At 46.8% G+C, this 72,089-nt stretch overlaps 1 protein-coding gene across 1 annotated transcript; it reads left to right on the top strand.

Annotated features, from left to right (window-relative positions):
• Positions 1 to 32,239: 32,239 nt before the first annotated feature.
• Positions 32,240 to 54,096, top strand: SOCS2 (suppressor of cytokine signaling 2). Its single transcript, XM_075344805.1, has 3 exons — positions 32,240 to 32,365; positions 33,053 to 33,282; positions 52,971 to 54,096. Exons 2-3 carry the CDS (start codon positions 33,141 to 33,143, stop codon positions 53,426 to 53,428), a joined length of 600 nt encoding a protein of 199 aa, XP_075200920.1. The 5' UTR covers positions 32,240 to 32,365; positions 33,053 to 33,140; the 3' UTR covers positions 53,429 to 54,096.
• Positions 54,097 to 72,089: the final 17,993 nt, after the last annotated feature.

The raw sequence follows: 72,089 nt of genomic DNA, 5'->3' as shown, positions 1-72,089 counted from the left end.
CCCTAGGCTAGGACGATACTTCAGGACTTTCTAGTAACTCCGGAGGCCAGGGTGGCTGTACGCACCTTTGGGCCACAAGCAGCACACGAATCTGCTGGGAGGGGGCCACAGAGGACCAGGGAGCCAGGCAGGCAAAAATCCCTGTGAAGGTCCCCAGACGGAGCCAGGCAGGCAGAAGTCCCATTGCAGGTCTGCGGCCCCTGGCTCAGGGCACTGTGTGTGGAGGTGCAGGACAGGAGGGACAAAGTCAGCGCAGAGAGATGGACAGGAAAGGCAAACAAAGGGGAGAACCGGTACTGGCCTTGGATTTACTCGGGATCGGCGGTTGCCCATCACAGGGATCCCAGCATACTGTGGTGGAATAAATTGGCTGTCAACCTGAAAAACTGGTTCAGTGAGTAAAAGACTTATTGCACAGCACTGGTGTTGTCTCCATTTCTCTTGCATCACAGCCTGCCCTGACAGACTTTTCAAATCCCAACAGTCGCCCCGGGGTCCCGCGCCACCTGTGGGGAGCAAGAACACCTCAGCTGCAACATCATCACCAGCCTTGGGGAACCCACAACGCAGCAGCGGCCCACATAGCCGCAAAAAACACAAGTGGCGTCACGGACTTTATTCCACTGTAAATGTAATCATCATCCCCTTTCTTTAAAGACACTGTGAGGGTCATGAAGCCGGACCCCGTCACTGCGGAAATCCCCGGACTAGTCCGGCCCGGTTCAGAGTACCCCCGGCCCTGGCAGGGCGTGTTAGGGACACCATACTGAGTGAGTTGCTGTGGGGGCTATCATTCTGAGAGGAGGGCTATGCAAGCCATTATATTGCATGAGGGCTATGGGAACCATCATAGTACCGTAAGTGAAGGGTTGTGGAGCCCATCATAGTGAGTGGGAGGCTGTGGGGGGGTCATCACACTGAGTGGGAGAATGTTGGGATGATCGTACTGAGTTGGGAGACTGTAGGGGGTCATCATACTTAGTGGGGGGTTATGGACTGATCATATATGTCCTTTTCTCTTTATAAAAATTGGTAAACATGACTGACGAACATACAGTATATCACAAAAATCAATACACCCCTTAAATTTTTTAAATTATTTTATTATATCTTCTAATGGAGCAACACTGAAGATATGACACTTTGACACAATATAAAGTAGTCATCGTACAGCTTGTATAACAGTGTAAATTTGGTGTGGCTTCTATACGCAACACACAGCCATCAATGTCTAAACTGCTGGCAACAAAAGTGAGTACATCCCTAAGTGAAAATGACCAAATTGTACCCAAAGTGCCAATATTTTGTGTGGTCACCATTATTTTCAAGCACTGCTTTAACTCTCTTGGGCATGGAGTTCACTAGATCTTCACAGGAGCCACTGGAATCCTCTTCCACTTTTCCATAATGACATCACAGAGATGGTAGATGTTAGAGACCTTGCACAGAGATGCTTAATAGGGTTTAGATCTGGGGACATGCTTGGCCAGTACAGCACTTTTACCCACAGTTTCTTTACCAAGGCAGTGGTTGTCTTGGAGGTGTGTTTGTTTGGGGTTATTATCATATTGGAATACAGCCCTGCGGCTCAGTTTCTGAAGAGAGGGGTATCGTGTTCTGCTTCAGTATGTCACAGTACATGTTGGCATTCATAGTTCTCTCAATGAACTAGAGCTCCCCACATGCAGCCACAAACCATGACACTCCCACCCCCATGCTTGACTGTAGGCAAGACACACTTGTCTTTGTACTCCTCATCTGGTTGCCGCCATATATGCTTAACATCATGTGAACCAAATAAGTTTATCTTAGTCTATTCAGACCACAGGACATGGTTCCAGTAATCCATGTCATACGTCTGCTAGTTTTCAGCAAACTATTTGCAGGCTTTCTTGTGTATTACCTATAGAAGAGGCTTCCTTCTGAGATGTCAGACATGCAGACCAATTTGATGCAATGTGCGGCCTATGGTCTAAGCAATGACAGGCGGACCCCCCACAGCTTTAAGCTGTGCAGCAACTCTGGCAGCACTCATACACCTATTTTAAAAAGACAACCTCTGGCTATGATGCTCAGCGTGTGCAGTCAACTCCTTTGGTCGACCATGGCGAGGTCTGTTCGGAGTGGAACCTGTCTTGTTAAACCACTCTATGGTCTTGGCCAACATGCTGCAGCTCAGTTTTAGGTTGTTGGTAGTCTTTTTATAGCCTAGGCCATCTATGTAGAGAAACAATTCCTCAGAAAATTCTTTGCTATGATGTGAAATGGTGAACTTCCAGTGACCAGTATGAGAGAGAGTGTGAGTGATAACACCAAATTTAACGCACCTGCTCCCAATTTACACCTAAGACCTTGTAGCACTAATGAGTCACATGACCCACAGGGAGGGAACATTGCTCATTGGGCACAAATTGACCATTTTCACTTAGGGGTGTACTCACTTTGTTGCCAGCAGTTTTGACATTAATTTCTGTGTATTGAATCATTTAGCGAGCAGACCAAATGTACACAGTTATACAAGCTGTACACTGAATACTGTACTTTATCAAAGTGTCATATTTTCATTGCTTTCCTATGAAAAGATATAATAAAAAATATTTACAAAAAAAATGTGAGGGGTGTACTAACTTTTGTGATATTGTGACGCCCTGGCGCCGCCAGGTGGTCACACACAAGTAGACCCCCACATTACACCTTACCTCACAGGTTTACACCGAGCCGACAAAACCTAGTCACCCTCCTAGAGTAGGAAAGGCACACCAGTGGGCGGGACCAGGCGGAAGGAAAATGCCCACCTAGGGGTCTAGAGAATCCGGGGCGGGAAAAGAGAGTTTGAGTTCCAAGGGGAGTTGAGTGCGGAGAGAGAGAGAGGAGAGGAGAAAGTGAAGTTCAAGTGGAAGCCAGAGAGGAAAGGCGTCGGGATTGGAGCCCCGGCGTGCTGGCTAGGTGGCAGACGGTGGTCCGTGTCTGTCAGGAGACGGGAAGACGGCTGCCGGAGATCTGAGGTAAACCGGGACAGGGTAGGAGCCCGCCGGTACCGACACCAGAGAACCGACCCAGAAACTGCACAGAGGGGGTACCTGGACCCTGAAGCAAGGACCGGAACCACCGGCTTTGTTAATTCACCAGTTGAGGACAAGATTATAGGTCCTGTCCCACCCAAAGTCACAAAAGCGCAGACCAGCAGCCCACCATGGAGAATAGGGCATCCGCCAGGGCCCCTTTAGATCCCACAGGTCAGCGTCTGCGAGCAAGGCTCCCACCCGTAGTTCTGGGAGTGGACTCCAGTGTTCCACACCGAGAAGTCCAAACAGAACTAAACCGTGCAGAGGAAAGTGGCACAGACCATCACCCCGGGTGAGAGACCAGAATACACCCGGCCGCGGCGGCCGGACACTGGCACCTTGGTTTAACGCTGGACTTGTGTGATTTCTTTGACTAGAGTACACTAACATCCTCCGGTCCGACCGGGGGCATCGGCCCCTGCAGCCACCATCCTCAGCACAGCAACACTGGGCCCCAGGGCATCCACCCCTATCCACGGAGGGTTAATAACAACTTGCTGCCATCCCAACGCCCCCGGGTGCTCCATAAGAGCAGCGGTGGTACCCCATCTTACCACACGTCGTGGGTGGCGTCACGGACTGTATAAAAAAATTCCACATACAACCAAAGCCCCTTTTTATTTGAAGTGTCTGCGAGACCCCCGGGTCTGGAGATCCCTCGAGCCACACCGCGGATCCGGATCCGAGCAGCCCGGCTGCTGGCGTGGGGGCGGCACAATATACTGTATATTCATTAGTCATATTTACCAATTTTTATAAAGAGAAAAGGACTGAAGATATATGTATTTAGTGGGTTAGAGGGTAGGGACTAATTAGATACACCTAGGTTACTTACCGGTAGCCGGTTTTTCCAGAACCCATGACAGCACCACGTGAGGGATCCGCCCAGCGAGGACAGGAAACCATTCTGAAATAAAAGGGCGGTACCTCTCCCCTTCGTCAGTTGATTACCGAGAATTGAGAGGACCTCCAACAAACATTAGAACTTAACGCTATCACCAACTATAACACACATGCACACCCAGAATAGTGCACACTAAAGGGTGAAAAGGGAGGGATTATATGGGTGCTGTCATGGGTTCTGGAAAAACCGGCTACCGGTAAGTAACCTAGGTGTTTTCCCTTCACCCATGACAGCACCACGTGAGAGATTTCCAGAGAATAACGTATTAGGGAGGGACCAACGTCTCAAGCACCCTTCTACAAAACGAGAGATCAGCCGAGGAGGATAGATCCAACCGATAGTGACGGAAGAAAAAGGAGAATGTGAAGACCAGGTAGCGGTCCTACAAATCCGGCCAATAGATACCTGCATCTTCTCAGCCCCGGAGGGCGACACCGCACCGGTGGAATGGGCCCGTAAGCCCTCAGGGAAGGCAGCCCCACTAGATGAGTAGGCTAAGCAATGGCCTCCCTAATCCACCTAGAGATAGTGCAGTTTCACACCCACAGACCTTTCCTACTACAGAGAGGGCTATGAAAAAGGACAGTGTTTTCCCCACACTATGTGTCTTCAAACTTCTTACTTCAACTGCCTTATTCAACTGACGAAGGGGAGAGGTACCGTCCTTTTATTTCAGAATGGTTTCCTGTCCTCGCTGGGCAGATCCCTCTCTCACGAGGTGCTGTCATGGGTGAGGTGAAAATTTTGTTATGGAGCTCTGTAATTTCTATGTACACCCCAGTCCTTCTGTATTAATTGCACAGTGTTTGATGGAGTATGACCAAGTCATATATGAAGGGAACTTGTCATGTGTTTTGATTACCCTGATTTGCTTTAGGTCAAATGCATTAAGGGGATAACTGGGGACTGAGGCTCCTAGACTGGTCCTCAGGCTAGGAGGACCCTAAAGCCTGCTTTACACGGTACGACCGATTGTGCGATTTCACAATCGATCGTACCCGCCCCCGTCCTTTTTGCGTCACGGGCAAATCGCTGCCCGTGTCGCACAAAGTTAGTAACCCCCGTCACACATACTTACCTCTCGTGCGACCTCTCTGTGGGCGGCGAATGTCCACTTCCTGGAGTGGGAGGGACGTTCGGCGTCACAGCGACGTCACACGGCCGCCGGCCAATAGAAGCGGAGGGGCGGAGATGAGCGGGACGTAAACATCCCGCCCACCTCCTTCCTTCCACATAGAGCCGGCGGCGGCCGCGGGAGGCAGGTGAGCTGCTCATCGTTCCCGTGGTGTCACACGGAGCGGCGTATGCTACCACGGAAACGATGGTTAACTAAATTAAACGATATTATGGAACCTAGCGAGCAGTACCCGACTCACGATTTGTGAGCGATACTGCGTCGCTAGGAGGTGTCACACAGGCCGGCATCGCCAGCGATGCCGGATGTGCGTCACAAAATCCGTGACCCCGACGATCTATCGCACGATAGATTCTCTGGTGTAAAGCAGCCTTAACTGTCTCTGATCCCAGACGTACTTCTGATTGTGAAGAGGTCTGGACGGCCAGGTTAGCCCTGCCCAAATATACCCTCGCCCCCACCCCCGGGGAGGATTGTTACAGGAGTTATTCCCACACAAAAAGACAGACAGGGAAAAAACGCAACTCAAACTCACTACAAGCACATACAGAGGTTTAGACAATATGTGCTCAGGGGGAAATAAAGAAGAGAGAGGAAAAAGACAACAAGAATAATTCCAAAACACACCAAATAATGCACAGAAGATCTCCAGAAACTGGAACACCACAGAACAAGGACTGGTATCGCAAAAAGCTATAATCGGCATTGGAGGATCAAATTCACCAACTTAAAAAGGCAGACAGTAGCTGTGATAGGTCTCTCACAACATGTGACTTCAGAGACAAACTCGTGCAAGCCTGAACGAAAGAGAACACAGCTTGGTCGACACCCGAGCCTATCTGAGAAACTGAGAAGCCTAACAAGAAACCTAGAGCGTAGTGCCAGGCTCTGCTGTGTGAACAGAGTCAGATGCCGCCCTGACACTTGGGGACTTCTGAGCTAAACTCCATGTGACACTATAGCTGTTATCCATGGGTTTCAGACTATATCCAGGAATCGAAGCAATATAGCACACCTAATATTTTTTAACAATAAGGGCAAAGCATATTAAGTAGTCTTCAAGCATCAACTGCGTGTGTCCTTGTCAGGCAAGTGTCCTGTGCTCTTAATAGCAGTTCCACCTATCAATGCTTGATTGAGATCTCTGACTACTCTTGCATCGTCCAATGTTTCCTACAAAAAGATGACAATCTAGCCTAGACAGGAGGGATTCTGCTAAGATGATATAAAGAAAAATCGACCAGTGAACAAATGAAGAGCACTTTGCATGCTTGAGGTTTGCTTTATTATGGCTGCTATATAAGGATAGACATTTCTTTAATCCCTAGAGCAGGAGTGTCAAACTCAAGGCCCGCAGGCCAAATCCGGCCCACCAAATCATTTTATGTGGTCTGTGAGCAAGGGCATAATGATCGTGATCGCAGAGGTTGTGACCGCAACAAGGCTCTGGGGTGGAGGGGGCCCACTGGCCATAGCGCCTACTTCAGCTGGGTTTGCGGCCGAGAATGGACACCCAGCTAAAATGCATTGTGACACAGAGATCCAACAGGTCTATGCACTGCAATAAACGCTGTCAGCCACAGTAGTCAGCAACTGATATTGACCTGGGGCACATGACAGTGATGTAATGCGTTGTCATACTAGGTATGCTGATATCAGCTGCTGGCCACTGCACCGGCTACAGAGGACGTAGTGAGACGTTGGAGCCAGGGAAGGTGATTAGAATGTTTTTCTTCTTTCTTTCAGGTGTTGAAGACAGAACAGAAACTATATACACTAGGAAGGGGCCCAGGATAAGGACATATATACCAGGATGGGGACATTTACCAGGAAAGGCCCAGGATGAGGACATATATACCATGATTGAGACATATATACCAGGGTGAGGGGCATATACTAGGATGGAGGACATATATACCAGGCTAGGGGACATATATACAAAGAAGGGGCCCAGGAAGGAGTACATCCTATGTCATAGTCCAACTACCAAAGGACAGCTGTCATATAGCCCTAGTACCCAGTGACAGCTCCCTTATAGCCCTACTATCTAGGGACAGCTGTCACATAGTCCCACTGCCCAAGGAGACTTCTCTTATAGCCCTGCTACTCAATGACAGCTGTAGTATAGCTCTAGCACTCAGGGATAGCTGTGTTACAGCACTACTACTCAGGACAGCTCTCGTATAAACCTTCTACCTAAAGACATCTCTCATACAACCCTACAATCCAGGGATAGTTCTCATATAGCCTTTTGTACTCAGGAACAGCTTTCATATAGCCCTATTACCCAGGAACACCTGTCTTATAGCCCCTGGCCAGTTTGTGCATTGCAGTCCATGCTCGTACTGTGTTGAATGGAGATGTTACAATTACAAGCGGCCCTTTGAAGGCAACCATAATGCTGATGTGGTCCCTGGTGAAAATCAGTTTGACATCTCCTGCCCTAAGGAGTTTATAGTTGTTTTAGTTCATCAAATCTGATTACAAGTTTCCTTTGTTAATATTTAATAATCATCAGTATAACATATAACTATGCTTACCAAAGTACTTGATTGCTATTTGCCACAAATTTATAGGTGTTAACAACTAGCATAAGTGTAACATACATCATGTAAGTGTGCTACTTTTGTGTGCTGCTGACTTATGCGGACATCACACGAGACAATCTATCGTGCGATATGTCGTCGGGGGTCGCGGTTTTCGTGACGCACATCCGGCATCGTTCACGACGTCGTCTCACGTGACACCTAAGAGCAACTCTTAATCGGTTGTAAATCGTGTACATGTCGCTCATTTTTAAAAAAATCATTTAATCTTATTTGCGCAGATTGTTCATCGTACCTGGGGCAGCACACATCGCTCTGTGTGACACCCCGGGAACGATGAACACAGCTTACCTGCGTCCCGCCGGCAATGTTGAAGGAAGGAGGTGGGCGGGATGTTTACGTCCCGCTCATCTCTGCCCCTCCGCTTCTATTGGCCGGCCGCTGTGTGAAATCGCTGTAACGCCGAACAACCCACCCCCTTCAGGAAGTGGATGTTCGCCGCCCACAGCGACATCGCTCAGCAGGTAAGTACGTGTGACGGGGGTTTAACGACTTTGTGCGACATGGGCAGCGATTTGCCCGTGACGCACAAACGACGGGGGCGGGTACGATCGGTCGTGCGATCGCACGATAGATCGTATCGTGTGACGCCCGCATTATACTTTTTGTATTTTCATATTCTATGGGTACAGATTAAAGTTTAATGTTATGTACATTATGCAAACCTAAAAAAAAAAAAATCTATTTCGGAGAGTGATCCATCGACCTTCTCCTCCACTGAAAATTAAATTCACATCCAATATGCTTGGGTCATTTTTCAGAATAGACTGGAATGCCAGAAAGGATGAATTGTACTGTGGATTTGCATGCTGCTGCAGTCACACTTACAAATAACAAGTTTCTTACCATTTATCATAGTCTTCATAATCAGTAATTGAAATGAGCAGCTTTGGATTACTTTTCTCTTGTGTTATAGGCATTAACGGGAACCCCTGTGACTAGTCAAAGCTCTAATTAGCATAAAGAAAGCAAGGTTTATAAGTCCTTTTTTTAAACATTCATATTAATTAATAGCATTATATAGGTCTGGTAATGCAGGGAATTTGAGCATATACAGAGATTGAAATTTGCAAAGATTAAAACAATTGAAGTCAGGAGGGTATTGCAGAAAATGTGGAAATTCACCTTGGACACAGAATGGTTTGGATGTAAAATTTTCACGCCTGTACAAAACCCAAAAGGTTTGTCTGGCTTGTCTGGCTCAGAAAAAAAAAAAAAAAGTCTGAAGTAACAGTTTTATTACGGGGGATCTGCACTGTCATGGGCCCAGGGCATTGTAAGACAACCCGTTTTCCAAACATTAACGTCTAAAACTAAGGGGTACTTTACATGTTGCAACATCGCTAGCATCGGCTAGCGATGCCGAGCGCGATAGTACCCGCCCCCGTCGCACATGCGATATGTGGCGATTGCTGCCGTAGCGAACATTATCGCTACGGCAGCTTCAAACGCACATACATGCTCGGCGATGTCGCCGTGACTGCCGAACTATCCCTCCTTCAAGGGGGATGTGCGTTCGACGTCACCGCGTTGTCACTAATCGGCCGGCCAATTGAAGCGGAGGGGCGGAGATGAGCGGGACATAACATCCCGCCCACCTTCTCCCTTCCGCATTGCCGTCGGGACGCAGGTAAGGAGAGGTTTGTCGCTCATGCGGGTTTACACACAGCGATGTGTGGAGCTGCAGGAAAGACAAACAACATCGTACCTGCGGTCGACCCGAGATTATGTAAATGAACGACGCTACACAGATCAACGATTTTCGTCGCTTTTGCGATTATCGTCGCACCTAGGATTTACACGTTGCGATGTCGCTACCGGCACCGGATGTGCGTCACTAACGACGTGACCCCGACGATATTTCGGAAGCGATGTCGCAACGTGTAAAGCCCTCCTAAGGGGTACTTTACATGCTGCGACATCTCTACCGATATATCGTCGTGGTCACGACGTTAGTGACGCACATCCGACGCCGGTAGCGACATCGCAGCATGTAACACTGATGAGCGACGATCAACAATCGCAAAATCGTTCCAAAACGGTGATCGTTGACACGTCGTTCATTTCCTTAATATCGCTGCTGCCACCGGTACGATGTTGTTCGTCGTTCCTGCGGCATCACACATCGCTATGTGTGACACTGCGGGAGCGACGAACATCTCCTTACCTGCGTCCACTGGCAATGCGGAAGGAAGGAGGTGGGATGTTACGTCCCGCTCATCCACCCCTCCGCTTCTATTGGACGGCCGCTTAGTGACGCCACAGTGACGTCGCTATGACACCGCACGCACCTCCCCCTTGAGGGAGGGATTGTTCTGCAGTCACAGCGACGTCGCTGACCAGGTATGTGTGTGCAACGCTGCCGTTGCGGTAATGTTCGCTATGGCAACGAGCACCAAATATCGCACGAGCGACGGGGGCGGGAACTATCGCGCTCGACATCGCTAGCGAAGTCGCAGCGTGTAAAGTACCCCTAATTCCATTCATCAGCACTTTGTCCTTCGCGTGTCTCCTGGCATTAGCATCTTGTGGTGGATACTGCAGTTTTATTCTTGTAGTGGAATATGAAGGCTGGAGCCAAGCAGCAACCAGTGACTGCCTGCAGTGGTCCTGTGATGCCCAACTTTCATCCCTGGATGTTGATGCCAGGAGACAAGTAGGGGGCACAGTGTAGAATTGTACACATGTATATATTGTACATGTAAAATGGCCAGGGTACACACGCATCATTCTAGCTTCCTACCGGTCCGTTTTTTAATAGTGACTAAAGTATTTCTTACAGATCGTTAGTGCCTCTTTTCAACACTGGTTGGCCAATCATGAAAAAAATTGGTGGCTTCAGTTGACTTTTATCCAGGGGTGGGCAATTTGTTTTTCCCACAGTCCACATGAGAGACCGTGACTGGTGTGGAGGGCTGAACCAATAAGTTGAAATTAATTATTCCCAATATTAATATTAACATATGCATTATAATTATTATGTTACATTAATATCACATAATATTGAGCAGCATTAACGTATGCTTAGATCCCCTATATACAGTATGAGCTCCCACACAGCCGCCCTATATACAGCATGAGCTCTCACATAGCTCCCTACATAATGAGCCTTCACACAGCTCACAGCTCCCTATATACTGTATGAGCCCCCACACATACAGTAACCCCATATAATGTATAAGCCCCTACACAGTCCCCTACGTACAGCAAGAGCTCCCATACAGCCCCTACATACAACATTAGCCCCCACATAGCCGCTCTATATACAATGTGAGCCCCAACACAGTCCCATCTCATATGGCTTTGTTCAGAGTAAGGAGTTGTTACTCCGAAACACGTTCCGTTTTTTCTACCCTGCCATGTAAATTGGATTTTATTATTATGGAAGAACCCTTTTATCTTTGTTGAATAAAGAAAACATTTTTAACTCAATTGGAACTTGGATGCTGGATCCTTTCTTTTTCTTCAAGTTCAGTCCCACACATACAGTATGAGCCCCCAAAGTATCCTCCAAAGTATCCTAAATATATTATAATCCTGCACATAGCTGTTGTGAATACGTTTTCCAGTTTGGGGCTCCCTCTTGTGGTCAGTGCTGGTGATGCAGTTGATGTGTGGAGCAAAAGCTACACATCTGTGGAGGACTGGCAATCAAGGTAAGATTGGGCTATTTAACTGAGTAGTTTTCTCTGGTTACTTGCCGGTGGTCAATTGCTCCTGTGTGTTAAGGACATTCTGTAACCAGCTCTGCTCACTTCCAGAACTCCTCTCAGATAAGTGGTCTTTGTACCTCTGTTTGTTTTCCACTTTCTTGTTGCTTTCTCTGCTTTGCTACTAAAGGGGGCTTTATACGCTACGATATCGTTAATGTTTTATCGTCGGGGTCACATCATTAGTGACGCACATCCGGCGTCATTAACGGTATCGCAGCATGTAACACTTACCAGCGACCTTAAACGTCCTCCAAAGTGGTGAAAATCATTCACCATGGAGAGGTCGCCCTAAAACCAAAAATTGTTAATGGTTGTTTATAGATGTTGTTCCTCGTTCCTGCGGCAGCACACGTTGCTGTGTGTGACACCGCAGGAGTGAGGAACCTCACCTTACCTGAGTCCCGCCCGCAATGAGGAAGGAAGGAGGTGGGCGGGATGTTTGTCTCGCTCATCTCCGCCCCTCCGCTTTGATTGGCCGGCCGCTTAGTGACGTTGCGGTGACGCCGAATGCACCTCACCCTTGAGGGAGGGATTGTTCAGCAGTCACAGCGACGACGACGACCAGGTAAGTGCGTGTGACGCTGCCGTAGCGATAATTGCTAGAAATATCATAGCGTGTAAAGCCCGCTTAATGAATGATTCCAATTTTGTTTGTGTGGAGTTCATGGTGGAATGGGATCATTCCCTGCTGGGAGTGTCTGTATACTTAGCTCCATGATTCTGCAAGGTTTGTGTTTATCATGCTTGGTATTACTTCAGTCCCTCATCTGTATTAGTGTTTTTGGATCCCAGTAACATTTGAGTGCTGGTACAGTGGGGGGAGAGGTTGTGTGACCTCAGGATTTTTCCATATCAGAAGTGCTGGTATATCTTAGGGTTTTTATGGCTGCAGACAGTTGCTCTTTCCTATCCTTTCCTATAAAGATAGTTTGGGTCATGGATGTCACACAATTGGCTGGGCGAGTCGATCAGCTTACTTCTCAGGTTAAGAATATATCTGATTATCTTGCCCAGACACCTGCGTTAGAACCTAAAATACCTTTACTGGATTTGTTCTCTGGGGATCGGTCTAAATTTATGAACTTCAAGAACAAATTTTAGGTTATTTTTGCCTTGAAACCCAAGTCCTCAGGATCTTCCAGGCAGCTAGTTCAGATTTTTATCTCTCTGCTGCGTGGTGACCCCCAGGATTGGGACTTTTCCCTGGCGCCTGAAGATCCTGCTCTTGCTGATGTGGATTTTTTTTTTTCAGGCTCTAGGGTTGTTATACGATGAACCTAATGCTATTGATCAAGCCGAGATAACTTTATTGGCTTTGATCCAGGGTCAGGAACCTGCAGAGTTATACTGTCAGAAATTTTGTAAGTGGGTGGTCTTTACTGAGTGGAATGATGCGGCTCTCTTTTAGACGGGGTTGGCAGAGCCTGTAAAGGATTTTATGGTGGGCTTTCCTGCCCCCTCTGGTCTTGATGCCTCTATGTAATTGGCTATACAGATTGATAGACGTTTACATGAACGTAAAACAATGCGTGCTGAGGTGTTGCTCTCAGAGCGGTCTCCGGAGCCTATGCAGTGTGATATGGTCCTTTCTAGGGCAGAAAGGCAGGATTTTAGACGGCGTAATAAGCTATGTTTCTTTTGTGGAGATGCCTCTCATACTATTTCTGTGTGCCCTAAGCGCGAGAAACGATTTGCCCGTTCATTTATTTTGGGCGGTTTACAGTCTAAGTTTCTTTTGTCGGTTTCGTTGATCTGTTCCCTATCATCATTTTCGGCTATGGCTTTTATTGATTCAGGAGCTGCCCTGAACTTGATGGATTTTGGGTTTTCCTATGGTGCCTTTGCATGCTCCTATCTCTTTGAGGGGTATTGATGCTACTCCTTTAGCTGAAAGTAAGCCCCAGTTTTGGACCCAGGTGACGATGCGGGTTGCGCCTGACCATCAGGAGGTTTGTAAGTTTTTGGTCTTGCATAATTTGCATGATATTTTGGTACTGGGATTTCCTTGGTTGCAAGCCCATAATTCAGTTCTTGATTGGACTTCTTTATCTGTGACTAGTTGGGGCTGCCAACGTGTGCATAGTGATACTCCCGTTTTGTCTATTTCATCTCAGACACAGGAGGTCCCTGACTATTTGGCGGATTTAATTGATGTATGTAATGAGACCCAGGCCGCGTCTTTGCCTCCGCATAGGGACTGTGATTACGTTATTGAATTGGTGCCTGGTTGTAAATTTCCTAAGGGATGGCTTTTCAATTTATCTGTGCCTGAACATGTTGCTATGCGGACTTACATTAAAGAGTCTTTGGAGAAGGGTCACATTAGACCATCATCTTCCCCTTTGGGCGCCTTTTTTTTTTTTTCTGGCCAAGAAGGATGGTTCATTACGGCGCTGTATTGATTATAGTCTCCTTAATAAAATCACGGTTAAATATCAGTATCCGTTGCCTCTGATTTCTGACCTGTTTTCTAGAGTGAAGGGTGCTAGTTGGTTTACTAAACTCGATCTTCGGGGAGCATATAATCTCATTCACATTAAACAGGGTGATGAATGGAAGACGGCGTTTAATACCCCTGAGGGGCAGTTTGAGTACCTAGTGATGCCCTTTGGGCTCACTAATGCCCCTTCCGTCTTTCAACCTTTCATGAATGATATTTTCCGGGACTTTGTGGACAAGTTTTTGATTGTCTATTTGGATGATATTTTGATTTTTTCTCATGACTGGGATTCTCATGTTGAATAGGTTCGGACAGTATTTCAGGGACAATGCGTTATATGTCAAGGGATCGAAACGTCTGTTTGGCGTACAAAAGGTCTCTTTTTTTGGGGTTTATTTTGTCCCCTATCTTCTATGGATCCGGTCAAGGTTCAGGCCATTCATGATTGGGTGCAGCCTACTTCTTTGAAAAGCCTTCAGAAGTTTTTGGGTTTTGCTAATTTCTATCGTAAAGTCATAGGCAATTTTTCCAGTATTGTCAAGCCATTGACTGATTTGACCAAGAAAGGAGCTGATGTTGTGAATTGGTCCTCAGAGGCAGTCTTGGCTTTTCAGGAGCTGAAAAGGAGGTTTACTTCTGCTCTGGTCTTGCGGCAGCCTGATGTGTATATTCCTTTTCAGGTGGAGATCGATGCCTTGGAGATTGGAGCTGGGGCTGTCTTGTCTCAAAGGGACCCTGTGACTTCTAAAATTAGATCCTGTGCTTTTATTTTCCAGAAATTTTCACCACCAGAGCGAAATTATGATGTGGGGAATCGGGAAATATTAGCTATGAAGTGGGTTTTTGAAGAATGGCGACATTGGCTGGAGGGGGCGAGACATCAAATTGTAGTACTTACTAGTGATGAGCGAGTATGCTTGTCACTACTCGGTACTCGCACGAGTATCACTGTACTCGGGCTACTCGGCGGGTACCGAGTAATTTCGCGATACTCGTGCTGTACTCGTGGTCTTCATCCCTGCATGTTGGCGCTCTTGAGAGCCAGCCCTCATGCAGGGATTGGCTGGCAGACCACTGCAATGCCACAGCCCTGTTAGTTGTGGAATTGCAGTGATTGGCCGGCCCGCACAGTGTGACCGAGCCTTTATACCGGCGGGCGCGCTGTGCTCTGCACACAGCCATCTCATATTCCCTCCTTTCCCCGCCCACAGGCGCCTATGATTGGTTGCAGTGAGACACGCCCCCACGCTGAGTGACAGGTGTCTCACTGCACCCAATCACAGCAGCCGGTGGGCGTGTCTATACTGTGCAGTAAAATAAATAATTAAATAATTTAAAAAAACGGCGTGCGGTCCCCCCAATTTTAATACCAGCCAGATAAAGCCATACAGCTGAAGGCTGGTATTCTCAGGATGGGGAGCCCCACGTTACGGGGAGCCCCCCAGCCTAACAATATCAGTCAACAGCCGCCCAGAATTGCCGCATACATTAGATGCGACAGTTCTGGGACTGTACCCGGCTCTTCCCGATTTACCCTAGTACGTTGGCAATTCGGGCTAATAAGGAGTTAATGGCAGCCCATAGCTGCCACTAAATCCTAGATTAATCATGTCAGGAGTCTCCCCGAGATACCTTCCATGATTAATCTGTAAATTACAGTTAAAAAACACACACACCCGAAAAATCCTTTATTAGAAATAAAAAACAATAACAAAGTCCCTCATCACCAATTTATTAACCACGACAAAGCCCTCCATGTCCTGCGTAATCCACGGACCTCCAGCGTCGAGTCCAGCTCTGCTGCATGCAGCTGACAGGAGCTGCAGAATACACTGCCGTTCCTGTCAGCTTCACACAGCAACTGAGGTGAGTAGCGCGATCAGCTGCTGTCAGTCAGGTAACTCACGGCCACCGCTGGATCCAGCGGTGGCCGCGATTAACCTCAGTGACAGCTCAGCTGATCGCGATACTCACCTCAGTTGCTGCGTGGAGCTGACCGGTGCGGCGGTGAGTAGCGCCATCAGCTGAGGTTACCCGCTGCCACCGCTGCATCCACCGCTGGATCCAGATAACCTCAGTGACAGCTCAGCTGATCGCGCGGCTGTCTGCACTTGCTGTGTGAAGATGACAGGAGAGGCTGTGTATTCTGCAGCTCCTGTCACCTTCATGCAGCACAGCTGGATGCGACGCTGGAGGACTGTGGATTACGCCGGACATGGAGGGTTTGTCGGAGTTAATAAATTGGTGATGAGGGACTTTGTTAGTGTTTTTTATTTCTAATAAAGGATTTTTTCTGGTGTGTGTTTATTTACTGTAATTTACAGATTAATCATGGAAGGAATCTCGGGGAGACGCCTGACATGATTAATCTAGGATTTAGTGGCAGCTATGGGCTGCCATTAACTCCTTATTACCCCGATTTGCCAATGCACTAGGGTAAATCGGGAAGAGCCGGGTACAGTACCAGAACTGTCGCATCTAATGTATGCGGCAATTCTGGGCGGCTGCTGACTGATATGGTTAGGCTGGGGGGCTCCCCATAACGTGGAGCTCCCCATCCTGAGAATACCAGCCTTCAGCCTTATGGCTTTATCTGGCTGGTATTAAAATTGGGGGGACCGCACGCCGTTTTTTTTTTTAATTATTTAATTATTTATTTCACTGCACAGTATACACACACCCACCGGCTGCTGTGTTTGGGTGCAGTGAGACACCTGTCACTCAGTGTGGGGGCGTGTCTCACTGCAACCAATCATAGGCGCCGAAAAGGAGGAAAGCAGGGAATACGAGATTGATTAATGAGCGGCCGGCTTTTTCAAAAGAGAAAAAGCCGCCGGAGTTTAGTGAACAGCTGTGCAGCGCCGCGGCAGTGATCGGGGAGCGGTGAGTATGAGAGAGGGGGGGGGGGGGAGACTGACCGACAGACTGTGAGAGGGGGACAGACAAGACAGAGAGAGACAGACAGAGCGAGACCGACCGACGGGAGATAGAATGAAAAAAAAAAAAAATGACCGACATCGCTAGTAAAAAGCACAAAACGTGCGTTTTGGACATCGGAGTGCCACACAATGTTTTGACGTAAAATCTTTCATGTAATTATCTCAAAAATTAACATACACCAGCTCTATCTCACTATTAGGTATGTGCCCTTAACATTTCCGCCATGAAAATTCATTTTGGTGTCATTTTGGAAGGTTTTCTGGTGAGTCCGTAAAAATGGCGTAAAACTCGGACAAAATTGTTCACAGCTGTGACTTTTGAGTGATAAATGCTTCAAGGGGTCTTCCCCATGCTGTTGCCATGTCATTTGAGCACTCTGAGACTTTTGTGACATTTTTAGGGTTTCTACATGCTGCCAGGGGTCATTTCAGAAAAATACTCGGGTCTCCCATAAGATAACATTGGGCTCGGTGCTCGGGCCAAGTACACGAGTATCTTGGGATGCTCGGCCCGAGCCTCGAGCACCCGAGCTTTTTGGTACTCGCTCATCACTAGTACTTACTAATCATAAGAATTTGATTTATCTTGAATCTGCCAGGAGGTTGAATCCTAGGCAGGCTAGATGGGCCTTGTTTTTCATGCGCCTTAATTTTGTGGTCTCTTATATTCCTGGTACTAAGAATATTAAGGCGGATGCCCTTTTCAGGAGTTTCTTTGCTGATTCTCTGGATGTGACGGAGCCTGCTACCATCCTGCATGAGGGAATGATTCTGCGATTTCACCCGATTTGAGACTTGCTCTTAAGGAATTTCAGGAGAACAAAGATGTCCTGGAGGGAAATTGTATGTTTCTGACCAATAGAGTAGAGTGATGTCTGAAGTTCATTGTTCTGTGTTGGCTGGTCATCCTGGGATTTTTGGCACTAGGGATTTGGTGACTAGGTCCTTTTGGTGGCCTTCTCTTTCTTGTGATGTGAGGAGTTTTGTGCAGTCCTATGAGATCTGTTCTAGATCCAAGTCGTCTTGTTCTTGTTCTAGTGGACTATTATTGCCACTGCCGGTGCCTAAGAGAGACCATGGACTCACATCTCTATGGACTTTATTTCTGATCACCCTGTTTCTCAGGGGATGACGGTTATTTGGGTAATCTGTGATGAATCATTTTGGAAAAAGCTATTTGGTGCCACTGCCTAAGTTGCCATCAGCTTCGGAGTTGGTACCTTTGTTTCTTCGTCAGGTGGTTCGTTTGCATGGAATTCCTCAGAATGTTGTGTCCGATAGGGGAGTCCAGTTTGTGTCTAGATTCTGGAGAGCTTTTTGTTCTAGGCTGGGAGTTGAGTTGTCCTTCTCCTCTGCGTTTCTTCCTCAGACCAATGGCCAGACGGAAAAGACAAATCAGACTTTGGAAATCTATTTGCGATGTTTTGTGTTGGCTGATCAGGACAACTGGGTTTCTTTTTTGTCCTTGGCTGAGTTTGCTCTTAATAATAGAGCTAGTTCGGCCACTTTGATGTCTCCTTTTTTTTGCAATTTCGGGTTTCATCCTCGGTTTTCTTCGGGGCAGATGGAGGCTTCCTCCTGCCCGGGTGTTGATTTAGCAGTGGAGAAAATGCAGCATATTTGGGATCAAGTGGTGGATAAATTGTCCCACTCCCAGGAAAATGTCCAACGGTTTGCCAACCAACGTAGGACTGTGGGTCCTCGGTTTAAGGTACGGGACTTGGTCTGGTTGTCTTCCAGACATGTTCCTATGAAAGTTTCTTCTCCGAAATTTAAGCCAAGGTTTATTGGACCTTATAAAATTTCGAGGGTAATTAATCCTGTTTCTTTCCGTTTGGCTCTTCCAAAGACTTTCAAGATTCACAAATGTCTTTCATAAGTCTCATAAGTGTTGAAAAAATATGTTGAACTGGTTGTGCCCATGGCTGCGCCTCCTGATCCTGTGTTAGTCAAAGGGGATCCAGAATATGTAGTGGAAAAAATGTTGGATTCCCGTATTGCTAGATCAGTATCTGGTCAAGTGGAAAGGTTATGGTCAGGAGGATAATTCTTGGATGGTTGCTTCCTACATACACGCTGATCGCTTGATCCATGCTTTTCATCGAGCCCATCCTGATAAACCCAAGGGTTCCGGTGAGAGTTCGGTGACCCTTCCTCAAGGGGTGGGTACTGTTGTGAATATGTTTTCCAGTTTGGGGCTCCCTCTTGTGGTCAGTGCTGGTGATGCAGTTGATGTGTGGTTTAAAAGCTACACACCAGTGGAGGACTGGCAATCAGGGTCAGATTGGGCTATTTAACTAAGTAGGTTTTCTCTGGTTACTTGCCGGTGGTCAATTGCTCCTGTGTGTTAAGGACATGCTGTAACCAGCTCACTTCCAGAACTCCTCTCAGATAAGTGGTCTTTGTACCACTGCTGTTTGTTTTCCACTTTTTTGTTGCCTTCTCTGCTTTGATACTAATGCATGATTCCTATTTTGTCTGTGTGGAGTTCGTGGTGGAATAGGATCATTCCCTGCTGGGAGTGTCTGAATACTTAGCTCCATGATTCTGCAAGGTTTGTGTTTGTCATGCTAGGCATTAATTCAGTCCCTCATCTGTATTAGTGTATTTGGATCCCAGTAACATCTGAGTGCTGGTACAGTGTGGGAGAGGTTGTGTGAACTCAGGATTTTCCCATATCAGAAGTGCTGGTATATCTTAGGGTTTTTACAGCTGCAGACAGTTGCTCTTTCCTATAAAGATAGTTTGGGCCTCACCTTTGTTGAATCTGTCTTTTCTGGCTTTGTATTGTATTTTTCTATATCACCGTAGCCTTTACATGTGGGGGGCTATCAATCTATCTTTGGGGACTACCAGGGCCGGATTATAGGCGGGGCAGGCGGGGCTTCAGCCCAGGGGCCCCCACCACAAGAGCCTCTGAGGGGGCCCCCACCACCATCTGTGTGTCCGCCATTTTATTAATGCCGCAGTGGTTCAAGACCGCACTGTACCTTTAAGGTATTTGAATCCCGGCCATCACTGTACTGCAGACACGCCCACTGGACGCTGCGTCTGCCAGGATGACGTCACCGCGCACCTGCTGCTGCTTCTTCCTTCCGTAGAGGAACTGTGGGAGGACCGGAGGTCTCAGTGGATCTCGGTAAGTATGAGGTCATTAATCATGGTGCCGGCCGGGCAGGAGGCTGCAGTGAGGAGGGAGCAGGACGCCGCTGATAACTCCAGACGGGATTCCATAGTGTCAGCGGCCACTCTGCTCGGGATCAGTGTGAGTTATTGCAGCAGATCAGGTCGGGCTGTCAGTGCCGGGTCATCGGTCTCATCCCTCCCCTGCAATAACTCACACTGATCTCCAGCACAAACATCAGTACACAGAATCCTGCACTGATCACATCTGAGCCTGCAGCACACATTATACTACAGTATATGGCCCATATTACATATAGAATATGTTACATCCTGTCCTGTAGGCCCAGGTGTGATCAGTGCAGGGCATGGTATATCTGTGTACATGGTATACCACATCCAGTGTACAGAGAGAGTAGTGTGATACACTGTGTACACACATCAGATGGTATATAATAATGTGTATATTGTATAACATCTGGTGTCTGTATCACAGTATATTGTGTACCAGTCATGTATTCTCCTGTACACTGTACAGGGGCGTACCTTTGGGGGCATGAGTCATATTTGTCCCTGCACAGTAATCAGGGGGCACCATTAAAAAGTGAGGCAGCAGTATGGTGGGAGAATATTGTAAGTGGAGAGCATTGGTGGAGAAAAGTGTGAGGGGCATAGCATAGAGACTGGGTAGTGGGGAACATAAGCAGTATAGAGAAGGGGCAGCATGGTGGCCAGTGTGAGGGCACAGTATGGAGGGCACAGTATGCTGAGGAGGGGGAATATGAGATTGAGTTGCACTATAGTGATTTTGGTGCTGAGGGTGAGGGCAGTATAGAGAGGGGATAGCTTGGGGGGCATTGTGAGGGTACAGCTCAGGAGGGGGCGTGTGAGGAGGGGGCACAGTATAGACATTTGGAAGTATAGTGGGTACACAATGTAGAGGACTGTGTGAAGAGGGGGCCCTGAACTGAAAGAAGACGCCATGTACCATAAGAATGACATTGTGTGGGTCATTTTATGCAGGGAGCACAGTGAGGGGCAATTATTTATTCAGGCGCATAGCGTAGGTCATATATTTATATTTAGGAGCATTATAATCATTCTACTATTTATTTTTAAGGGCATAATGTCGAGATGTGCTGCAGAAGACCCGGGAGGTCTGCAGAGAGGAGCTGCAGAAGACCCGGGAAGTCTGCAGAGAGGAGCTGTGGATGTGAAAAGTCATCATGACGTCTGGACAAGATGGAGAAGAAAGAATAAGATGACTCCGATCAGGGAAGATGTCACCTACAAGGTATCTGGATGTGACTGTATGTGTGTGACACTCAATGCTTCTCATCAGGACTGTGGTTCCTGTATGGTCCAAAGTCTGATAAATACTGATAACTCCCAGCATTTTCTTACAATTGTTAAGGACATACTGGGAGTTTTTAATTCATGTGATACAAATGTATATGGGGATGTGACATTACAATATATTGTTGTAGTAAATTTGGTACTGTAGTCATGTATTGGTGGTTCTGGTGATATATTCGTTTACTGATGAGGGTGCTAGCAGGGGCATAACTACCGCGGTCGCAGCGGTCGTCTCTGCGACCGGGCCCGGGAGGTTAGGGGCCCGGCGACCGCCAGGCAGATCAGCAGCCAGCTCCTGTCAGTGAGAGAGGATCTGCGCTGTTCTGCCGCAGACCACGCGGCCGCTATTTGAACCGGTGCCGCCACCGACACCGGGCCCCCTGCCTGGCGTCAGCCGCAGCAGCGGGACCCCCTGCCTGGTGTCAGCCGCAGCATCGGGGCCCCCTGCCTGGGGCGGCTCCCCCATCACCGCGCACAGTAATGATGAAGCATAGCGCTGCCGCGCTATGCATCATCATTCTACCCCTGTGCCTGCGCCGTGACGTCACTCCCGTGCGACTGCTGTGCTAAATGCACAGAGTGCAGGACGTGAGGACGCCGACCACAGCACCGGGAGAACGAGCAGCGGGGAGGACGAGCAGCGGTGAGGACAGAGCAGCGGCAAAAGAACGAGGGAAGCGGCGAGGACAGAGCAGCGGCAGGGGAACGAGCAGCGGGGAGGACGAGCGCCGGTGAGGACAGAGCAGCGACAAATTCGAGCAGCGGCGAGGGAAGGAGGGGAGGACGGCGGCGAGGACAGAGCAGCGGCGAGGACAGAGCAGCGGGGAGGACGAGCAGTGGCGAGGACAGAGCAGCGGCGAGGACGAGCAGCGGCAGGGGAACGAGGAGACGTGAAGAGAGAGGGTAGAGAGAGGGTAAACGGTGGTCAGAGGCTTGGGGAGGCTGCATTATTTTACATGGAGGCTGCATTATTATCCAATTGTGTGTATCAGCTCACCGTGTGAAAGTTCAATCCCGGTTTCATCCTGGAGCACGGACAGGCACTGCCACAGCCCGGTATAATATAGGAAAGAAGAAAGGATGTCCAGCTCTTCAGGCAAAGAAACCAACGTCTTTATTTCATCATGCAGACACAAAGAATGACATGACCAGCACTACGCGTTTCAGGTGAAACACTCACCCTTGATCATGCAGTCCCATGACTACTTGCTCATGGCACGGGAAAATCATGACAGTGTGCAGTCCGCAAGCTGTGAGAATTCAGAAGTCTGCAGTCATATAGGATAACTACAAATTTTCCTTGTCGACCTGGACAACCCCTTTAATAATAAAAGTAAGCCCCGTAGCATGCCCAATCCAACAACCTGTAATATACTCAATGTAAGGATTTAGCTCTGCTTGCTAATTCCAGAAGTGGTCACATGACCACTTGCAGGTCATTTTAATACTTTGAGTCACAATTAGCTTCTCTTCCTGCTTCTCTCTATGGGCTGTAGTATTTCACTGAACATTGAGAGAATTAGGAAGAGCAGCTCATCGGCACGTGTGAAAATGGCGTATGAGCGGTCACATGACAACTACTCAAACCGCATAAGCCGTGTATAGAAGGGGGCACCAAACTGAACTCCTACTCCATGGACAGGAAAACCTAGATCCACCTCTGATACTGTGTATGGTATACCGTGTACAGACATCAGCTGCTATGTACTACTCCGGAGACAATACAATAGAGAGCACATTTCTTATTTTTAGCAACCATTGCTGCCAGTGAGAACTTTCCCTTTCTGTATTTTTACTATTCCTTGGCTGTCTTAACATTGGGATCAATAAAAAAATGTGAGTAACTCTACTTTCTGAGTATAAGTGACGGCTGTGAGTGATCCTGGACTGTATCTGTATGGTAGTACTGTAAATCTGAATGTGGCAGAACAGGAGAAGATAAATGTTCATTGGATTTATCTAAATGCTACAGTTCGCACTCTACTGTTATGGCTAAAAATGTTAACGTTATGGGGCCCCCACCAGATTTTCTGCCCAGGGGCCCCCACCAACCTTAATCTGGCCCTGGGGACTACTCCAAGGCAGATTAGCTTTCTTATATTGCTATCTGTGAGATTATTTAGTTTTCCGGCTTTGTCAAGGCATCCAGGTCATCGTAGGCACGCCTCACGGCTACTGTTAGTTGTGTGTCAGGATTAGGTCTGCAGTCCGTTAAGTTTCCAGCCACTCTGTTACCTTTTTGGGATTCTGCATTTTTTTAACCTCTTCGGTCCCTGAATCATAACACATAGCCTCTAATATACATTATGAGCCCCAAATTGCCTGGTATATACATTATGAGCTCCACATCCACATAGTCTCCTAAATACAGCATGAGCCTCCATATAGCCTCCTAAATACCCTATAGTTCAAACGTTTTGGGTCACCCAGACAATTTTGTCTTTTCAATGAAAAATCATACTTTTATTTATCAAATGAGTTGCATAATGAATAGAACATATAGTCCAGACATTGACAAGGTTAGAAATAATAATTTTTACTTGAAATAATAATTTTCTCCTTCACACTGCTTTAGTCACAGAATGCTCCCTTTCCAGCAATTACAGCTTTGTAGACCTTTTGGCATTCTAGCTGTTAATTTGATTAGGTAATCTGGAGATATTTCACCCCATGCTTCCAAAAGCGCCTCCCACATGTTGGATTGGCTTGATGTGCACTTTTTGTGTGCTATGCGGTCAAGCTGCTCCCACAACAGCTCAATAGGGTTGAGATCTGGTGACTGGTCTGGCCACTCCATTACAGGTAGAATACCAGCTGCCTGCTTCTTCCCTAAATAGTTCACGCATAATTTGGAGGTATGCTGTGGGTCACTGTCCTGTTGTAGGATGAAATTGTCTCCAATCAAGCGCTGTCCACAGGGAATGGCATGGCGTTGCAAAATGGAGTCATAGCCTTCCTTATTCAAAATCCCTTTTATCTTGTACAAATCTCCCACTTTACCAGAACCAAAGCAACCCCAAACCATCACATTACCTCCACCATGCGTGACAGATGGTTTCAGGCACTCTTCCAGCATCTTTTCAGTTGTTCTGTATCTCACAAATGTTCTCCTGTGTGATCCAAACACCTCAAACTTTGAATCATCTGTCCATAACACGTTTTTCCAATCTTCCTCTGTCCAATGTCTGTGTTCTTTTTGCCTTTATTAATCTTTTCCTTTTATTAGCCAGTCTCAGATATGGCTTTTTCTTTGCCACTCTGCCCTGAAGGCCAGCATCCCTGTGTCGCCTCTTCACTGTAGATGTTGACACTGGCGTTTTGCGGGTACTATTTAATGAAGCTGCCAGTTGAAGACCTGTGAGGTGTTGATTTCTCAAACTAGAGACTCTAATGTCCTTGTCTTGTTACTCAGTTGTGTAGCGGGGCCTCCCACTTCTCTTTCTGCTCTGGTTAGAGCCTGTTTGTGCTCTCCTCTGAAGGGAGTGGTACACACTGTTTTAGGAAATCTTCAGTTTCTTGGCAATTTCTCACATGGAATATCTTTCATTTCTAAGAACAAGAATAGACTGTTTAGTTTCACATGAACGTTCTCTTTTTCTGGCCATTTTGAGAGTTTACTGGAACCAACAAATGTAATGCTCCAGATTCTCAACTAGCTCAAAGGAAGGTCAGTTTTGTAGCTGCTCTAATCAGCAAAACTGTTTTCAGCTGTGCTAACATACTTGCACTTTTCAAGAGATTTCTAAACATCCATTAGCCTTCTAACACAGTTAGCAAACACAATGTACCATTAGAACACTGGCGTGGTGGTTGTTGGAAATGGGCCTCTATACACCTATGTAGATATTGCATTAAAAACCAGACGTTGAAGCTAGAATAGTCATTTACCACATTAGCAATGTATAGAGTGTATTTGTGTTTAATTTAATGTTGGCTTCATTAAAAAAAAATGTGCTTTCCTTTAAAAAATAAGGAAATATCTAAGTGACCCTAAACCTTTGAACTGTAGTGTACATTAAGAGCCCCAAATTACCGCCTATACACTGTATGAGCCCCATATAACCTCCTATATACATTATGAGCCCCACATAGCCTCTTATAATCATTATGAGCCCTACATTGCCTCCTATAAACATGAGCACCACATAAACGACGTCTAAATAGAGAATGAGCCCCCACATTGCCTACCATAATACAGTATGAGCTCCCACATAGCCTCCTATATACTTTGTGTATTATATAGCCTCCCATATACTTTGTGAGCACTACATAGTCTCCTATATACTTTACAAGCTCCCATATAGCCCCCTATATACAGTATGAGCCCCCACCTAGACTCCTATATACTTTATGAGCCCTCACATGTTACAATACTACAATTTCCCTCGGGATCAATAATGTGTATTGCAGTAGCACAACATAAACAATATCATGAATTAATTAATTTAAACAAAACAGTAGAGTTGACAGCTTTTTCTATTCTTTATGAACCCCCACATAGCCTCATATATATATATATATATATATATATATATATATATATATATATATATATATATATATATATATATATATATATATATATATATTTCTGAGCCACCACATAGCCTCCTATTTACATTTCTCAGTCCCACATAGCCCTGTGTATACAATATGAGCCCCCATGCAGCCTATTAGATACAACCAAACATCCCATACACATAAAATAGAAAAAAAAAAAAAACACCACATACTCCCCGGGTGCCCTGTTCCAATCTCTGGAGCACTGAAGCTCCACACAGGACATGCGATGATGTGACGTCATTGCATTTGCTTTGCCTCAAAATGATTGGTGGAAGACGGAGCCAGCAGCATAATCTTCCATCAATGTGCTCACCACTGTCGGCATCCTGAGGATGCAATTAGCGGTGACATTGGGTGGTAGAGGTCACGGTATCGCCCGCAGTCCACTGTTTTAAGTCCTTCAGCTGTCTCGGTCCGTGTTCTGGACTGTAGCAGCCAGGGGGCCGGATGTAGCTTGCAGCTGCACTTTTCCCAGCCCTGCTTTTATCTAATGTGTATGGAGGACTTGAGAGTGTTGAGCAGGAATGGATAGGTCTGGAGTTAGTAATCCAAACCTCAGAGTCCTATTTTTCCACACTCTGACACCTTCAGAAATGTCTAATGTGCAAAAATTAGTTATAACAAATATACTGTAGTAAAATGTTAGTATTAGGCTATTAATCACCATGATTTCTAATAATTTCTAATTTCCTAGTAAAGTAAGTATTCCACAAGCTATCCAGTTAAAGAGAGTTTGTCAGCATGTTTTTGCAATGTAATTTGAGAGCAGCATGAATAGGGGAAGAGAGCCTGATGCCTGATTCCGGGAATATATCACTTACTGGACAGCTTGATGCAGTTCTGATATAATCCTTGTTTGTCTATTGTAGATGTAGCAGAGCTAAAACTTCTGGCCTGTGTATAACCCCTCCCACACCCATGATTGGCAGCTTCCTGCATACACTGTACAAACTCAGCAAGCTGCTAATCAGTGGTGGGGGCGGGGTTACACAGATTAGCCTGACTGTACTGCTCTGCATGTGAGACATAGTACTCTAGTGATAATCTGCTGATAAATTACTGATTGTGTATTGTATTGAAACTAAAGCACACAGTTTAATAAGTGACACATCCCTGGAATCAGGTTCTCTTGTTCTATGTCCTATATTGTGACTTGCTGACATTTTTAATTTAATATATTAAACTATATTAGTAATATATGTTTAATATTTATATTTTAAAACTGGAGTTAAAGGGTTATTCCCATCTCCAAGATCCTAATCCATTATGTAGTAGGTGTAAGAATAAGAATATTAGCAAATAGTTCCAATTAGAAATGTAGTATAGTTTTTCCTGATTCACTATATCGCTTACCTCATGTTCAAGGCATTGCAGGACTTTAGGTATTGACAGTTATGATCACTAGCAACTAACTAACTGATTATATGCATGGTCATAACCATGGATACCTAAGGTCTTGCAATGCCCCGCACATGAGGTAAGCGACAAAGTGAATAAGAAAAACTACACTATATTTCTAATTGGAGGTATTTTCTAATATTATACTATTATTATATCTACTAGATATTGGGATAGGATCTTCAAGAAGGGAACACCCCTTTTAGTTAGTAAAATTGTTTATGAATTTACCAAACAGGAAATTGGACTACGTAAATGAAATTCATTATCACCTATATCTCTTGAAGGGGTTTTAAATGGTTCACAAATAAAGCTCCTTAATGAAAATTCTGTTGTACAATTTAAACTACATATATTTTGAATATGACCAATATAATATCAATCAAACAGATCTTGGTAGAAATTTTAGATTTAAGGAATCTTGCAGCAGGTTTTTCCTATGTAATCTCACAGCAGCATGATGTAGAGACAGAGAGCCTGATTCCAGCGATGTATCACTTCGTTTACTGGGCGCATTAATTGTGAAAGATTCAGTTTTCTCTGTTGCATATTTAGCAGAGCTCGGATGTTGATCCCACATCACAACTTTCTGTGTATATTATAGCGTGACAGAAAGCTTGTGATCAGTGCTGGGGGCATGGTTGGACTAGGATGCACATGGGCTGTTGTTCCGAAATGATAATCCCCTGCTGCTAAAATACTTGCTTGTATTGCAACAGCAAAACAGAGCCTAATAAGTGACATATTGCTGAAATCAGGCCCTCTTCCACTATTTAATCCTGCTCTCAGATAACAGAATAAAAATCTGCTGACAGATTCCCTTTAATACATGTTAGATAAAAGACAAGTGAAAACCATAGCAAAAAAATCCAAGAGCCCCAAAACACTTAATGTTTAGTCTTTGTTCATGCTAAAAAATATCTATGAGTAATTCAATAAAGTAAAAAGAGTAGAAAAGTGGAACTGTTCTACAGTTTAAACAAACTTTTAGGCTAAGTTCCCATGATGATTATTTGGTGCGTTTTTGATGTTGCAGATTTTCTAAATCTATTTGTTACTTTTATTTTTTCATTAAATATTAGTGCATTTTATTATGCTTTTAATGCGGTTTTTTTTTTTGCCTTAGTTTGGGTTGTCATGTTTTAAATATAATGTTTTTAATTTCCTTGGTTTGAATATTTCCTATTACTTAGCTTTAATACATCTTTTTGATAGTCATGTGTGGATTATATGCAGTCTTGCTGTGCTTCTGCTGCGAAAATGCATTTGCCTTTTTCACCCCCAGATTTTTGTCTCATTCAACAAAGATGGAAGCAAAGACTATGATAAACTTTATATAGGTAACAATTTTTTTTTTTTAATTAATTACCGTATTTTTCGCTTTATAAGACACACCTGATTATAAGACGCACCTAGGTTTTAGAGGAGGAAAATTTAAAAAAAAAGAAATTGAGCCAAATAGTGTGCTAAAACATTTTATTAAAATTGAAAAAAACATTATTTTAACAATTTAGACTCAACAGGAGGGTCTGTTATGGGGGGGGGGGGAATCTGTGGATGATGCACTGCTGTGGAGGACCTGTGGATAACGCACTGTTATGGGGGACCTGTGGATGACACTGTTATGGGGGACCTGTGGATGGCACACTGTTATGGGGGACCTGTGGATAATGCACTGCTATGGGGGACCTGTGGATGACGCACTATTATGGGGGACCTGTAGATGACACTGCTGTGGGGGATCTGTGGATAACGCACTGCTATGGGGGACCTGTGGATGATGCACTATTATGGGGGACCTGTGGATGACACTGCTGTGGGGGATCTGTGGATGACGCACTATTATGGGGGACGTGTGGATGACGCATTGCTATGGGGGACCTGTGGAAGACGCACTATTATGGGGACCTGTGGATGATGCACTGTTATGTGGGATCCGTGGATGACACGGCTATGGGGGACCTGCATGATGCACTTTTATGGGAATCTGGGACTACCACCCCCCTCATCCTTAGGAATACACCCATGTACTGTATACCATACATGGCTGTATTCTGAAAGATGAGGGGGGTGGTAGTCACATTTACACTTTGGCCACTACATTAGTCCCTCCCTTGAGTGTTTACACTAAAGGACTACAGCCCCCATCATCCTTCAGAATACACCGATTGATAAAGTATATTCTGAAGGCTGATGATGGGCGTTGTGTTCCCCTTCAGTGTTTTTTGCTCACCTATTAGGACCCTTCGTTCAACTGACAAGACTTTGTCAGGCTCAGATCACTGATTGGTGGAGGCAGCTCTGCAGAAGTTGTCTCCACCAATCAGTATCCAGCCCTAGCGAGGGGGAGGAAAATCGTTCTTCTCTCTCCTCTTTCTTATGATAGTCTCCGCCTGCTGCGGAGATCTAAAATGGAGCCAACGCATGCGCAGATCGCGATCTTCGAGAGCCGCGATCTCCATCTGCGCCTGCGTAGATTCCGACGCGATGGACTTCAGGAAAATGGCTACGGAAGGCTGCGCATGCGTAGATGGAGATCTCGCTTCTCTGAGATCTCCATCTGTGCCTGCGTCACCTCTGCAGCCATTTTCCAGAAGTCGCGTTGGAGGCAGCGCAGGCGCAGATAAAGATTTCGGCTATGGTGACCGCTGCTGTAGCCGACTGCCGCGGGATCCATGGCGGCCGCCACCGCTGCCGATTGCCGGAGGATCCATGGCGGCCGCCTCCGCAGCCGATTGCCGCGGGATCCATGGCGGCCGCCACCGCAGCAGATTGCCGCGGGATCCATGGCGGCCGCCTCCGCTCCAGCGGCAGCACCAGCCTCTTGTGACTCACTCCACCGCCGCATTACTGCCCGGTAAGTTACATTCACTTTGTAAGACGCACCCCTATTTTCCCCACAATTTTGGGGGGAAAAAAAGTGAGTCTTATAAAGCGAAAAATACGGTAATACCTTCAGAACCAGGCGATTTTTCATTTTTGTTATTTCCTCCAAGAGCCATAACATTTTTTTTCTGTCCACATAGACATTTGAAGGCTTGATTTTTTTATTGAATGAGTTATGCTTTTGAATGACACCATTCATTTTATCATATGATGCATGATAAAGCAGGAAAAAAATTTCAAGTTGAGATTGGAAAAAAAAAGTGCAATTTCACAATTGTTTTGCAACAATTTTCAGTGGCTCCAGGCTGCTATTTTTAGGCTAGGGGGGCCCAATAACCATGGGTCTCCCCAGCTGTCAGCTTTATCATGGCTGGGTATCAAAATTGGGGGGGGACCGCATGCCGGTTTTTTAAAATTATTTATTTAAATAACTTTTTAAAAAGCCGCTTTGGGGTCCCTGTTAATTTTGATACACAGCCACGAAAAGCACATGGCTGGGAGCTGCAGCCTGTAGCCATCTACTTTATTTCTGCTGGGTATCACAATATGTGGGGACTCTATGCCATTTTCTTTTATTTTTACACCACTATAGAGATGAAGACAGCGTGTGTGACTTCACACAGCCAATTGTTTTTGCCATTTGGGTTTTGCACTGCAAAGCTGAGTTTTTGCCCAAATTTCTGCCACAAAAAGGCTGCAGTTTGAACTGAATAGTGGGCTTTAGAAACCCAAATTCCCATAGACTAAGCTTAAAAAGCAGAACACATCCATTTTGGCATTAAACGCTGCAGTTCAAAAAGCAGGTAAAAAGCAAAGTGGGGTCTTAGCCTTATAGCAGCTTGGGAGACTTGGTAAGTATAACGCTCCTGCTCTAGTCCCCCTAGCCATTTCTACCACTATTTACAAGCACAATATTCAGGTTCCCATAGACTTATATGGGGATTGACCTTCCAGCAGATATTTAGGATTAATTCCAGTCCCGAATTGTGGTTTGTTTAATTCTGGCTGGAACGGCAGATCTCGAATATCTGCGGGTTCACCTATCTTTACCAATAACTAAATTATTATTTACTTAAATAAATCACAAACATTATTAAGAACAAACACTACTCACATGTAGAAATCCAGCATAACAAACACTCACTGGTACATACTGATCACATGCATGTACCAGACAATGACCAAGTGTCACTCCATTGCTCACTGTCGACTTTACATAATTATGTAAATAATTATACTTACAACATAACATTCCTGATTGTCTTGGGGATATACATTGATCTTATTGAATAAGGCTATGTCCGCACGTTGCTTTTTACCTGCTTTTTTGCTGCTTTTTCAACTGCAGCGTTTAATGCCAAAATGGTTATGTTCTGCTTTTCAAGCAAAGTCTATGGGAATTTGGGTTTCTTGTCCGCACTATGCAGTTCAAACTGCAGCCTTTTTGTTGCAGACCTTTGGTCAAAAACTCAGCTTTGCAGTGCAAAACCCAAATGGCAAAAACAACTGACATGTGAATTGTTTTTGCCATTTGGGTTTTGCACTACAAAGCTGAGTTTTTGACCAAAGTTCTGCAACAAAAAGGCTGCAGTTTGAACTGCATAGTGCGGACAGGAAACCCAAATTCCCATAGACTTTGCTTGAAAAGCAGAACACAACCATTTTGGCATTAAACGCTGCAGTTGAAAAAGCAGCAAAAAAGCAGGTAAAAAGCAGGTAAAAAGCAACGTGCGGACATAGCCTCAGGGTGATCGTAGGCTAGTGAGGCAGCGAGCAAATTCGCCTTGGTTTAGGCAGCAACTATCAAACCCCCTGCAGTATCTAACGTGCACTCGCACCCACCTTGTACGTCTCATCCGATTGATCGTAATGGTGATAGATCGTAATAGGTGACAGCTGCACCGGCCATCCACGCGGCAGGCAGCGCTGAGGCTGCAGTCATAAGAGCCGCGCGCAGAGGGCAGCAGAGAGCAGCGCTCGCAGACACTGGTCACGTGAGTCGATTCCTGGAAAGTTCCTGGAAAGCAGCCTTTACATTTACCAGATATGGGGAGGGAGACAGCGGAGCAGATCACAGACGGGGAGGGCGGGCGGAGGAGATCACAGACTGGGAGGGAGGGCGGCTCCGCACATCCAGGGAATGGGGAGGTGAAATCACTACTAGCACACAAACAAAGCCACGTTACTGCTGCAAGGAGCCATGGACCCCGGGCACTGACCGAGGAGGTGGCCTGTGTGTATGTATGGGCCCCTCCATAGTATGCCGGGCTGTGCGGGAGGGCAGGGGTTGTGTGAGGACGCCGCCGGTACGCAGGCTGCTTGCGGAGGAGTGCTGCCTGTTCCTAGACAGCCGGGGATGCTGCCTGCAGCGGCCGGACCTCCGGGATACACTGCATGTCCTGCACCGGCGATATCGGGCGTTGTTACATGCAGAAATCGTACATATGTGATTTGTTACGATTACATATGAGTAGCAGACAGGAGTTGATGCGATCGGCTGTGACTTGCGATATTATTTCGTGTCGTTGTTGCATATGGCAAGCATGCCGGAATTCTATAGACCCGATGCGATCGGTTGTGACCTGTGATATTAATCCTTGTCACTATTACATATGGGAAACATTCTGGAATTGTATAGACCGATGTGACCTGCGATGTTACTCATATGCCTGAATCCGCTGCTCTTCTGTGACATCTCATTAGTTCTTGTCACCTATGGGAAGCGGTCGGCTGTGACATGCGGTGTCTGTAGTCTGATTGTTGGAAGCGATTACCCGGATACAGGACATTTTATGTCTGGTCCAGGTGTCGGCGATATCGTTACGTATGCCACGACTAGCCCTGTGTATGAGGGTTCTCTTGCTGCCTATGTGTGTATTCTGATTGGGGCTACTCGGACTGATCGCAGACGATCTGCCTTTCAGGACGGAATCTGCCCCGATCTCCCTCTGTTCCTGGATGAGGATGCGGTGACTGGACCCAGGAATAGCGCTGTGTCCCCGGTAAGAGCCGATGACCCTGCGATCCCCCGACACTGCTGACGGCACCGGTACCATAGACAACGGAGCCGGGCACCGGGATACCCCGCCGGGGGACACTCGGGGGAGCACAGACGAGCGGATCGCCATGTCCATGCGAGAACTCCGCAGGTCAGGTAAGTCCTCGTAGTGCTGACTATCGGCGACATGCCGGCCGCTTATGGATTGTACAGGGGCTGTGCTTGGCTTCTGTAGGCAGGTGGCCCTGGCTGGTGCTCGGGAGAGGGGCCACATCTGCTGCAGGGGCTCCGGGGTCCTGAGCAAAGAGGCGCCATTTCACCTCAGCCTGTGCCCCAAGAATCCCCTCAGCGTGTGTAACTGTCCTGAGCGCCATTTCACCTCACAGATCCCCCTCAGTGTGTAACTGTCCTAAGCGCCAGGATCGCCTGTGTATGTCCTATGCCACAAAAATTACCTCACAAATAACTGTAATGAGCGCCACGGTCACCTCAGTGTGTATGCCTGTGCCCCAAGAATTACCTCACCGTGTAACTGTCCTGCGCGCCAATTCACCTCACAGATCACCTGTGTGTACAGTGCCACAACACTGGCGGCGGCACCGCTGTACCAGCTGTCACACAATGGCACGCTTACTGAAATGTCGCACAGCCCAAGATAAATGTCTCCAATGCTTTAGACCTGTTCTAACAAGCCAAACCTTATCAGCTTTCACACTAATATGCTATTAGGATTGTGGGCTTCTAGAACACCTTGCTGTCCTGCAGACCTGCTTTGTATCAACGTGCTCCAATATGCTCGTACCCTTATGACGCAGGCAGCACCATCCAGAGTAAGGCCCCGTGCACACTTTATTTAAGGTTTTTACCTCAGTATTTGTAGGAAAACAAAGAGTGTGATAGAGGAAAAGTAGACTAGAAACAAGGGCTCCACTTCTGTATTCACCCACTCCTGGTTTTTGCAAAAAAAAAAACAAACTGAGGTAAAAAAATATCACTAAATACTCAATGTGCATGTGGGGTGTCTTTGTGGGGTTTTTTTTCACTGACACACAAAAATAGAATATAAAGCCATTAAAAAACCCCAAAAATTGGTGTAAATGAAAACCGCAAAAAAAGCCTTAATATGGCTCATTTGTCAGTCACATCTCTTAAAGTATGTGTGTGTGTGTGTATGTATGTATGTGTATATATATATATATATATATATATATATATATATATATATATATATATATATATATATATATATATATATATATATATATATATATATATATATATATATATATTTTTTTTTTTTTTGTGTAAAAGTAGCAAACCACCCCCCTCCCCACCAAAAAAGAGCTATAAAATAGTATCGCTGTAATCGTGCTGACCCAAAGAATAAATCAGATTACGGTAAGTATTTTTACCCCACAGTGAACCATGCAAAAAAAATAAATATTTATTTTTTTTTTTTTTTTTTTTTTTAATTCTGCATCTGAAAATTTCAAGGATCACAATGTTTATCCAAACTCATACACCCAAAAATGCTCAGCTCGTCATGCAGAAATAAGCCCTCATGCAGCTCTGCTAACCAAAGCTAGTTACAGATCTCAGAATGACAAACTACTGTTTAAAAAAAAAAAGTGTTTATTTTTTCTGATAAAGCAAAGCATAAGCAATATAAATATGGTATTACTGTAATCCGTCCAGTCATGAAGACTGCACGGTGAACCACATAACCATGCAAGCTACTCTTTTACTGTTATCTGATCATTCTACTTCCCGAAAAGGAGTCACCAGTTTGGGTCTTTTTTTTTTTTTGTTTTATGATCAAATACCACCGCCTTACTCTACCTCCTGTGCTGCATTCTAGAAAGTTGTATTTTGTCTTGCCCCTTCTCTCCCCTCCCCAAAAAGAAACCTTTGAATAGCTCCCGCGCTGTCGGTGACGTGGATGATGCGTCTTACATAGTGTTGAGCGAGTAGCTAACTATTTGTACTCGCTATGCTCTTAGTGAGTACTGTCCGCTACTCGCATATTCTTTGATTAGGGGGCACAATGTAAGTCAATGGGAAAAATAACTAAGTAGCGAGTAACCTGAAAGCAGTACTGTTTGTGCGAATAGTATGGCTTTCGGATTACTCGCTACTTGGCAAGTATTACCCATTGACTTACACCGCTCCCGCTACTCATAACGAATATGTGAGTAGCGGACAGCACTCGCTAACTACTCTCTCAACACTAGTCATACATCATCCACATGGGTGAACAAAATCTCGCACTTGCACACGTTACTTTGCCCCGCTGACAGCAGAGCCTGAAGCCTAACTGTGCATGTGTTGGAACACTTATTTACTGGAACCATTTCGCCCATATAGTTTTATTCCCTGCCGCCGGACATAGCGGAAGAGAAGTTTCACTCATGCGCAGCATCTGTCCTGAGCGCATTGTAATGAGGCAGATGGAGACATTTTGGACTTAGTCTTGTCCCTGTTTTGGCAGGGTCATGTCATTTTATTGCACAAATATCGATGACCATAATTTTTTTGCACACCTAAATAGATGGATACCACTGGAACAGATGCCAAATAAAGTCCAAAGTGTCTCCTTCTGCCTCATTAGAATGAGTGGTCCTACCTTGGGGTTTGTGTAAATGATCATTTTTGGGTGTATTTACATGGAAACCCTGACATAAGTGCTCAGCGCAGAACACAAGAATGTGACCCCAGCCTTATACTGAAAGCCATCAAAAATGATTTGTGTCCCAAAATGTTGATAATAATGCAAAAAAAAGAGACACCCCCCCCCCCCCCCCCCCCCACTTACGTCCATCAGTTACTGGAAATGGAGGGCTCACACATTACTGATAGAACAGACTGAAAGTGTCACCCTCAAATAAAAATGCCACGTGTGGCATTATTGTAGTGGGGAGAGTGCACTTAATTTACTGGGTGCACGCCTCCAGAAGCAGAAGTTGGACACAATGTGTGGGCATTGGCATATTTATAATTTTCCAAGAAGGCATGGATGTTAGGGACACTACAGCTGTAGATGAATTCATTGTGAGGTGCAATTTCTACCGTGGGGTCACTTGGGGGGGTGTTGCTGTGATTGGGAGAAAATGGAGTCAATATTTTCCTAGCACTTGTGTAAATTTTACATTTCGTGCTAAAACAGTATTTCGGTGGGTCTTGCCCTGCCCCTTCTGCTGATGTCATGCCCATGTAACCAGAGGTTCTTCTGCCCACTGGGATTTAGACATTATCCTTTGCAAATACTACATGGCATTGACTATTGATTCCAGGCAAATTCAAGCGCCAAAAATCAAATGGTGCTCTTTCCTTTCCAAGTTTTGCATGTGCCAAAGCAGCAGTTTTTTTTTGTCCACATATGGGGTATCCTCACATTCAGTAGAAATTGCTTAACAAATTATGGGGTTGGTGTTCTCCAATTCATTGTGAAAATTTCAAATTTGGGGCTAAAACAAAATTTTTAGTGGACTAAAATGTAATGTTTGTTTTTTTTATCCACATTTTAAAAAGTTTTGAAGCACCTATAGGCTCAATGCTAAAAGCACCTCTAGATGAATTCCTTGAGTTGTCTAATTTCTAAACTGGGGTAACTTGTGGGGGATTTCTGCTGTTTAAGGGCCCTGCAAAGGTGACCTGTTGCTAGGAATCTGTCAGCCAAGCTTGTGCTCCAAAAAATTCAAAAGATGCCCCTTCATTTCCAAGCCCTGCCGTACTCTCAGAGGTATCTGGGTTAAAAATTGTGGTGTGTGTTTTTTTTTTTTTTTTTTTTTTCGGGACGAGTTGTCCTTTTGAATGACTCAATTAGCTTTACAACATCTTCTACCTGAAAACGGGAGGGGGGGGGGGGGGCAATGAAATTGTGACACTGCAATTTAACTATTTGGTTTTGGGATATTTTTATATGGTCAAACTAATGAGTCGTTGGTACAAGTTCATAGATGCCAAACATGTATACTTAAGGGGTTTAAAGGAAAAAAAAAAAATTGGGTTTCTTCAAAAAAGTAGCACTTTTGCAGCCGTTATGAGACCCTTATTTTTCAGGATCTGGGTCTCTGTGAATTTTTTTTTGTGTTGAGCGGACGTTATGAATTATAGCATTTTTGTGTAGATGCTAGATTTTAATCACCTGTTATTGCATTTTAAAAAAGAGAGGAGAAAATTTGCGGCGACCCAAAATGTAATTTTTTTTTTTTTTTTTTTTTGTATTTTCTCACCACTGTGTACTGATTTAGATTGATTTTTTTTTTTATCTTTTGGTATCAGTGTCCGGTAACTCCCTAACGTGTATATTTTAGTTTTACTGTTTTATTTCAAATGTGGCAAATTAACAGGGTAACATTAACTTTGAGGGTTGTGGGTTTTTTTTTTTTTTTTTTTTTAATTTATATCTTACTAAGTTGCTCACTTTCATGTGTACCATTTTTTTAAAGGGAACCTGTCACCGGATGTTTATAGTAGTTACCTAATGGTCGGCGTAGAGCACATGGCTTGGATGGGGTGTCTTCATTCTCAGGGTCCTGCGCCTCCCCTTTCGGCCATCTTTGTCCTTCTGAAGCTAGTGTGGATGACGCATTTTACGTCATCTACACTAGCCGACAGTGAGGTTCTGCGCAGGCACACTACAATACTTTGATCTGACCTGCTCAGGGCAGATCAAAGTGCGCCTGTGTCGCGGGCGGAGGAGGGGACGCTGCGCTCTCCCACTGCTCGGGTCCGGCTGCTGCGGCCGCTGCTGCTGCTCGGTGGTGGCTCGAGCGGTGGGCCGGATCCCCAGGACTCAAGCGGCTCTCCTCGCCCGTGAGTGAAAAGGGGATGATTGGTTGTTTGGGTTTTGATTATGGATATTGTCCATGACGCCACCCACGGTTGTGGTGATTTTGGTGACCCCCACCGCTGCTCTGGATGGGGATCCTGGGAGCGGTGACAGGGAGGAACTGAGTTGTTAGTTCTCCCCTCCGTGGGTAGGGGGTTTTGTTGTCCGGGGCCCGATGATGGGGTAGGGATGGATGATGGCAGGTGGGTTGCGGGGCCTGGTGAGGTGCAGGGGCAGCGCTGTGCCGTACGGCACGGGGGTACTCTCTCAGCCTGAGACGATGACACAGTTCTCGGTAAAACACACGGCTGGATGACTGGTCCCCCAGACGGCTGCGGTTATTTCTTCCCCGTAGGTTAGTGATTACTGTCTCTCTCTGCACCTATGTTCTATGTTGATTCCGATGGGTTCCCACCGGTAACCCGCTCCCCGACTTGGATGTGGGCCAGAGGAGCCCCTTTTGCCCGCAGGCGCTGGCCCTGGGAAACGGTTGCCCGTGGCGGTGTCTCCCCTTCACGGTTGGACGGTTGCCTTCTGTCGGGACTTGGCTGTTGGGAAACCCAGGAGGTTCCCTTCACTAACGAGTTTGGCAAATTCACGGCGACTCCTAGCCTTGCCGGGGTCCGTAAGCCCCTGCCAGATGGTGCTGGCTTCTCTTTGCGTACCGGTCCGGTACCGCCAGGCCACCGCCCGTCCACGGTCCTTACGGTAGACTCCAATCAGACACTCCTGCAGACGGTCACCACCATCTGCCAACCTTGCTGTACCACCCGGGCCACACACCCAGAACGTCAGTTAGTTGCTCCACTACCACTTCTCTTCCTTCCACCTTCACTTCCAAAACTAAACTGTTTGGTTTCCCGCCTCCAGGACTGTGAACTCCTCGGTGGGCGGGGCTAACCGCCTGGCCCACCCCCCTGGTGTGAACATCATCCCCTGGAGGAAGGCAACAAGGGTTTTATGTCTGACTTCGGTGTGCCTGCTGGGAGTGTGGGGTTTGTGGATGCTGTGCTCTGTGGCCCCTGGCTTGTCCAGGGCGCCATATTCCCCCTTAGTTAAATGCAGACCGTCCGCGGGCTGCCCATCCATCACAGGTTTTATTTTCACAAACTGGAAAATATAGAAAAACGGTAAAACAGATTACATTTATAATATCTTCCCACATCGGGAGGTACTCTTAAACGTTGCGTAACTGTTACGGCTTCCGCTCTCTCCCACCCAAGCAACCTGGCCCTGATGCTGCCCCTAAACAAACAGGCAGCACCCCTTGACCCCAGTCCAGCACAAGTTGCCCAAGCGGGTTCTGTCCTTTTCAGGGGACCCACGTCCATGGGGGACCCCTGAAACCCGCAGAGGATCGCCACCGGTTCCGGTGGTGGCTGGGCCCCAGCCTGCTCCACTGCAGGCCCTTCCTCCAATCTGCCTCTCCGGAGGCGGTAACGGTAGAAGCCACAACAACATTTATTTACATGCCACAAGTTTGTGGTTGCCCTGCTAGTTCTCGGGCCTGTTCATAAGGAGTTCCTTATGCAAAATGGTGAATGGAATCCCAACGGGGACCAGTTGCCGGCAACGACCGGTTCCAAATCACATTGCAAATCAGGTGAGTTTTCATCAATTATTCATTCTTTTATCATTTTTTCAAAACTGTTAACAGCACTCTTATGGTCCCAACGGGGGACAATTGCAACGGTACTCAGCTGCCATCACTCCGACTCTTCTGATGAGGTGGCCCCATCCTCCGCCACCAGCATATCAAACATGCAGTGACATGCCTGCTGTGACAGGGGTGCCCGGTATCCGTTCCCACCATTGCGCGCGGTGTAATAAACTACCGGTTCTTCCACGTAGCAGAGACGCTCACTTGTCTCCTCACTTTCAAGGGTGGGCTCAGCACCGGAGCTGGAGTCACTCACTTGTCTCTGCATCAGGCGGGTTGCCACCAGCTGCCGCAGCCTCCCTGCTCCTAGTATCCAGCACATCACTCTTCTGCAGTAGTGTGGGACAGTAAGTCAGGTGGGTTCACATTGAGGCGCCCCATAAGTAATGGTAAGGGCGACGCGTGAGTCGAGACTGGGCCGGGCCCCTCAGCCGCAGTGGCCGGTCCTGTTAGGACATAGGGACGTGGGTCACCTGTTGGCTCCGTCACATCTATTCCCATCCCGTACACCGGGGCAGTCGCAATCAGCATCTCCACCTCATTGGCCCACTGCTCCATCATAAGGCATATCTGGTTCTTCTGGCGTTGGTTAAACTCAATTATTCTGGCCTTCATCCACTCCACGGTCCCGGGCTCGGGCACAGCACCTGGTGCCATCCTGGCCGGGGCCTCCGTTACGTCTTCACTAAGGGGCTGCAATCCTGGCGCTTCCCACAGGGGTGATTCAGGCCGACTCCACGTGTCTGCAGCCAGTCGGTCCGCCGAGGCGGATTGGCAAGGTATCGCTACCGGTTGAATAGGTAGCGGGCCTAGTGGCGGGGCGACAGCAGCTAACACGGGTAGTGGGGGAGGAGGCAGGGCGAGCGGGGATGGACCAGGTCCCTCGGCCGTGATGACCGACCCGCTAGGGGTACAGGGGCATGGGTCACTCACCCTCCCTTCCAAATCCTCTTCCACCTCATGTCTCCGCATAGCCGCCACCACGTCCGCCATGTCGGTCTCCCACTCCTCCAGTAGGAGCTGCATGTGGGCTTGCACACGGTTGTTCAGCGGGGCGGTCCGGTCTCTCAGCCACATCGCCGTGCCGGGCGCGGGGGCGTCCTCATTGGTGGTCGGACTGTGCATTTTGGCAGTCTTCCAGGAACCCAGTATCGCTGCAGAGTCCTGGCGTCTCTGCCTTTTTTATAGCCGCGCTCACATGCGACCAGTCGCCATTTCCTCCCCCTTAGTCTCTTTTCGGCTCCTCCTCTATAGGGGCGGGGTTTTGGCCTTCACGCCTCCACTGCTCGAGCGGGAATTTTTCGCGCCCAAGATGGCTTTTCAAATTTTCCGGCCGGACACCTCCGGCGGTCACACAAGGCGCACTTCCACCAGTCAGTAGAATGGTAGGATCCTATTCGTGACGCCAAGTTGTCGCGGGTGGAGGAGGGGACGCTGCGCTCTCCCACTGCTCGGGTCCGGCCGCTGCTGCTGCCGCCACTGCTGCTCGGTGGTGGCTCGAGCGGTGGGCGGGATCCCGGGGACTCGAGCGGCGCTCCTCGCCCGTGAGTGAAAAGGGGATTTTGATGGTGGGGGTTTTGATTATTGTCCGTGACGCCACCCACGGTTGTGGTGATATTGGTGACACCACCGCTGCTCTAGATGGGGATCCCGGGAGCGGTGACAGGGAGCAGCTTGGTTGTTAGTTCTCCCCTCCGTGGGTAGGGGGTTGGTTGTCCCGGGGCCCGATGATGGGGTAGGGATGGATGGCAGTCGGGTTACGGAGCCTGGCGAGGTGCAGGGTCGCGGGGGCAGTGCTGTGCTGCACGGCACGGTAGTACTCACTCAGCCAATGATGACACAGTTCTCGGTAAAACACACAGCTGGATGGACGGGTCCCACAGACGGCTGCAGTGTTTTCTCCCAGCAGGTTGATGGTGACTGCCTTTCCCTGCACCTAGATACGGTAGATGGTTCCAATGGGTTCCCACCGGTAACCCGCTCCCCAGCTCGGATATGAGCCAGAGGAGCCCCTTTTCCCCGCAGGCTCTGGCCCTGAGAAACGGTTGCCTTGGCGGTGTCTCCCTCACTTTGGACTGTTGCCTTCTGTCGGGACTTGGCTGTTGGGAAACCCAGGAGGTTCCCTTCACTAACGAATTTGGCAAATTCATGGCGACTCCTAGCCTTGCTGGGGTCCGTAAGCCCCTGCCAGATGGTGCTGGCTTCTGTGTACCGGTCCGGGCCACGGTCCTTACGGTAGACTCCAATCAGACACTCCTGCAGACGGTCACCACCATCTGCCAACCATGCTGTACCGCCCGGGCCACACACCCGGACGCCGTCAGTTGCTCCACTACTACGTCTCTTCCTTCCACCTTCACCTCCAAAACTAAACAGTTTGTTTTCCCGCCTCCAGGACTGAACTCTTCGGTGGGCGGGGCCAACCGCCTGGCCCACCCCCCTGGTGTGAACATCAGCCCCTGGAGGAAGGCAACAAGGGTTTTATGTCTGACTTCGGTGTGCCTGCTGGGAGTGTGGGGTGTGTGGATGTTGTGCTCTGTGGCCCCTGGCTTGTCCAGGGCGCCACATCAGCAAGACTGACACCTTCAATATAGTGATGCTCCTAGATGACACAAACTCATAGTGCCTGATAGATGCAGCTTGATAACAGGTCTATAAAATAACACCATCCTCTTCTGGGGGTGTTAGGTAAAAACTCTAGAATGTTCAGCTGTTGCCTGCTCCTGACCTAATTGGTGTGTATCAAGTGCATGTAGTGAAAGAATTACATCAGACCAAGGGTCAGGTGTGAAGTCTCTCCTTGATCAGAAATTGGCACCAAAGATTTATTCTAACAGTTTATACTTGTATAAACTAGGAAAAGGGTCATGGTCTGCTCTACAGTGGGTATGCTCGGATGTGTTTGGTTGGTCAATGGGTTAGTCCATGGGCTGATCATGATGTAATCAGTGGGGCGGCCCTCTAGGTTGGCCAGTGGGTCTTTTTCCTTATATGGTGGCTCTGGTTATCTCTGGACATTCCTTGCCGGGGGGTGGAGAACAGGAAATGGCGGCCATTTTTTTTTTTTTTTTTTTTTTTAGATCTGTCACATGTATGATCTGAACAGGCTTATGTAAGGTGAAATGATTTCATTGGCCCCCAACCCCCACAATCCCCTATACTGTATCTGGAGCTTAAGTATTTGGTCCAATAGCCCTCCTCAACAGGGGCACGGCTGCATAATCATTCTGAAAGCTTCCTTGCAAGTTTTGTTTAAAATGGCTACTATATATTAATAATTAATTATATTTTTGCATCTTGGCCCCCATTTATTGAAATAGTTTACTCAATCTGTCTTTACTTAAAGGGAGGTTCTTGCTACCTCATCTGAGAGCAGCATAATGTAAGGGCAAAGACCCTGATTCCAGTGATGTCACTTGCTGAGCTCTTTTTTGATTATCAAAACGACAGCAATATTTTCTTAGCTGCAGTTAGAGCTCATCAATATGCTGGACTATCTGGCTGCCTGCAAAGTAGCTGATTTAAACAGTGAATATGTGAAAAAAATAAATATATAATTCCCCCCCCCCCCCCCCCCTCAAAATACACTAAACTCATTAAGCGACACCACTGAAATCAGGGTCTTTCTCTACATAAGGCTAGGTTCACACTGCATTTTTGACGCTGCGTTTATGTGGCAAAAAACGCGGCAAAACGCACGCGTTTTGCTGCGATTTGGTGCGTTGTTTTGCTGCATTTTTGATCACTGCGTCTTTATGTGTTTTTTTTTTTTTATCAGTGAACAATGCCATTAAAGATTGTTGAAGAAAAGTCTGTCATTTCGTTCTTCAATATGTTCTTCATTCTCCACTAGTGTATGCAATAGAGCAGACAGCTGCAGAACTACAAGGCTCAGCATCCTCCATCCAGGACTGAATGCAGGAGTTTTTTTGCCCCCAAAAAAATGACGTGGGCTTCGCCATATTTTTGTATGCTAGCCGGGTACAGCAGGCAGGTACAGGCTGCCCCCAACCCCAGCTGCCTGTTTGTACCCGGCTGGGAACCAAAAATATAGAGAAGCACTTTTTTTTTTTTTTTTTTTTTTTTTCTTTTCATGAAATAATTTAAAAAAAAAAAAAATGACGTGGGTTTCGCCCAATTTGAGTCTAGCCGGGTACAACTAGGCAGCTGGATTGGAATCCACAGTACAGGGTGCCCATGCTTTCTGGGCACCCCTGCTGTGAATTGCAGTCCTGCAGCCACCCCAGAAAATGGCGCTTTCATAGAAGCGCTATCTTCTGGCGCTGTATCCAACTCTTCCAGCTGCCCTGATGCCGGGTGGCTCGCTGGGTAATAATGGAGTTAGGGCTAGCTGTATATTATCAGCTGGCCCTAAGACCGAAATTCATGGTGTCATGCCAATATTAGACATGGCCACCATGAATTTCTAGTAAAGATGAAAAAAAAACCAACACACAGAAAAATATTTTTTATTAGAAATAAAACACAACACAATTAGTGACTCCATCTTTATTGAAATAAAGAACCCCCCCCCCCCCCCCCCCCCTTCCCCTGCAGTAATCCTGGGTCAAGGGCCCCGCGCCGTCCAATCCGGATCCAATATCTGATGGGTTTGCTGGAAGGCAAAGCGATCAGATGATGTGTCAGGTTCTAGGGGCTGAAGCACATCACACATCAGCTGATTGTATAAAAGCCGTTTATACAATCAGCTGATGCATCGGTGCAAAAAAAAAAAATGCTCACTTTTATGTGCTGATTACCGGCAGCTCCTAGAGCGATTGGAGGACTCTGATCCCGTCCGATCGCTGCAGCAGCTGCCGGTAATCAGGGATGAAGTCTCCTGACGCATCCGCTGATAGGTTAAACCGGCCGGGCGCCCGCGTCACTGCGATACTTACGATCACCTGATGCGTCAGGTGACTGCATCAGGTGATCCATCACCAGGTCCTGCATCCATCGGAGATGTCCCGGCCGTCTGCACACAGCCGGAGCGGGGGTGGCGATACCGTGAGAGGAGATGGGAGCGGGCATGGCACCGGGAGTCTGCAGACAGGTGAGTATTTAATTTTTTTTTTTTTTTTTTTTTTTTTTTTCTACTGTTCACTTTTGTTTTCGCAGCCGCTTCCACCTCCCGCCCGAACATGGTGCCGCACGTCAGCATACATGCACAGGACCGGAGGTGGAAGCGGCGGTGACGGTACCGGGAGGATTCACGCTTCTGTATTTACTGACAGAAGGAATCCTCTTCCTGTACATGTCACTTTACTACCCACCTCCTGCGTTTATAGCTGCGTTTTTGGTCTTAGCTGCGTTTTGGTGCGTTTCTATTTGCGTTTCTCATTGCGTCTTTCAACATCCCATTGCACTCAATGGATGAAAAGCGCAGTGAAAAACGCGGGAATAATTGACATGCTGCGTTTTTGTGGCACCACAAAAACGCAGCTGAAGAAAAACGCTGTGTGCAGACAGCAAAAATGAAAACTCAGACTTTGCTGGGGAAGCAAAGTCATGCAGTTTTCTGAGCAAAAACGCACCCGAAAACTGCGAAAAACGCACTGTGTGAACTTGCCCTTATGCTGCTCCCAGATTAGGTGGCAAAAACTTGGTGACAGATTCCCTTTGAGGCCTTGTGCGCACTAGGCGTTTTTGCTGCGTTTTTAGCGGCGTTTTTTACCGTGTTTTTGTGCTGAAAACGCAGTGACATTGCTTCCCCAGCAATGTCTTGAGTTTTCATAAGTGCTGTCTGCACATAGCGTATTTTTGTAGCTGCGTTTTTGTGGTGACCAAAAAAATGCAGCATGTCAATTATTCCTGCGTTTTTCACTGCGTTTTTCACCCATTGAGTTCAATGAGATGTTCAACAACGCAATGAAAAAAGCATATAGCTGCGTTTTTGACTAAAAACGCAGCTATAAACGCAAGGGGTGGGCAGTAAAGTGACGTGTACAGGAAGAGTATTCCTTCTGTTGGTAAACACAGAAGCATGAATCCTCTCGGTACTGTCACCGCTGCATCCACAACCCGCCCGGTGCCATGTCTGGGCGGGAGGTGGAGGCAGCGGCGAAAACAAAAGTGAACAGTAGAGAAAAAAAAATACTCACCTGTCTGCAGGGTCCTGGTGCCATGCCCGCTCCCAGATCCTCCCCCGGTACCGCCGCTCTGGCTGTGTGCAGTCTCCCTGGGGCACGTACAAAGCTTGCAGGACCTGGCGGTGGATCACCTGATGCAGTCACCTGACGCATCAGCTGATCGTAATTCTCGTGGTGTCGCCGGCTTTTTCGCGCCCGGCCGGCTATCAGCTGATCCTGCCATCAGGGGACTTCATCAGCTGACTACCGGCAGCGATAGGACAGGATCAGACTCTCATCCGATCGCTCCAGGAGCTGCCGGTAATCAGCACAGACGTGAGTATTTTTTTTTTTTTTTTGCACTGATGCATCATCTGATGTGTATAAAAGCCGATTATACAAATCAGCTGATGTGTGATGTGATTCACGTCCTTTAACCTGACACATCATCTGATCGCTTTGCCTTCCAGCAAACCGATCGGATATTGGATCCGGATTGGACGGCGCGGGACCCTTGACCCAGGATTACTGCGGAGGGGGGTTCTTTATTTCAATAAAGATGGAGTCACTAATTGTGTTGTGTTTTATTTCTAATAAAAAATATTTTTGTGTTGTGGGTTTTTTTTTTTCCATTACTAGAAATTCATGGTGGCCATGTCTAATATTGGCGTGACACCATGAATTTCGGGCTTAGGGCCAGCTGATAATATACAGCTAGCCCTAACTCCATTATTACCCAGCGAGCCACAGTCACCAGGGTAGCTGGAATAGTTGGATACAGCGCCAGAAGATGGAGCTTCTATGAAAGCGCCATTTTCTGGCGTGGCTGCTGACTGCAATTCGCAGGCGGGGTGCCCAGAAAGCTTGGGCACTCTGCACTGCAGATTCCAATCCCCAGCTGCCTAGTTGTATCTGGCTGGACTCAAAAATTGGGCGAAGCCTATGTAATTTTCTTTTTAATTATGTCTTGAAATTCATGAAATGAAAAAAAAAAAAGGGGCTTCCCTATATTTTTGATTCCCAGCCGGGTACAAATAGGCAGCTGGGGATTGGGGGCAGCCTGTACCTGGCTGGCTAGCATACAAAAATATAGCGAAGACCATGTGTTTTGTTTTTTTTTTTTTTTTTTTTTTTCTTTTTTCCATCAACAATCTTTAATGGCATTGTGCACTGATTAAAAATGCAGTGAGCAAAAACGCACCAAATCGCGGTAAACGCATGCGTTTTTGTCGCAGTTTTTAGCCGCGGGTGCGGTTTTTGAGACAAACGCACATAAAAACGCAGCGTGAAATAAACGATAGTGCGCACATACCCTGACACAGATTTTACCCTCAAGTTATCACATTAGAGATGGTGTTGTAAAAGCAGCTCTCATTTGCTATATAGGAGGCACACCATCTGCTGGAAATTCACCTGAAAGTTATTTCTTCATAGGACTTCCTGAGCACCAACTGTTCTCTCATTAATGGGAAAGGCTGTATTTACTGAAAAAAAAAGTGTACCCCCCTGAAATGAGAATGAGCTCAGGCCAAAGATCCAGATGTCTGATTATTATACAAGTTGTTTTTTTTTTTTTGTTACTTTCACGTGTATTTTTAATTTGAGACTAAGGCTATGTTCACACACTGCGTTTTTTACCTGCGTTTTGGGTCCGTTTTTGCTGCAGAAATTTCTTGAGAAATTCTTGTAACCTTTCTGCAGACATTCCCCAGCAAAACCTATGGGGAAAAAAATTAGCTGTGCACACACTGCGTTTTTTTCTTAAGAAAATTCTTTCAGTAGATTTTCTTAAGAAAAATGAGCATGTCACTTCTTTTCTGCAGCTAACTGCGTTTTTTGCCATAGATAATTGGCACAATAACGCAGGGAGCAACCAGCGGTAAAAACGCACCAAAAACGGACCGAAAACGCGGCAAAAACGCAGGTGCGTTTTTGGTGCGTTTTTTAACACAGGTGCACTCTTAAGAAATTTCTTAAGAAAAATCATTTTTCTAGTGTGAACATAGCCTAAAGTTGCTTTGAACAAACATTTGTTTTTGACTATATGAAAGTCTGACATCTGCTATGAGAGAATACAATATGATATAAAGGATCATTTTGTATATTCTCAAAATGTAGGGTGAGGGGAGTTTATTCAAAGTGTTAATTTTCTTAATGTAGGATGTTTCATATTGCTGTAACATCAGATTGCAGTAAGAAGCAGTCTTTCGATCACTTGAAAATGAAAGTAAAATGTCTGCACATTCCCAGAGTGTACAAGTATGACAACTGGTGACAGGATGAGACTCCTCGGTGTTCTAGTAAACCTTGTCTTTATTTCATGTCCCATCAGTGATGCAAACTTATTTCCACACAAGTTAAGAATATTGCTAGCCTTTTTAGGTATCTGCAAAATTTAGAACTATAAACTGTTGACACACTAGAGACAACTTTTAATCCTTTCTTGTTTAAGAAATGTGCAATCCTTGTTTTTACTTCTCGTAATATCAGAATCCCTCTTTTCTGTAAGTTGTGTTTTGTTTTTTTTTTTTTTTTTCTCGTGTTCAACTTCATGTTGCAAGTATTGCATCTTTTATGTATCTCATTACCTTTTTAACCAATTGGGTTAATTTGGAAGCAGCAGATCTCTTAATCCAGCTGAAACAATTGTTGTCACAGTATTTTTCCTGGGAGTGGTGCATAACATTATATCGTAAAGTAATTGCTGTCAGCTTTAATGCACTTTCAGATGCCGAGGTCATGTCTGCCCTTAGGAAAATGAAATGCTTGGAATTGGCTCAAAATACTTAGTACTGAGAGAACATTTTACTTAGGTGATCTCTTCCATTTTCCTTGTAATATTTTTTTTTTTATTTTTTTTTTTTTTTTTCCGTAGTGCAGTTTCTTTAGACCCATTTCTTGGAAGTCTGCATCTTTATTGAATGATTCTTCTCATGTTTAATTCCTCATCTTTTTATAGGCAGCGTTGAATGTTGCTGAATAGGAGTGAGAAGTGCAACAGTTAACTCATATATTAAATAAAAACAATTTGCAGCGTAGTAAGCTTAGATTTTCTTTTTTTTTTTTTTTTTTTTATTATATATAAATTTATTTATTTTTTTTTAAATTGTTTAAACATCAGTGCATGTATTCTTGGCACGGGTAGTGCTGACAGTACTTAGACATTTAGGACTGACTCGCTGTCATGGGACATGCAGATGTTTGGTCACATGTTTACCGTTACTTCTGCTCATGTTCCTAGGTGGGATGTTAACTGAGAACATATTAATCTGCTTAGAGATGTCAGGGGGAAAAAAAATGACCAATGGTGTAGGTTACCCCTTCCCACCTTACCCCTTCCCTGTGTGTGTGTGTGTGTGTGTGTGTGTGTGTGTGTGTGGCGCAGTGGGAATTTTTAATCTCTCTTCGCTAGTGCTACTGAAATCTAGCAAATGGGATGGGTCCCAACTTGGGACTCCTAAGTTGTTTAAGGCAGCTGGATGATGCCCTCAAAGGAAGATAGAGATGTGTGTATTTGTGATGCCAAAGTTTTTGAGGTGCCGGCTTGCCAGGATTTAAGGTGAGTCAGTAGCCTCCAGGGGCTGCAGGGCTTTGATCGCCCGTTCTTTCATGACAGCAAAGTCTAATGTTGGATGCTCCAGGGCCCACAGCCGTAGCTGCTTACGATCTTCCACGGATTCCAGGCCCTGTAGGAACTGCTCCACAAGCATCTTAGTCTCGGGGTGTAATCTCTAATGCTGTGTTGGGGGTGCTGTTTGCAGCTGTAGAACCTCATGCTCAGCTCAGCTTCGGTGCGGGTCTGAAACACAGCTCCCAGCCATTTAGATGGTGAGGACTGGACCGCTGTCCCCACCAACAGTCCAAGTTTCCACTTTCAGCTCAGCTGTGCCTGTCAGCTGACAGAGTACCTCAGATGCTTGTTGTCGGCCGGTCAGAGCATACATATCAAGAACAGTGCAGATCTTCCACTTGAATTCCTGCAACGCATCAGGTCGACCATCATATTGTGGGAGCCAGGCACGTCAGGTAAAGTGATCGACATGATAGGTGTGACCGCCTCGGCCCCAGGTGCCACCGCTCTTGCGACCGGAGCAGCGCCCACTGCATCCGCATTACCCTGGTCTGGTGGGTAGCGCTGCAACACTTCCATCGTCTGGTGCGGACATCTTCGCGTTCCCCCTTGGTTTTCGCCAGCCACTCACTAACGCTGGGGCACTCTGGGACCCAGCGTCTCCAGAGTAGCGATCATTCAATCCCTCAAGTCCTCATCCTATAGCCCAAATGTGGCCCGCAGCAATGAGGATGTAGGTTCAAGGGGCAAGAGAGGCCTACATCCTCATTGCTGCGGGCCACATTTGGGCTATAGGATGAGGACTTGAGGGATTGAATGATCGCTACTCTGGAGACGCTGGGTCCGTTCTATATTTGGGGAATCCCTTGAGGAAGGTACCTTATCTGGTGGATACCGAGGCCTATGAGATGTGGTTAAAGCCTTGGTTCTAACCTGGCCTTATATGCTTGGAGTCTGTTTTTACAAGTGTATGCATTTGCATTTGTAATTAACCCCTGCTACCTGGTGAGAGTCAGGGTATTTGTATTACAGTTAGAGGTTTATCTAACTATAAAGTATAGTCCCACCGTAATTGTTTCATACAGACTCTAGCATTATTCTGATTCTACTGTTGTCTTTTGGGACCACCAGCATTCATTAACCTTTGTTCTATGAACTAACTTTTCTTTCCACTCCTGAAGAACCTCAGATAGATGAAGGGAAACGCGTCGGGTGGGTTCGTCTAGGGACCGCTGGAGTTAATTGAGTGGGTTTCTGGGTTATTGTACCCTTTTATGTTTCCAATTAATTATATTGGTCATAGGTTATTGATATTATCTATATTATATCTTGAAATTTGGTTCATTTGAATGTGTGAATCCTTCAGTATCATCACCTCACAACTCCTAGGGCCATTTTAGGGCCAGGAGGGAGAGTCAACGTAGAGCGGGGGCGCCAATTGCGCAGGTTCTGAGGAAAGACAATGAATTCTGTTTTGTCAATGTTCAGTTTTAGGAATTGAGCAGAGAAAAAGGATGAAATAGCAGACAGACATTGTGGGATTCTGGTTAGTAGGGAGGTGTTGTCAGGTCCAGAGAGGTAGCTCTGTATATCAGCGTAGAGATGATACTGAAAGCTGCGGGACTCTATGAGCTGTCCCAGGCCGAAGGTATAAATGGAGAACAGCAGGGGTCAAAGAACTGAACCTTGGGGGACCCCGACAGTGGGCGAGATGAGGAAGTGGTGAGAGTGTGAGACGCCGAAAGTTCGGTTGGTTAAGTATGAGGAGATCCAAGATAGCGCCAAGTCTGTGATGCCCACAGATGGGAGAATTTGTAGTAGAAGGGAGTGGTCTACTGTGTGAAAGGCAGAGGACAGGTCCAGGAGGAGGAGTACAGTAGTGTCTCTTGGCTTTTTCAGTGAGTAGGTCGTTAGTAGCAACTTATCAGATTTTTTAACGTGTGTGTGTGTGTCTCGCCATGGAAAACCAGGTAGTCTCGTACGTAGGCCCCCCACATAACACCAATCCAATGAAGGGTTAAATCAGCCGACCTGAAACCCTAGTCACCTCCCTCAGGGAAGGACACACACACCAGTGGGTGGGACCAGGCAGATAGGGAATGCCCACCTAGAGGTCTGGAGAGCCTGGGGCGGGAAAACTGAGCAGTTCAGTTGAGAGAGTTCAAGTGAGGAGTGAAGTCTGAAAGGTGCCAGGGTCGGAGCCCTGACACCTTGGATAGGTGGCAGATGGTAGCCAGAGTCTACAGGAGATGGGAAGACGGGATGCGGAGATCCGAGGTGGACCGGGAAAGGGTTGGAGCCTGCCGGTACCGACACTGGAGAACCGACCCGGAAATCCGTGTGCAGAGGGGGTACTTTGTGCCGGTCCTGGCTTAAGGGTCCAACGGAATAGCTAATTAACCAGTTGAGGGCATGATTATAGGTACTGTCCCAACCTAAGTCTCTCAAGGTAGACAACCACCCACAGAGGGATAGGGCAACCGCCAGGGCCCGTATATCCCAAGGGTCAGTGTCAGACGGGCACGGCTCCCAACCAAAGGACTGAGAGCTGACTCCCGTGTTTCACACTGGCAAGTCCTTTCTACAAAAGAGTGCAGAGGAGAGAGACTTTGACTAACAACCTGGGTGTGGGATCAGATACACCTGTATGTGGCAGCCGGCCACCATCACCTTGGTTTTACCACAGGACTTGTGTGCTTTAATCAACCGTGAGTAACATCCCCGGCCTGGTCGGGTGAACCGACCCCCCCCCCCCCACTGCAATCACTATCCTCAGCCTAGAGACACTGGGCCCCAGGACATCCAGCCCACGGAGGGGTTAACATCCAGCTGCCAGACCAACGTCCCTGGGAGCCCTGCAACTGCAGTGGTGGTGCTACGTCTCACCACACACCGTGGGTGGCGTTACAGACATTCCACGTGTGTGTGTATATAGTTGTGCCACATACCCAAGTTGCCATTAACTAGGCTGTCAAGGACTTTACAAAAACCAGGCAGACTGGAAATGTGTGGCTGAAACTGTGATGTGCTGATGGGACGTTGCTGCAGGGAATTGAATAGGCAAGTATTTTATGCCAAAAAAACTTTGCAGCTTCTTGGCCCCATCTGTATATTAATGGAGTGTTAGCCAAAACAAATGTAAAACATAAACCTATGCAGTTAGAAAGTGTACTGAACTTCGGTTGCACTTCCTAAAATTACATAACATTAAATATTGAACAGAACCATACAGAAGGCAAATGGTCAGCCACGTAAATTGGCTCATGGGAATGATACCATGTGTTTCACAGGAGGTGGCTTCCTAAAGTGTCAGAACTGCAGAAAAACTACAAGTGATCCCATTTCAGAAATTCAATAATAACATTTTAAAGGGGGCTGGTGTTTAATCAGGGCCTTTTTTTTTTTTTTTTTTTTTTTTTTTTTTTTCTTGGTTTCTATTATGTGACACATTAGGTTAAAATGGGGGTGGTAAACTAATGTCCATCTTGAGTTTGGGTCTAATCAAGAAATATATATTTGACAATTTTTAGTTTTCTCAATGTACAATTCCACAAACCCAATGTTATCCAGCAGTTCGGTTGCAGTTTACTGCAAATGTAATATTCGCATGTTCTTTAATTTTGACAAATGTTCTGTATAGTCTAACTCTACTTATTTATTGAACCATGGAAATGTATCTGTTTTATACTTATTTTATTTATTTATTTTTGACAGGCTGGTATTGGGGCCACATGTCGGTTAACGAGGCCAAGGAGAAACTGCAAGATGCTTCTGAAGGCACTTTTCTTGTTCGAGACAGTTCACATACAGATTACCTCTTGACTATTTCTGTGAAGACTTCAGCAGGACCAACAAACCTGCGCATTGAGTATAGGGAGGGGAAGTTCAGGTTGGACTCTGTCGTATGTATACGCTCCAGACTAAAGCAATTTGATAGCGTCGTCCATCTTATTGAGTACTATGTTCTTCTGTCCAAAAGCAAGAAAATGGACGCTGAGGCTCTTCCCAACAGAACAGTGCACCTTTGGCTAGTAAAGCCACTTTACACCTCTACCCCATCCTTGCAGCACCTCTGTAGGATGGCTGTCAACAAATGCACAAACCAGATCCATGAACTACCATTACCCACCAGACTGAAGGAATACATAACAGAATACCGCTATCATGTGTAAGTCATTTTTTGGGCATGCCTGCGGCATGGGAAATGGAGCTATAACACTTCCAAATTCAGATCAGTGGCCAATTCCAAGAAGTTTCACGTCGTTTCATTTCAAACTGATTGCCATAAGACTATCCATGTCTTGGTTAATTTTTGCTTTCTCCTTAGTGATTCCCTATAATGCTGTCTAGTTCCCAAGTGCCCACTCCACCCCCCCTTCCCCCACCCCACCTCCTTGTTCTAGTCCACTTATTTAATGAGTAAGTTTCACTTCAACTTTTATTTCGTAAAATAGTACATATTAAAAGAGAAGGCAGATCTCCCTTTCACTTCCTGGTCTGATCTTTGACTCAATTCTTGGGTAAAAGCTGGCTAGTGAGGCCAGATTTTTCCCATTGCTGAAGCAGGTGAGTTGGTGCTTGTTAAATTCTATGGAAAGGGGAGAAGCTAAAGGCATAGCTTTTCTCCTGAAATGACCGTTGCAGTTCTCCATGGACTTTCGAAGCTCACAACGGTCACCGATCTCTCTAACTGGAAAACTTGTATTCACTGAAGTTGGTTTTTACCCATCCATTGGGAATTTTGAGTGATCAGTCTAGGAGGAGACAGAAGTAGATTTCTCCAATAACCTTTTCTCACAAGTACTACTGATTTATGAAAAATAAAATTGGTGTTCTTTAAGGCCCTGTCCAGCCTTCTTTCCTGTTCTATGGTATGGGTTCTGAGTGTAAAGATCTAATTACTCACACAGATGTCTTACTAGCGACAAACTGACAATCCTATTGAAAAGTGAGGATGTTACAGTGCATGTCTAGAATCAAACCTGTCGCACATGAATCATCTTAGCCCGTTCTCTGCTGTCAGCTTTGCGAGGAGATGAGTTTGATAGCAGTCAAGCCATGCTCAATCACAACATGCAGCTTAAATCTTAGAACCTTTTGAATTTGGCTGCTTAAGCAAGTGCTATGTAGCGATTTTACCCTTGCAGAATGCAATGGGAAGTGTCCACTAAATCCCTCTACTGCCCAGGCCTGCATACACAAGATTTGCACTGGCTGACCATTGGTGTCAGTTTGTCTGCATGCTATAATGCTACTTGAATGAATTCTACTGAAATAATAAAATTAGTAACACCACAGTCACTTGTTAAAATAGCCATTTATAGTGGTAGCAGTACTGAAAGTAATTGCCACTTTCCTGAGTACATAAATGTTTGGCTGCATCTTTTTAAACCTTCCCAGTATTGGTAAATCTCAAACTAGGCAAACCATTCAAACAGCAAGGGTTCTAAATCTCCTAACGTAACTGCCAATGACTAGCAAATATTCATAATGGTAGAAAGCACACGCTAATTTGTAACATGGCCAAAGTTAGCATGCCAAAGACTGCAAAGCTGTCTTGGAGAAACTTAAAGTTCATGGGATCAATTTGTGCTAGGGATCAAGACTGCCATGTTGCTTATGTAGAACAGCGGGAAAACCAAACCATTGCATGGAGTGAGCAGCAAAGACTACTACATTCAACCCAAATCCTCTTACACACTGGGTTATCAACGGTGTTAGGAGAAAAAAAAATAGGAAAATGCATACATTTCATTTTATAGAATATGGTTATGCAGCAATCTTTGTTGGGTAATGATTGGAAAAATGAAAAACAATCATATTCTAATCTGAACAGATGCAGCTAAGACTCAGGGGTATCTGATGTACCGATACACGCATTAGTGGGGGCATGGTTCGATTTCCCTGGACATGCATACTGGATTATTGGGGTTAAGCCCAGGGAGAAAAAAAATTTAAGTATTGGTGTCATTAACTTTAAAGCCCGACTATAGGGGTATGTTCACACATGGCTTTTCCTTTTTTTTAATTTTTATATATATTATTTTTTTTTTTTTTTTTCTTGGACCGAAACAAACAGCATAAATTGTATAACCATATTGTGGGTTTTTTTTTTTTTCTTTGTACCAAGCAATTGATCTTAATATGTAAAAGCTTATTAAAAGAAAAATAGCAAACCAGCTACACAGCATGTCAAGTCTTCTACTTAACAAGAACCAACCACTAGAATTTTTACTATATGAAGTAAAGGCAATGCCATACTGACAATAGGGTGTTTGTATCCAAGCATACCTTTTTTGTTGAGAGATCGGATGTTTGATTGCTGAGATCTTTAATCAAATGCACTGCACCTTTATTGACATTTGTGGGTTAGATTGTCTGTGTAAAGTACTCTATGGCTTGCCCCCTGAAATTTAATTCCAGAACTGGGCACGCCATAGTGGATGCTGGGGGAGGAATATACACAGAGGACCTGACCCACAAAGGCCTGCCCCGATGCACAAGTCAATAAAAAGGTGCAGTGTATTTCTGGAACTTTGATTAGATATTTTAGCAACCAAGCATTTGAGATTTCAACAAAAGGTATGCTTGGACTCGGCATTCTAGTGTCAGTATGGTACTGACATTACTTCATGTACCAAAATCCTAGTGGTTGGTTCTCTTCAATGCACCACAGGTCAGAAACGGGCAGGGGGAGATGCACCTTGTGAATAATTTTGCTGTTTAAACAAAGTATTTCTCTTTTTTTTTTTTTTTTGCTCATTAAAGAGAAAAGCCATTTGTGAATGACTTTTTTTTTTTTTTTTTTATAGTGATACAAAGGTTTTAAGCCAATCTGCTACAGATTCCCTAAAAATAAGGCAAACCAAAGCACTACTGTGTTCTAATCTGTAGTGAAAGTAATTTATGTAAAATGCGGAGGATTTTTTTTCTTAGACTTTATACACTCCAACTTTTTATTTGGGATTTTGCTTCCTTCCAAATAGAGAAGTGGTCGGTTTTGTGTGGGGTTTTTTTTTTTTTTTTTTTTTTTTCCTCCTACTTTGTCCTTCAAACTTGACTGAGTTTCTCCATGCACTAAAATTTGGTTGGTGCACCGTGATTATCAACATGTTAAGACAATCCTGCTATTTTGTTTTATGGATGTCAAATGTAGCAAGAGTAGATGCTCCATCTTTTAGCCTTAAGACTTCTTTCTTTGCAAATAACACTGGTATACTTTTCAGTTTTGTGACTCAGAAGAATTGATTCCAAAAAAGTTAACTTTGCCCGCCACCCAAAATGTCTGGCATATGCTTCCCTGGATTTGTACATGTATATAATATACACATAATCTCTTTTGCTAAACAGGGTATTTGAGCTCCAGGATGAAGCGTGGAAAACGTCAATTAAATGGTGACTAAAGAGTCTTCTGTGCAACACAACTGGTTTTCACAGTTCAAAGCTAAAATTTAGCATAAAATGGTACATAAGGCAGACTAAATTCTTCAGAGCATTAGTAAAAAAAAAAAACAAAAGGCTAAGGAGTTATAAAGGGCCATCATTATTAGACACCGGAACTTTAACTGTATGAAGTCTAAGCAGATGGGAGCAAGGCCAGTTACCCCACTCACTGGGTTCCTGAGTCACATTGTCAAAGAATGTAAAGTACAGTGGTTATGGCTGCTTCTCTATTACTAGTTGCTATGGATGCCTTAATTTCCACATCTGTGTGTCAAGTAGCAGTTTAAATTATTTCTTTTGTAATGGTTTCTCCACTTTTAGGCTATATTCTTTTATGTAAAATCCAGCAAAAGTCACTTTTTGTATGTCTGCAGTAAATAGGACTTATATTCTATACCATATTATGCAATTTGTTTTTGGGTTCTAATGCCCTAAATTACCTTACAAAACCTATTTAGGTATGGTCTGGCTGCTTACAGAGAAGAGGCAGAGTTGATAGAAGGCTGGAGTTTGATCATAACTCTATGGCTGAGATTGGATGTATGAACTGGCAGTATTGTAGTGATCCCCCTATTAGGGCTCATGCGCACGTTGCGTAATTGCATGCATTTACGCTGCGTATAGCACTGCAGCGTAAATGGATGCGTCCTGTGTCCCCCTGTACAATCTATGTAGATCGTGCATGACACGTGCGCACGATGCTTTTATGAACACAGCGATTTGGTTGCTAAAATTTTGACCCAAATCCATGCGTTCATAAAAATAGCATGTCACTTATTCCATGCGCTATGGATGCAGCTCCCACTCTGTCTATGGTGGGGGCAGCAGCCATAGCGCATGAAATCAGCCTTTTTTTTTTTTTTTTTTTTGGACAAATAAAACTGCATCCATTATGCAGTGTTTTCTGCAGCGATTTTTCACGTGCACACATACTTGCAAATTGCTGCAGAATATTCAGCAGTTACGTGCGCATGAGCCCTTACAGTGACATAAGTGCCCTCATCTGGGTTTCATTTCTAGATGTTGTCTAAGGCTATGTTCACACAGTGCATCTTATTGTGTTTTTGAGGTTACCAAAATGCATGCATCCCCTTCTCCCAGCAAAGTGTGAGTTTTTTTATTTTGCTGAATGTGTAATATATATATATATATATATATTTATTTTTTTTTTGCATGTCAGGTGTTTGCATTTTTTTTTTTCTAACTTTTTTAGCCCTTCCACTCAATTGATTTGACTAAAAAAAAACACACTGGGTAAAATGCATGGGGTTTTTTTTTTATGAATTTTTGCCGCAGGTGTGGTTTTTTGGGGCTGAAAATGCTGCGTGTTACAAAACCTTAGGCTATGTACACACGTTGCAGGTTTGGGGGGTTTTTCTTAATTTCTGCCCCAGAATCTTTTTTTTTTTTTTTTTTTTTTTTTTTTTTTCTCCTTTCTTGTAGTGGTCAAAGTGTGTGCATGAGACTTCTTAAATCTGCTTGATTTTGATAACTCGGGATGGGGGGGGAGGGGGGGTTGCAAGGTGTGAACATAGCTTAACTTATATTTCAAAATTCCTACAACTGCTTTTCCTTATCTGCCTGTAATAGTCCACTAATGCTATAAATTAGAGTTGCATTTTGCGATGTAGCCAGAATAGGCAGCAAGAGGCATCCTGATATTCAACGTCATGTGGGGTGAAGGCTTATAGGCAATTCAGTCTGAGCTAAACGGAGTAAATCCATAATCCCTTAAATAGTGATTTTACAAAATCTGTTTTGTATGCAAGCTGTAATTTTTTTTTTTTTTGGAAATGACCAAGGTTGTTTGGTGGAACGATATGTTGTAAAGTAGTAGTCTCCTTGGGCTCCATTGACCCTGATGGTTAGCAATCTCCTAAACTACTCATCCTATTATAAAAAGAAAACCCATGGAACCCATTAGTCAATGAGATATAATTCGACTTGCTTTTTCTTCCATTTTAATAGCTTACAAACAGCTCTATCATACAGATTTTGGTGCAGTATAAGGCCTTGCTTATGGGTGTTACCGACCCAAACAATAGGTACTACCGTATTTATACTATAGCACCCATGCATCATTAATCGTTGTGATCTGAAAGATGTTTCACTGCAAATTTTCAATGTTATGTTGACATCTGCTGGGAATGGCAGCAGTTGCATTTACTGTCTACAATGTAGGACATCTTTTTATATATAAACAAGATTATTTAACAAGTGTGTACTATGTAATGTAACAATAAAATATAAATTTAAATAAAAAAAAGTATGCAAAAATTAAAGTTTTGGTTAACTTTCTTTTTCTTTTTTTTGTTTAAATTTATATAATCCAAAAATAAATGGTTTCAAACACCTAATGCTAACAATCCCAACAGTCCCTAATATAAACTGATGGACCCACAGCTCACGTATGACCTAATTGTCCCACTGCCAATATATTTTTATTTATTAGTATGACAGGTAACTTTTTATACACTGGCAGCCCCCCCATTTATAGGATGATGGGCCCACAGCTCCTTAGCTAACTGTCCTTCTCACCCCCTATAGACATAGACATACGTGATGCCCTGACAAAACAATGTGGTCACAAGTGTACATCCTCCTTGTTACCACCAGAAATCCACATTCAGGTACAACACACAGCCATTAAACCCTAGCCACCCCCTTGTGATAATGAGGACACACCACTGGGCGGGATCAGGCGTAGAACTCCCACCTAGGGGTCCTGAGGTGTCAGAGGTGGGAACACGAGAGTTCAAGTCCTGACAGTTGAAGCTTATAGTTGTAGTGGAGTAGTGAGTGGAAGTCAAGTACAGACTGTGCAGTGTAGTCAGGGGTAGGAGCCCTTGAACTACCCGGCTAGGTGGCACAGTGAACAGGGCCACAGGTGACGGAGATCAGTTCGCGGGAAACATTAAGTGGACTGGGGCAGGGTTGTAGCCCGACAGTGGGAATCCGGTCCAGAGGCTGTGCACATTCTGGGTACCTGGACCCTAGGGCGAGGAAGGTTGCAAGCCCCTCTCCAATTAACCAGCCGGGGACAAGGTTCCAGACTTTGTCCCGTTAACTGCCCAGATAGAGCAAAACAGAAGCCCAACGCGGGGGATAGGGTGTCTGTCAGGACCCACTGAGATCCCAAGGGTCAGCTTTATAACCGGGAGTGGACTTCTCCGTTCCATGCAAAGTCGTCCAACAGGAAAGACAAACGCCGCGTGCAGGAGGAAGGGACACCTGTTCACTAACCTGGGTGTGGGACCCACATACATCCTCCAACGGCAGCTGGTCACTGGCAACTTGGTTTACTATTGGACTTGTGTGAAATTACTGAACTGTGAGTACACCATTGACCCCTGGTCAAGCCGCCGTGCCACCTCCAGCAGCCATCACTCACGTGTTCAGACTGCGGGCCCCAGGACTACACCTCCCCTACCCGTGGTGGGGATCCCATCTTGCTGCCCCGCTCGATCAGCCCCAGGCGCCCCATCACCAGGCAGCGGCGGTGCCACCATCCCCCACCACAAGCCACGGTTGGTGTTCAGACACACCTCCTCCCTTGTAAATATCCCCTCTCCAACAGTTGAGGATGGGCGGCCGTGCGAGCCCGGGTCCGGTCACCACTCGAGCCGCAGCAGCGAACCCAGATCCGAGCAGGCCCCCTGAGAGAAGCGGCAGTGGCCCCCGCCCACAACATGTACATGCATGCATGCATGCATACATACATACATACATACATGTCGCCCAGGGAATGGGGTACTCTGTACCGGGCGGTTTGCATTTGGGGAATCACTTTGGTGGTGGCTGTTGCCCGGTCCCGTGCCCTGAGTGCTTTTAATGGGGAGTATTTACAGGGGAGAATAGTAATTTGTGTGACGCCACCTGCGGGTTGCAGTTAATAGGGAGGAACCGCCGATGCTGGATTAGTTACTCCTAGGGCTGGTGGTAATGGCAGCTGAGGTGGTAGTGCTGAGCCCAGGGAGCTGTATGGTGGACATGCTGTAATAAGGGAGACCACACCAGGGTTGTAATTAACAGTCTCTACTCACTCGTGGGCCCTTGGATGGCTGGTTCAGGTCCCTGTATTTCCAGTGTCAGTTGATGACTGTTGCTCTGTCCCCAACACTGGTTGGTTCCCCATAGCGTTTGTGACCCAACTGTCCCTTTTGCAGTGGCAGTGTGGACCCTGTAGGGCTGGTCTGTGTCCCGACCCCTGATCCTTGCTTTACTGCTGGTGCTCCTGGATCTGTGGGTCAGTGAGGTCCGTGCAGGTCCCCTCACTGTGGAGGTATTTGCCAGGCCATATAAAACTCTCACCTGACCTAGGGCCCTGTGCCCCGTGCGTGCTCTGGTCCCAGCGGTACTCTGGTGTACCTGCCATGGCAACCACTCTCCTGTGTCCCCGGGTCACCATTACATGACCCAGCTTTCGGACACGTCTTTCTACTTTCACTTATTCTGCGTCTCTGCCTTGTCCCCTCCCACCAGGATGTCTAGTTCCCTGGTCTCTAGGTGGCTCTTCCCCTTGTGTGACTAGGCAGTGCCGTCCCTCCCAGGTGTGGAGTGGTAACTAGGATTTTGGTGTGGGTGATTCTGACACTGGTGTTCCAGGTCCCAGGGGGTAGGTCCTGCATCCTTGGGAGGATGTAGTGCCCAGAGTGTCTCAGGGGTGCTAAACATACATGCATATGTGCCGCCCCCGTGCCAGCAGCCGGGCTGCTCGGATCCGGAACCGCGGTGGCTCGAGGGGTCTCCGAACACGGGGGTCGTGCGGCCACTCAATAAAGGGGGGATATGTACAGGGGGCTGAGAGTTCGTGACGCCACCCACGGGTCGTGGTAATGTGGGATACCACCGCTGCTGCGTTTGGGGGAGCACCCGGGAGCAATTGGATGGCAGCTTGTGATGTTAACCCCTCTGTGGGCAGGGGAAAGGTGTCTTAGGGCTCGGTAGTGAAGGATGGGGAGCCGTGGGCTGTAGGCCTGGGAGACAGGGAGCAGAGAAACTCAGTGGTTGTCGTGGTGCTGGATGAGGCTGTGCTGACTTGTGAGGTCAATGAACACACAGGCAGTGATTCAACCAAACGTCCTTCAGTACCGCTGCCGCTGAGGGGGAGCACGTCCAGGTGACCATTCCCAGTGATGTTACTAGTGTGCTTTGGTCTAGTCTGACCCTCCGGGAGACTTCACTTCCACAGACCCTCAGTCTCTGAGGCTGCACTCACGCTATCTGGGAGCTCCAACTCCCCAGCCTGCTCTGAGCGCTACTTGTGATCCCTCTGCTCTCTTTGCTCCCCTGCCAACTGCCCAGACACCTCCCACCCAGTCTGCCTGACTCTAAGGTGGGCGGCCCCTTCTCTCTTGGACCTCCCCACTGGTGTGTGTGTGTGACTGAGATCTGCATGCTAGTCTTAGCACATCATTGGGTGACACCTGGAACCAAGGGAGAGAGATGGATGCTGCACGGAAAGGAAAACTGTGCAACACCTTGTGATGACCTGATAGGCCAGGGCGTCAAACATACATAAGCAGTAGATTATCATTAGAGGACTACTTAGTGTGCTGCCAGGTAGTCCAGCATATTCATGATCTGCAACAGAAAACGTTGCAGTTATTTTGATAAAATGAAGACGCTCAGTAAGTGACACTGCTGGAATCATGGTCTCTTTTTATACATTATGCTAGTCTCAGATGGGGGACCAGAACCCTGGTGCTGCATCTGGATTGAGCTCTTGCTGTTCTTCTGTGGAAGAACTTGTCACTGTCCTTTCACCTGGTCCTGGCGTCGTGCAGTGGTGTTTTCCCCCACCCCTCGGGCTTCTGAGGAGCGACAGTGGGTGAGCTCTGGCCTGTCAGTGCCCGTACAAACCTCCAGCTGAGAAGTGGCCTCTGCTGGTTGCAGGCCTTTGAAGTTGGCGCTGGTGCTTTCTTCCTCAGCAGCTGCGGGCAGACATCTGAGAGCATGGGGGTGAAGCAATCCATCTCTGGAGAAGAGGGGGAAGTCCAACGGTGAGTGCCCTGAAAGCACAGGCCTTGCAATCTGTTCCCACATACTGTTCCCACATACCTGCGATTAGTGATGTCGGCCATCTTCCTTACCCCTTCCTCAACTGTGCCAGCGTACTCATCCCTACAGCCACCCTATGGCCGGTTTCGGACGTCTGTGTTTCAGGTGCGTGTGACATCCGTTTTTAACATGGATGCCACACATACCCATGTCAGTCTATGGTGTTGCTCACCTGTCTCTTTTCACAAGGACAGTGTGGCCCCGCACGTACACAGACATCTGTTTTGTTTTTTTTTCCCTCTCCGGCAGCGCGGGTATCACACGTACCACACACTGATGTGATCCGTGTGACATGTACTGGAGAAAATGCGTGTCTGAAATAAAAAGCTTTTCTATATTCACCTGTATCCAGCGCTGCTGTATTCGGCTCTGCTGCCTCCTGCTTCTGACCCCCGCTCATTATTCTCATAGAAAATTCACTGCACTGTGGAGCTGGAAGCAGCAGCAGTGCCAGCAACGTCAGTGCTGGGGACAGTTGAGTATCCAGTTTGTGTGTGTGTGTGTGTGTGCGCGCATTCAGGTCAGGATGTCATCGGAGTTCACAATGAAAACAGATGACATCTGCACTAACGCAGGTGTAGTGGCTGTCACTTCACGGATTCATCAGAGTTCATTGTGAACTCCGATGTACCTGTGACATTACTGCTGGGCCCGCGCACGCACTGCTGAGAGTGGCATAAATTCCACAAATATTACCCCGCTTGCAACCGCTAGAGGGCAATGGGAAGTGCACCTGTGGTGCTCCAGCACCAGAATTGGTGCATCTTATAGAATGCATCATTTCTGGGGCGGCTGTGGACTGCTATTTAGCCCTTTCCAGCCTAACAATAACATGGCCTTCCCACCCTAATATCAGCCCCCAGTTGTCTGCTGCACCATGGCTGGCTTTAGTAAAATGGAGGGGACTCCACGTAGTGTGTGTGTGTGTATATATAATATATATAGTACAGACCAAACGTTTGGACACAGCTTCTCATCTCTAGAAAAACTGTTAAGAGGAGATTGTGCAGCAGGCCTTCTTGGTAAAATAGCTGCTAGGAAACCACTGCTAAGGTCAGGCAACAAGCAGAAGAGACTTGTTTGAGCTAAAGAACACAAGGAATGGACATTAGACCAGTGGAAATCTGTGCTTTGGTCTGATGAGTCCAAATTTGAGATGTTTGGATCCAACCACCGTGTCTTTGTAGAAAAGGTGAATGGATGGACTCTACATGGCTGGTTCCCACCATGAAGCATGGAGGAGGAGGTGTGATGGTGTGGGGGTGCTTTGCTGGTGCCACTGTTGGGGATTTATTCAAAATTGAAGGCATACTGAACCAGCATGGCTACCACAGCATCTTTCAGCGGCGTGCTATTCCATCCGGTTTGCATTTAGTTGGACCATCATTTATTTTTCAACAGGACAATGACCCCAAACACACCTCCAGGCTGTGTAAGAGCTATTTCACTAAGAAGGAGAGTGATGGGGTGCTACGCCAGATGACCTGGTCTCCACAGTCACCAGACCTGAACCCAATCGAGATGGTTTGGGGTGAGCTGGACCGCAGAGTGAAGGCAAAAGGGCCAACAAGTGCTAAGCATCTCTGGGAACTCCTTCAAGACTGTTTGAAAACCATTTTCAGTGACTACCTCTTGAAGCTCATCAAGAGAATGCCAAGAGTGTGAAAAGCAGTAATCAAAGCAAAAGGTGGCTACTTTGAAGAACCTAGAATATAAGACATATTTTCAGTTGTTTCACACTTTTTTTTTTTAAGTACTTAATTCCACATGTGTTAATTCATAGTTTTGATGCCTTCAATGTGAATCTACAATTGTCAGAGTCCTGAAAATAAAGAAAACTCAATGAGGTGTGTCCAAACGTTTGGTCTGTACTGTGTGTGTGTGTGTGTGTGTGTGTGTGTGTGTGTCTGAGTATATATATATATATAATTGCCTTATTCTGTCTGTCTGTCTTGCTCCAAAATTCTGTCGTTACCGCGACAAGCGTCTCATTGGCCGCTCGCCTCGCCTCGGCTCCGCCCCCCGCACGGATTGGCCGCTCGCCCCGGCCCCTTGCACGCATTGGCAACTCGTCCACGCCCTGCCCCCCTCACGCATTGCACGATCGCTCTGGCCCCGCCCCCAGCGCGCATTCCCCGAACCGACACGGAGCCCCGACTCCCAGGTGAGTGCTGTACCCCCGGGAGCCCACACTAGCGTACGCTGGCAGCCCAGCCGACACATACCCTCGCATTACTGGGGTTGCCGGCGTATGCTGGTGTGGGCTCCCGTGCGTGCGGGGGGCAGGGTACACTGGTAACCATGGTACACATCGGGTAATATTGTGTAGCATGGTTACCAGCGTACACCGGCTCCCGGTACACATGTGCAGAAGAGAGAAGACAGAAGACCCCCGATCATACTTACCAGAAGCCGACCGGGAGCAGGTGAGCGCATCAAGGTCCTGCAGCGGCGGAACACACACACACACACGCACACACATAAGAACAGACACACACACACATCAGATCACACTCACCTCACACACACATCAGATCGCATCCACACACTCACAACATCCAGTGATATCGCTTGCTTCTCGGCGGCGATACTGTGCGTGCAGTGACCTTCCAGGACCTGCCGGAGGATCACATGGCCGGAAGCATGTGGTATCTCCGGATGTTGTGAGTGTGAGCGTGTATGTGCGATATCGTCAATGTGTCTGTGCGTGTATGCGATCGGGTGTGTGCGTGTATGCGATCGGATGTGTGCGTGTATGCGATCGGATGTGTGCGTGTTTGCGATCGGATGTGTGCGTGTGCGTGTCGGCAGAAGGCAGAAGAGCACTGCGTGCAGCACAGCTGCTGGGACCGCCCACCGGAGGGCACAGGGTGAAGTGGGGTGTGAGTGTATGCGATCAGATGTGTGTGTGTATACTGTCTGATGTGTGACTGTGGAGCAAGATGGGGGGTGCGCAGCATGGGGGATGGAGCACGATGGGGAGTGCGCAGCATGGGGGATGGAGCACAATGGGGAGTGCGCAGCATGGGGGATGGAGCACAATGGGGAGTGCGCAGCATGGGGGATGGAGCACGATGGGGAGTGCGCAGCATGGGGGATGGAGCACGATGGGGAGTGTGCAGCATGGTGGATGGAGCACGATGGGGAGTGCGCAGCATGGAGGATGGAGCACGATGGGGGGAGCGCAGCATTGGGGGATGGAGCACGATGGGGAGTGCGCAGCATGGGGGATGGAGCACGATGGGGGGAGCGCAGCATGGGGGATGGAGCACGATGGGGAGTGCGCAGCATGGGGGATGGAGCACGATGGGGGTGTGCAGCATGGGGGATGGAGCACGATGGGGGGTGCACAGCATGGGGGATGGAGCAGGATGGGGGGTGCGCAGCATGGGGGATGGAGCACGATGGGGGTGCACACCTCCCCCCAAAACACACACACACACTGCCACACGCGCACCGCACAACACACCACACACACACACTGGGAACCACAAACACCGCCCTACACAGACACCCACACACACAGACAACACACGAACACCGCAGCATACACAAATATACGCACATACCGCGCAACACACACATTGCACAAAACATACCTCCCCCCAAAACACACACACGCACCCCACACCCACGCCCACACAAACCGCGCAACACACACAGCACCACACACAGACAACACTGCAGACACACAGCGCTCCACAAACAACACAACACACACACAGCGCTCCACACAAACAACACCGCTCTCACACACCCCCACCCAGACAACACCCATAACATTTACAGCCCCTACACAAACACTTGGCAACTACACAAAACAACATCTATATATATAACAAAAATCATACATTAACTACACAATAAATTCTAGAATACCCGATGGGTTAGAATCGGGCACCCTTCTAGTATATATATATATATATATATATGTATATATATATATATATATATATATATATATATATTATATATTTTAGCATGGGATACCCTCTTTTTTATTTTATTTTAATAACAAGCCAAGGTACAGCAGGGAGCTGAGGGTTGCAGCCTGCTGCTGCTGCTGTTCCCGTGCTGGATATTAAAATTGGAAGGGGGACCCCACGTCTTCCTTCTTCTTTTTTTTTTTAATAATAATAAGAAAAAAGAAAAAAAAATGCTGTAAAACAGCTGGCCAAGCTATCTCTCTGGTCTTTCTTTTTGTCTATTTTTTATATATTTTCGTTTAGATCTCTCTATCTAATCTGTTCTATTTACATATCTTTCTAAATCTATAATTTTTCAGGCTTTGTCCATCTTTTACACATTAAAAAAACCCCATTCATTTCAGTATCATGCAAATTTTTTTACCGCTACCAATCACACATATGCAAACATGGATGTCACACGGATGACCATACCGGTATGTGTGGCTTGCACCTGTTTAAACACGGATATCTGAAAGGGGCCTAACAGTGTGGTCCTAGACCTACTGTGCCACCCCTGCATCGGTCGAACCGCTCGGATCTGGGGGTGGTGATTACTCGGGGCTCAAGGGTCTCTGGATCCGGGGGCTAGAGGCCACACTCAAATGAAGAAGGGGGTATTTACAGGGGAGGTATATATAGTTCGTGACACTACCTGTGGTGTACGGTAATTGGGAGTGCTGCCGTTGGGAGTACCCGGGGTGTTGGAGTGGGGCAGCAAGATGACGTTACCCTCCACGGATAGGGAAAGGTCCCGGCACTCTGGATGGTGATAAGGGATGCACTGCAGGGGGAGCGCAGGCTCGCTGGTTGCGGGGGTTAATTAGGTACTCAGCAATAAAGCAGACACTCACAACAGAGTAAACCAAGTCTCTGACTGCCGCTGTCTCCTGAGGGGAGCTCGTCTGGGTCCCGTCCCCTGCAGCACTGCCTGGTGGTCCGTGACCTGCCTCCTGGCACAGAATTTAGAGTGTCCTTTGTGGCCTGTTAGATTGGAGCTTTCCGGGCCCCGCTCCCCACTATGGCTAAGTGAAGGAGCCTGCTCTCAAGAGCTCACGCTTGGGATTTCAGTGGGCCGCTTGTTTGGAAAGCCTCGTTGTGCTAGTGCCTTCGATCTCTGAGATTCGTGGGAACAGCCCATAGAGGTCCTGTTCGCCGCAGGTTAATTGCCGGGTCGCCTGAAGCTTCTCCCCGACCTAGAGTCCTTGTACCCCGTCATGCCTTCGGTCCCGGACCGGTAATTAAGCCCAGGCTGCTGACCGTCCTCCAAGACAGGTCCCAGGCACCTAGCCTCAATTCCCTGCGACCAGGGGTCCGACTCCTCTAGGTCCAGACCACCGTCTGCAACCTAGTCTGCTTCTCCCCTGGGAGCTACAACTCCCAGCTTCCTCAGAGCTCCTCACAGCTCGAGGGCTACCACTCAACTGACTTAACACCTCCTACCTCCTTGCCTGACCCCTAGGTGGGCGGCCCTATTCCTGCTTAAGCAGCCCACTGGTGTGCCTGACAGGTGTGGTGCAAGGTTTATCTAGGATTTGTGAATGCTGGTGGAGGTAGTACTGCAAGTTAGGTTACCAGAACCATGGGGGTTTCAGCCCTGCACGGGGAGAGAAAGATTGTGCAGAACCCTGTGACGACCTGAATAGTCCAGGGCATCACATTCCCCCTTGGTTAAACGTAGCTCGTCCCCGAGCTACAGGACATCCAGAGGTTAATTTTGTAATTGAAAAGAGAAGAATAACATTTTTATTAACAATTCCTCATCCCTCACAGGGGAGGCACATTACTTAAACGTTGCATTTAAACTCTTAGGGTTCATTTTAATTCATTAAAGAACTCTGGGAACGCTACCGGTTGTAGCGGTAGTCGATGCTCAGCCTACTCCACTGCAGCACCTTCCTTCGACAGTCCATTCCCAATGTCCCTCTCCTTTCAACCCGCCACCCAAACAACCTGAAGCCCACCGCTTCCTACTTGGTTCTGTGACAGGGTTGAAGTCCTGGAGGCATAAAAGACGACTCTGGTGGGTGCACTGGGCGCAACTATATGCAAAGAGCAAAAGTTTGTGCTAGCCTCTGCCAGTCCCGCAGCCATGGTCCATGTGATGACATGGACTCTCATGGGTTAAAGTTTCTTAAAATCCAGCCAGACAGCATGATAGATTGTCTATAGACGGGGGAGAAGTCCCTCATTGTTTTTACAAGACTCTTGTTGACTCAATGTAATTGTGTTGGCCACTGAAATCCAGACGTATTGTTCTCCAGACATTTCCAGTAACCATTGTATTGTAGTTGTGTATTGATAATGTAATTACCTTAGTAGCCATTGTCTAGTCGGTGACTTGCCGACTCCATGTAGATATACTGAGTCTTTCTATGCACATCATTTAAATGAACATTATCCATGCAGCTTGAAATTCATCCAATGGGAGAAGCAATCTTGTCCAACCAATCGATGAGGACGCAGTGTATCCTAAGGGAAGGTTATGGCTATAAAAGGGAATTCTTTAAGCCACCAGGGTTGATGAAGGTTGATGGATCCAGTCTAAGCTCTTTGGAGCTGACTAGAGGATCAGGATATCTTATGGCTTCAATCTAGGGACTCCGGACCCGGTTGGAGATCATATCCAAAGCCTAGGGATTTCGACTCTGGCTGCCAGGATTTTAACATCAAACCAGGACTACCTAAGGAGGACACTCAGGTTGGGACAGTTCAGTCACCTGTTACAGACTTTGCAGACCTCACACAGCTTCCTAAATCTGGCGTTATTCTAGTCACGGTGGGTGCCCGCCAAAAGCGGGGTGCTGCTGGACTGGAGTGAGTAGCCATGGAACCTGTGAGGCATGGACATTCTAAATCCCTGGTGAGCCAGCAGAAGGGTGAGACTCTGTTGCCTGTTACATTTGTGTGTTTTGCTGGTTATGTGTTATGTGCCGTTAATTGTTTGGGGATCCAATAAAGTCTAATTATTGTGGTTCCCTCACCCTGTGTTGTCTGAGTAGTGTTACGCCCACGGTTAAGGAGGCCGGCGTTCAGTTGGGATGAGCCCTGAGCCACGCTGTCTTTCTAAAGGCGGCGGGTTTTAGTGGACTAGAGCACCCACTGAGCCCCGTGTCTCCACAATTGGTGGCAGCGGTGGGATACTACTCAGCCTGGTTTACCCAGGAGAGCTGCAGCGGACTGGTGTTTTCGGACACCGTCCAGGGCTCAACAACCAGGGAGGCACATAAGCATACCCTGCAGGCCATAGGGGAGGCATTCAGGTTTCGGACGCTGCCATGTACAACCCCACCAGCTCAGCCATGGAACAAGGACAAGAGAGGAGTTACGACCGCTGCAGTAAATGGATGCTACAGGATCTGTGCCAGAGGCAAAAGATTATCTACTGGAACGCTGAGACTCGGTCAGCCTTGATCCAGAAATTAGTCCGTTGGGATGCCCAGAATGATGCAGAGGACGATGAGGATCCCGCCGATATTGACCCAGAGGATTTAAACTGTGTCACATCATGGATCTAGTGACAATTGGGAATCAACTTTGTCCAAAATGGCCCAAGCCACAGCGTTGTTGGATGCATTGGGGCCTAGATCCTCAAGAGAAGAGAGGGCTTATGTTCTGGAATATGTTTATGCTAATACCAGCCAGTCGAGAAGGATGGTCCGGCTACCCAGCAGAAGCTGCGCCAAAACAAAGGACTACAAACAGGGCCTGTGACTCGCCCAATCTATGGCGCTGTTATACATGTGGGCGCAATGGACATATAGATAAAGATTGTCTCCAAAACCGAGGCCGCATGCTTGGAGCCCGTGTGCCACTCCAACCAGTCAACATATGCCGAGATGAACCAACGAGACCTGAGGAATGCTACTCCCAAGAAACACCAATAGCTGAGGAAGTGGTTTATCCAGTCCACACCCTACGGCAGGCCGGACACCGTACACCAGCCAACCTCCATCCCCACATCCAGATGGTCAAGGTCGGTGATATACATGCTCAGGGACTTCGAGACATTGGATCTTCCATCACTCTGGTAAGCCCAGTTATTGTTTCTCCAGAAGACCCTGTACCAGATTCCCAATTATCCATCTCCCTGGCTGAGGGCCAGCGCTCAGACGTCCCTCTGGCATGTGTGCAGTTGGACCTAAAAACCGACCAGGGAGAGGTCGATGTGGAGCTTGTGGATAGCCTCCCCACACCTGGTATTTTGGGGACCATCCAGGAAGTGATCGATGTGAGACTTGTGAACAGCCTCCCCACACCTGTCATTGTAGAGACTAACCGGAGCAAGGCTGATGTGGAGCTTATGGACACCGTCCCCACACCAGTTATTTCGGGAAAGGACCAGGGAGAGGTTGATGTGAGACTTGTGAACAGCCTCCCCACACCTGTCATTGGGGAGACTAATCAGAGCAAGGCTGATGTGGAGCTTATGGACACCATCCCCACACCAGTTACTTTGGGGTCTGACCAGGAAGAGGTCCATATGGAGTTTATGGACAGCCTCCCCACACCTGTTGTTTCGGGGTCTAGCCAGGAGGAAGTTGAAGTGGGGTTCATAGATGGCCCAACCAAGCCTGTTGTTTCGGATACCACTCAAAGGGAAGTGAAAGTGTGGCTTGTGAATTACCTGCTCACACCAGTCATTTTGGAGAATGACCTAGGACAAGGACTATCCAGTCAGTTTGAAGAAGCCATCACCCACCTCCAAGCCAAGCAGGACCCTGATGTGGATCTTTCTAACATCTTTTCCAGGGATGGTTTGCATTCCCGGTCTCCATCATCCACTTCTGAGCCAAGAACCGTGAGTAAGCCTAACCACACTGTGGCTATTGACTGGGGCAGGATTGATAGTGGGAGATTTGTGCAGGCCCAACTCATGGACCCCACCTTAGTGCTTGTCCACAATATGGCTTCTCAACTTGGGGGAGGTAATCAGGGGGAGGTGTATAGATGCAAGCCTCTGTTGCTGACCTCACCATTAAAAAGGACAATGCCGTCAAGAGGAGAAGGATGATCGGAAGCCTATCATGTCTGGCTAATATTAAGAAGGGGGAGGAATGTGACGACATGGACTCTCATGGGTTAAAGTTTCTTAAAATCCAGCCAGACAGCATGATAGATTGTCTATAGCCGGGGGAGAAGTCCCTCATTGTTTTTACAAGACTCTTGTTGACTCAATGTAATTGTGTTGGCCACTGAAAGCCAGACGTATTGTTCTCCAGACATTTCCAGTAACCATTGTATTGTAGTTGTGTATTGATAATGTAATTACCTTAGTAGCCATTGTCTAGTCGGTGACTTGCCGACTCCATGTAGATATACTGAGTCTTTCTATGCACATCATTTAAATGAACATTATCCATGC

This window comes from Anomaloglossus baeobatrachus, chromosome 4, assembly GCF_048569485.1.
Source record: "Anomaloglossus baeobatrachus isolate aAnoBae1 chromosome 4, aAnoBae1.hap1, whole genome shotgun sequence".
NCBI classification, from domain to species: Eukaryota; Metazoa; Chordata; class Amphibia; order Anura; family Aromobatidae; genus Anomaloglossus; species Anomaloglossus baeobatrachus.
This window is presented reverse-complemented; position numbering and strand designations above follow the sequence as displayed.

Coding starts and splice junctions, on each gene's coding strand:
- SOCS2 (XM_075344805.1), top strand. CDS start 33,141: ATGACCCTGCGATCCCCCGACACTGCTGACGGCACCGGTACCATAGAC. Junction 33,283..52,970: donor GCGAGAACTCCGCAGGTCAG/GTAAGTCCTCGT, acceptor TATTTTTGACAG/GCTGGTATTGGGGCCACATG.